The sequence below is a fragment of the Pelophylax lessonae genome (assembly GCF_965119305.1).
Source record: "Pelophylax lessonae genome assembly, chromosome: 1".
NCBI lineage: Eukaryota > Metazoa > Chordata > Amphibia > Anura > Ranidae > Pelophylax > Pelophylax lessonae.
The window spans coordinates 754,768,126-754,840,214 of NC_138768.1; the positions used below are offsets into that span (position 1 = coordinate 754,768,126).

Here is a 72,089-nt window from a genome sequence, read left to right on the forward strand (position 1 = left end):
TTGGGACAAGGGTTGGCCAGGAAGGGGAGCTGCCCTGGGTGCAGCAGAGCAAGGGGGCAAAGAGTGCATGCAGGGTGGGGCACTCATTCTACAGCATGTATTAAGAGTGGTGCAGAGGCGCGCAGTTCTGGATGCTGGACGACCCTGTCCCGATACTGGGTGGAGAGAACCTGCTGCTAGGTAAGCAGTACACAGGTTTTAGCAGCATTTGGGAAAGATGTGAATGATCAGCTTCAGATTAGTCTATAATTTTGCTTTAGGCTCGGTTCACATATATGCAAATGGAATGCATTTTTTACCGCGTCCAATTTGCATAACGTGTGAATTGGACCAGATTTTAATGGAGCCTGTTCACACATGTCTGGGGTGGCCGTGGTCCGTTTCTGGAAAAGACTGATTTTGGGCCTGGATTATGACTCATGACCCACATACTAGTTGCAGGGCCATCTGGAAAAAAACATCAATATCAATGCATTGAAACAAATATGTGGGTCAAGATTGAGTGAATGTCCACTTTCACCAAAATAAAAAAGTCTACATATCTGTAAGATAAAGATCAAAGTTTTATCACCAATATTTCATCCAATCAGTAATGACCAAACATGCCTCACACTACACAGCCTTTGCAACAATTATAATACTCATAAAAAAGACCATAGTAAAAAAGACCCACATAAAGAAGCGGTCCATCACCTTGGCCACTTTCTTCCACTCAATTCCATTAAGGCTGATGGATTTCTGCTCACGGTACCAGTTAGTGATGTATTCAATGTTACTTGCCAGAAGTCTGTAATGGATGCAATGATGACAGTACAGATGTCGAGGGATGTTACACTGGCCTCCCTTGTCCCCAGCAGCTTGGCCATTTAGGTTAGTATGGATGTCCATGTCACAGAAAAAGTCACTTGTCTCAGAGAGTGGATGCTTTAAAGTGTCATGAAAATCCTGTTCCTTCTCATAGTCATCATAGGAACGAACACTGTCCTGTGAAATGGTGTCACTTTCTTCCTGGGAGCTGGTGCAGTTCTCTCCCACATCATAAACAAAAAAGATCTTGGACATGTAGTCAAGTATAACAACCCTTGCCCAGTGAGGGATGGGCTTTGCTTCTGCCCCACATAGGTGAATGTTCATAATGATGATAGTCAGCGCTGTTGAGGCTGTAATCATTGTCATTGTAGCTATGTAGTACTTCCCTAAAGTAGATAAAAAGATAAAAATATATTTATAATAGAGAATGTACCTCTTAGTTCATATGTAAACTCATGCATTTTAATTTCATAACATACAGTGCATCCAGAAAGTATTAATGGCGCTTCATTTTTTCCACATTTTGTTATGGTACAACCTTATTCCAAAATTGATTAAATTCATTATTTTCCTCAAAATTCTACAAACAATATCCCAGAGGCGTAACTAGAACCTCCAGGGCCCCGGTGCAAGAAATCATGAAAGGCCCCCTGGACCCCTGGCCGGGGCCCTTCCCACTGATCCTGGGGCCCTTTACTCTCCTTGCGGGGCCCTTTATTATGGTCCCGCAGCGGGACCCTTTCACAAGTTCTGCAGGGGGCCCCCTTCCTGCCATCTTGGGGCCTCCCCACGGTGGTGGAATGCCAGGGCCCAGTCGCAAGTGTGACCTTTGCGATCCTGAAAGTTCACCCACTGGTGTCGGTAGTTTTTATTTTTTGGTATTTTAATTGTATTATTTTTTATCATTTTATTTTATTTTTTTACAATGTCTCTGACTATGACTCTGTCCATTCAGAAAAGGAAGGAGCTGGTAAATTACATATTTACCGACCCTTTCCTGGTTCTCTATTATGACACATCCCCTGTAGCAGCCGGCAGGAGAGGGGAGGGAGCACAGTAAGGGGGGGGGGGGCAGGGGAGCACACAGGGGCCCAGAGACAGCAGAACACAAGTGAACTGGATAGGAGGAGTGGGGGGCAGCATACAGCAGAGGAACCAATCTCCTCCATTTTCCTCCTGCAGCTACAGGAGGAAAAAGGACAATGATTTCTCTACATGCTGCCCCCCCCCCCCTCCTATACAGGTGCACAGGGGATCCGCACAGGCCCCCTAGAGCATGGGGCCCGGTTGCAATTGCAACCCCTGCAACCCTTGTAGTTACGCCCCTGCAATATCCCATAATGACAACATGAAAGAAGATTGTTTGAAATCTTTGCAAGTTTATTAAAAATAGTAAACAAAAAAAAAAATATCACATGTACATAGGTATTCATAGCCTTTGCTCAATACTTTGTTGAAGCACCTTTCTCACCAATTACAGCCTCAAGTGTTTTTGAGTATAAAGCTACAAGCTTGGCACACCAATTTTTGGGCAGTTTCTCACTTTCTTCTTTGCAGGACCTCTCAAGCTCCATCAGGTTGGATGGGAAGCGTCGGTGCACAGCCATTTTCAGATCTCTCCAGAGATGTTCAATCGGGTTAAAGTCTGGGCTCATGTTGGGCCACTCAAGGACATTCACAGAGTTGTGCCATAGCCACTCCTTTGTTATCTTGGCTTTGTGTGCTTAGGGTCAAGGTCCTGTTGGAAGATTAACTTTCACCCCAGTCTGAGGTCCAGAGCGCTCTGGAGCAGGTTTTCATCAAGGATATCTCTGTACATTGCTGCCTTCATCTTTGATCCTGACTAGTCTCCCAGTTCCTGCTGCTGAAAAACATCCCTACAGCATGATGCTGCCACCACCATTCTTCACTGTAGGGATGGTATTGGCCAGGTGATGAGTAGTGCCTGGTTTACCCCGGACAAGAAGCTTGCCATTTACAGTGGGGATCAAAAGTTTGGGCACCCCAGGTAAAAAATGTATTAATGTGCATAAAGAAGCCAAGGAAAGATGGAAAAATCTCCAAAAGGCATCAAATTACAGATTAGACATTCTTATATGTCAACAAAAGTTAGATTTTATTTCCTTCATTTACACTTTCAAAATAACAGAAAACAAAAAAATGGCTTCTGCAAAAGTTTGGGCACCCTGCAGAGTTAATATCTTGTACTGCCCCCTTTGGCAAGTATCACAGCTTGTAAACGCTTTTTGTAGCCAGCCAAGAGTCTTTCAATTCTTGTTTGAGGTATCTTTGCCCATTCTTCCTTACAAAAGTCTTCCAGTTCTTTGAGATTTCTGGGCTGTCTGTCACGCACTGCTCTTTTAAGGTCTATCCATAGATTTTCAATTATGTTGAGGTCAGGAGATTGTGAAAGCCATGGCAAAACCTTCAGTTTACGCCTCTTGATGTAATCCCCCGTGGATTTCGAGGTGTGTTTAGGATCATTATCCATTTGTAAAAGCCATCCTCTCTTTAACTTCAGCTTTTTCACAGATGGCATCAAGTTACCATCCAAAATTTGCTGAAATGTTATTAAATCCATTTTTCCTTCTACTCGTGAGATGTTCCCTGTGCCCCTGGCTGCAATACAACCCCAAAGCATGATTGATCCACCCCCATGCTTAACAGTTGGACAGAGGTTCTTTTCATCAAATTCTGTGCCCCTTCTTCTCCAAACGTACCTTTGCTTTGTCTATATGTTCATTTGCAAAGTTCAAACGCTGATTTTTGTGGTGAGGACGTAGAAGAGGTTTTCTTCTGATGACTCTTCCATGAAGACCATATTTGTACAAGTATCTCTTTATAGTGGAATAGTGTACCACAACTCCAGTGTCTGCCAGATCTTTCTGGAGGGATCGTGCAGTCAAACGTGGGTTTTGAATTGTTTTTCTCACAATCCTGCGAGCTGTTCTGTCTGATATTTTTCTTGGTCTTCCAGATCTTGCTTTAACTTCCACTGTTCCTGATGACTGCCATTTCTTAGTTACATTCTGAACAGAGGATATTGACATCTGAAAACGCTTTGCTATCTTCTTATAGCCTTCTCCAGCTTTGTGAGCGTCAACTATTTTCAGTTTTCTAGACAACTGCTTAGAAGATCCCATGGTGCTGATTGTTGGGGCAAGGTCAGATGAGTCTGAGCATTTAAAACCTTTGAGATTGACATCATCTGGTCTTCCCAGATGATGATGGAGAACAATCCATGACACTGGCAGATCTCAGCCTTGCAAAGGGGGCAGTGCATGCTATGAATTCTGCAGGGTGCTCAAACTTTTGCAGACGCCATTTTTTTGTTTTCTGTGATTTTGAAAGTGTCAATGATGGAAATAAAATATAACTTTTGTTGACATATTATAAAAATGTCTAATCTGTAATTTGATGCCTTTCGGAGATTTTTCCATCTTTCCTTGGCTTCTTTATGCACATTAATACACATTTTTATCTGGGATGCCCAAACATTCGATCCCCATTGTAGGCCAAATAGTTCAATCTTTGTTTCATCAGACCAGAGAATTTTGTTTCTCATGGTCTGAGAGTCCTTCAGGTGCCTTTTGGCAAACTCTGGGTGGGCTGTCATGTGCCTTTTACTGAGGAGTGGCTTCCATCTGGCCACTCTACCATACAGACCTAATTGGTGGAGTGCTGCACAGATGGTTGTTCTTCTTGAAAGTTCTCCTCTCTCCACAGAGAAATTCTGGAGCTCTGTCAGATTGACCATCGGGTTTCTTGATCACCTCCCTGACTAAGGCCCTTCTACTCCAATTGCTCAGTTTGTCCGGGCGGCCTGCTCTAGGAAGAGTCCTGGTGGTTTCAAACTTCTTACATTTATGCATGATGGAGGTCACTGTGCTCATTGGGACCCTTAATGCTGCAGATAATTTTCAGTACCCTTCCCCAGATCTGTGCCACGATACAATCCTGTTTTAGAGGTCTACAGACAATTCCTTGGACTTCATGGCTTGGTTTGTGCTCTGACACGCACTGTTAACTGTGGGATCTTATATGGACATGTGTGTGCCTTTCCAAGTCATATCCAATCAACTGAATGTACCACAGGTGGACTCCAATCAAGTTGTAGAAACATCATAGGGATGATCAGTGAAAACAGGATGCATCTGAGCTCAACTTTAAGTGTCATGGCAAAGGCTGTGAATGCTTATGTACAGCCTCGCTTCAAGGCTGCAAAAAACAGTATGACTACAAACATTTGGAAACTTACATAACTGGGATGCCTTTTAGGAAATAATTGAAGCACGATGCACAGTAGGTAAAAGCCAAAAAATGTTAAAAAAACAGACAATGAAAATTCTGACTATGACCATTCTTTGAATATTTTCTCCCTCTCATTGCACAGCTAAAGTAGCTACAGTAGCTGTGCCAGAATATGAAAAGCGCAGTATAGTTAAACTCCAGTTTTCTTCAGAATATTTCCAGAACTCACAAGAAGGTGAAGGAATTCTATTGATGATTCCGCCTTTAGACTTTCCCAGGCTCTCCACGGTTCCATGGTCCATGCAAGAGTAACTTCTGGTACTTCATCTCAGGTCTCCATCCCTTCCTTCAAGGTAGTGAGCAGGCTCTCCCTTTCAGAGCCTTGAGCACATAGCTAGGCCTCAGGCTTCAGGCCTATCCAGCAGCACCTGTTCCTCACACATCCACCCCAGACCGTGGGTGGGAGGATCCTAATCATTTGACCTCCCACAATATTTATACCATTTCCCAGCATGATCAGAGGCTACAAGAAACTCCTACTGATTGGCTTAGAAAAGTATGCATGTTCATAACCTAGCTTCACTGTAGCTCATCATACTAATGCCAAAGGCAACAGTGCCACCTACTGACAAAAGGGTGGAACTACAGCCAGACCAGGCTTAGGAGAAAACCCAAATGATCATAAACACTATAAATCAGCCAGGCTAGTTACCACCTAGCACAGCTAAATTTACCAGTAGCCCCTATTTAAGAGGAGGGTGCTACACTAGAAAAACCATTACTGGTAAATCTAACTGCTAATTTTCCCAATTATCTCCCAGGACAGCTTTGTGAGAGGAAAAGGGGAATTGTTGTCATACATGGCTGAACCAATCAGTTTATAACAGCTTCTATGCAAAGGTCAGACTTCAGTTAAGTAATAAGGGTGTTGCAAATTCCGCTGGGTCCCCTATGCAGAGGCGTAACATCCCTAACCCATAGCCCTGTCTTGTGTTATATATAGTCACATGCTTCTTGCTCTAATTAGGTATTATTTATGTACAATATTATTTATAATCTTGATGTAATCATGTAATGCAGTGGTCCTCAACTCCAGTCCTCGGGGCCCACTAACAGGCCAGATTTTAAGTATGACCTTGGGGAGATGCAGACTAGAATACTGCAATCACTGAGCAGCAAATGAGATCACCTGTGATGTAATTTAGTTATCTTGCAAACCTGGCCTGTTAGTGGGCCCCGAGGACCGGAGTTGAGGACCACTGATGTAATGCAATATCTCCGTGTCCCCATCTGGCAGATTTACTTCCATTATCTCCATGTCCCCATCTGGGAGATTTACTTCCATTTTCTGTCTAAGAGACATAACAGGAAGTTAGTAGAGATCTCCCTAAAGTGGTGGGAAATCCCACCTTCGTCACCTAAACAGATGTTCTCTCTGGAGGAGGTCCTCTATACTTCTGTGCTGGTGCAAGCTATAACATTTTGGAATTATTTTCACTTCTTTGTCCTGTTTACAGTGGTAAGCAGGACTTACAATCAGGGTGGCTCTCCGCAATAGAAAGAAAAACAGCAATATACAGGTCCCTCTCAAAAAATTAGCATATTGTGATAAAGTTCATTATTTTCTGTAATGTACTGATAAACATTAGACTTTCATATATTTTAGATTCATTACACACAACTGAAGTAGTGCAAGCCTTTTATTGTTTTAATATTGATGATTTTGGCATACAGCTCATGAAAAACCAAAATTCCTATCTCAAAAAATTAGCATATTTAATCCGACCAATAAAAAAAAAGTGTTTTTAATACAAAAAAAGTCAACCTTCAAATAATTATGTTCAGTTATGCACTCAATACTTGGTCGGGAATCCTTTTGCAGAAATGACTGCTTCAATGCGGCGTGGCATGGAGGCAATCCGCCTGTGGCACTGCTGAGGTGTTATGGAGGCCCAGGATGCTTCGATAGCAGCCTTGAGCTCATCCAGAGTGTTGGGTCTTGCCTCTCTCAACTTTCTCTTCACAACATCCCACAGATTCTCTATGGGGTTCAGGTCAGGAGAGTTGGCAGGCCAATTGAGCACAGTAATACCATGGTCAGTAAACCATTTCCCAGTGGTTTTGGCACTGTGAGGTGCCAGGTCGTGCTGAAAAATGAAATCTTCATCTCCATAAAGCTTTTCAGCAGATGGAAGCATGAAGTGCTCCAAAATCTCCTGATAGATAGCTGCATTGACCCTGCCCTTGATAAAACACCATGGACCAACACCAGCAGCTGACATGGCACCCCAGACCATCACTGACACTGTGGGTACTTGACACTGGACTTCAGGCATTTTGGCATTTCCCTCTCCCCAGACTTCCTTCAGACTCTGGCATCTTGATTTCCGAATGACATGCAAAATTTGCTTTCATCCGAAAAAAGTACTTTGGACCACTGAGTAACAGTCCAGTGCTGCTTCTCTGTAGCCCGGGTCAGGCGCTTCTGCCGCTGTTTCTGGTTCAAAAGTGGCTTGACCTGGGGAATGCGGCACCTGTAGCCCATTTCCTGCACACGCCTGTACACACGCCTGTCCCTCTCCCCAGACTTCCTTCAGACTCTGGCATCTTGATTTCCGAATGACATGCAAAATTTGCTTTCATCCGAAAAAAGTACTTTGGACCACTGAGTAACAGTCCAGTGCTGCTTCTCTGTAGCCCGGGTCAGGCGCTTCTGCCGCTGTTTCTGGTTCAAAAGTGGCTTGACCTGGGGAATGCGGCACCTGTAGCCCATTTCCTGCACACGCCTGTACACGGTGGCTCTAGATGTTTCTACTCCAGACTCAGTCCACTGCTTCCGCAGCTCCCCCAAGGTCTGGAATCGGTCCTTCTCCACAATCTTCCTCAGGGTCCGGTCACCTCTTCTCTTTGTGCAGCGTTTTCTGCCACACTTTTTCCTTCCCACAGACTTCCCACTGAGGTGCCTTGATACAGCACTCTGGGAACAGCCTATTCGTTCAGAAATTTCTTTCTGTGTCTTACCCTCTTGCTTGAGGGTGTTAATGATGGCCTTCTGGACAGCGGTCAGGTCGGCAGCCTTACCCATGATTGCTGTTTTGAGTAATGAACCAGGCTGGGAGTTTTTAAAAGCCTCAGGAATCTTTTGCAGGTGTTTAGAGTTAATTAGTTGATTCAGATGATTAGGTTAATAGCTCGTTTAGAGAACATTTTCATGATATGCTAATTTTTTGAGATAGGAATTTTGGTTTTTCATGAGCTGTATGCCAAAATCATCAATATTAAAACAATAAAAGGCTTGCTCTACTTCAGTTGTGTGTAATGAATCTAAAATATATAAAAGTCTAATGTTTATCAGTACATTACAGAAAATAATGAACTTTATCACAATATGCTAATTTTTTGAGAGGGACCTGTATATCTGACAGTGGTTCTAACTCCCACTGTCTTCAGAATTTTAGGTGTTTCCATAGTTACTAAATTACAGTTTATGGAACAGGTATTTGTAAGGCAGGGCATTGATAACCTTCAAAATGTCGTTGTTGAGCAGGAGTCACACTGTGGAGGCCCTTCCAACACTACTGGAGAGAAACTGGACTGGAAGAGCAGGATTATAGGGAGTTCAGGCGCCAGAGTCATACATATATATTTTATGATCTTTTTATTATCTATGTGCTGAAAGAACTATACTTACCTATTAATGGCACACTTTCAGAAGGAGGCATGCTTTCTGCAACCATCAGCTGAAAGACAGTCAGAGCCAAGAGTACAGTGACTCCTAGAGATACCTTTTCCCCAGAGTCTGCTGGGAGGTAGAATCCTAATGGAGCCAGGAAGGATATCATCACACATGGGATTAGCAAGTTGAATATGTAGAAAGAAGATCTCCTCTTGAGAATCAGAGTGAAGGTGATATCAGGGTACGGCTCAGAGCAGCAGCCATACGTAATGACATTCTTTACTGCCGGCATGCCTTGCATTTCCCATTCCACATTTTCCACAAAGTCCGACAGGTCTCCTGTGTCCATAGTATTTATTATATCCACTTGATTACCATTGTAGGTCCAGGAACCAAAGGTTAGATTACACTGCTGCTTATCAAATGGGAAATAGGAGACATCTACAACACAGGAGCTCTTGGTGATAGCTGGGGAATCCCATGTGATCTTGCCATCAGAACGCAGAACCACATTTGTATTTGCCGGTTCAGAAAATTCATCATCTGCCCTGTGAATTAAAAGTATTGAAAAAATCATTGGTTGATAATGTGTTCAGAGAGATACCATTCTGCAGTGCAAAGAACTGAGCAGATATGCTATTAGATACAATAAAATATACCTGTACGCATAGTTGTAGTAAACTCTTACAATAACTCATCTCAAAGAATAAGTATTTAATAATAATTGCATTTTTAGATTAAAAGATACTCTTGGATTGACTAGCCTCTGGAGCACTATGCAGGCATACAGGATTAAAGCATATCTATGGTCAAAATGTAAAATAATATATTTATTTGCACACTGTATTTCAATTGAATGATCTTGAAGTTTATAAACTTACTTTGTGAATAAATACACACATTTACAGTACTTTCTTGAATACTGTGACACATATTTACTATATAAACAAGCAAAAAATTGGGGGAGCAAACCCTGAACATGTATATCTAAAGCCAGTGCAGCTATGGACCAAGCAACATGTATATTAAAAAAGAATAGCGCACACATGCAAAAGAAATGACTATCAAATATGGAGACAATCCATAAATAATAATGGGGATTTAGTCCCACCATATGGCCATATCGTGCTCAAGCCCACCACTGCGCCAAAGTACCCCATTATCAGTGGGTCCTACACTATCCATAAAAAATGGGTGAATCCAGCCTCTCTTACCCTTGGAGACAACACTCCTTGCTGGGAAAGATGTGCTAATGCACTACAGGGGACTCCTCCTATATCTACTTGATAGTGGACACCAATAGAGTACAGGTGTGTGTGGGGGATGGGATGCTAGTGCAAATTTCAATATTTAGTCTACAAACAAGTACAATGCCGTACTGATAATTTTTTAACCACGTCAGCTCTGGAAGGTTTTACCCCCTTTGTAACCAGGTCATTTTTTGCCATTTAATATAGGTTCTTATATAGCGCTGTCAATTTACACATATATATTTTACAATCACGTCAGTCCCTTCCCTTAAGGAGCTTACAATTGAAGGTCTCTAACTCTCATTTATATACTGGGGATAATTTTGATAGGAGTCAATTAAACTACCAGCAAGTCTTTGGAATGTGGGAGGATACCAGAGTATACAGAGGAAACCCACAAAGGCACTGGGACAAGATGCAAACTTCAGGCAGGTAGTGTTGTGAACCAACAACCCTAGTGCTGCTAGGCGGAAGTGCTAACCACTTGAGCAGTCATGCAAGGTTGTATCCAAACTAAAGTTATAGCATTTTTTTTTCACACACTTTGAGCTTTCTTTTTTGCGATATATTTTGAAAAAAAAAAAACTATATTTTTTCATTTCTGCTAAAAGACATATTCAATAAAAAAAATGTTCAAAAATCAAATGTCTTCAAAAATTTTGGCAAAAATGTATTCTGCTACATTTTGTAAAAAAAAAAAAAATCTCAATAGGTGTATATTGATTGGTTTGGGTGAAAGTTATAGCGTCTACAAACTATGGTATTTACAACGGGATTTATTATTATTTTTTTTTTTTATGTTTTATACTACTAATTTTGGTGATCAGCAACTTATAATGGGGCTGCGGTAGTGTGGCGGAAAATCTGACACTAACTGATGCTGGGAGGGAACTGACTAACGCCACTGACATCACCAGTGACACTAATACAGTGATCAGTGATACTATTATACACTGTCACTGTACTAATGACAATGGCTGGGAAGGGATTATCATCTTGGGGTACTCAAGGGGTTATAGGTGTGCCTAACAATGTGTAATGTGTGCTGATTTTACCAACATGTCTCTTTGTTTTTTATTCCTACAAAGGGATAAGAAACAGAGAAATTGTTCCCTATCTACAGAGATCTGCGTTGATTATGAACACAGGGCTCTGGGCTGTAATTGGACACAGCCGATCAGTAGGTCCTGGCCATGAATCATTGGCTGGGTCTTGCTGATAGACTCCTATTGTCTACAATCAAAGTGGATGGCGGCGCGCATGCATGTGCAACCTAAACCCAGAAGCAGGCAGCAATGTACCAGTATGTCGCCTTGCCTGCATGGGCCACGGTACATTGTGGGAAGACAGTCCTTAATCACTTGCCGACCGCGCTATAGCTGAATGATGCTACAGCTGGGCTGGCTAGTCCTGGGAGGCTGTCATATGATCGCTGCGGGGCGCAGGCAGCGCACACTGTGATCACAAAGTCAGGGGGACACTGCTGATCACAGATTGAGGTAAAGAGCCAATCAGCGGCTCTTGTCCAATCACAGCTGATTGCAGATATAAACAGAAGCCAGCATGAGGAGAGGAGAGGAGAGGAGAAGAGAGCCGACAACCAGCTTCTCTAAAAGGGACATGTACACTGATAATCAGGGCACTGATTATCAGTGTCCTATTTATCAGTGCGGTCCCAACAGTGTCCACCAGTGCTGCCAATCTGTGCCTACCAGTGCTGCCAATCAATGCTCACCAGTGCTGCCAGTATGTCCCCATCAGTGTCTCCTCATCAGTGTCACCTATCAGTTCCACCTACCAGTGCCATCAATGCTGCCTATCAGTTTCCATTAGTGACACCTATCTATGCTCATCAGTGCCGCCTTATCAGTGCAGACTATCAGTGCCCATCAGTGCAGACTATCAGTGCCCATCAGTGCAGCCTCATCAGCGTACATCAGTGAAGGAGAAAAATTACATATTAGTACACAGAACATGGAAATGTAATAGTTTTAGTAAATATAAACTGCTAAATAATTTTTCTCATCAGCGGTTAGAGCAGTCTTGTGACTTTAAACAGTGTCCAGCAGAGCTTTGGTAAAGCTTGTAAGAGGAGTTTCCATTCTCCCCTGATTGTCCTATGAGACTGCATGACCCCTGACCCTCGGTCTGAACAGTGCGGATTGGCCTTGTGCTGATCACATGCACTCTCCCAAGGAAAAAAAAAACTCTCTAGCAATACACATTAAACTGATCATGTGCAGCTTGCCCCCAAGGCTCTGGTTTAGGGACATTAAAGGAAGGGAAGGATCAGAGAAGACAGGATTAAACAGCCTTTTACACAATGCAGAGGATTAACCCACAGTGAGTATAACAAGCATGCTTTACTGCATACACAGACTGATATTACTGTTGTCGGTTTAGTAACACTTTAACTGGTTAATCTGCTTTAGCAAAAAATCTGGCACATGGAAGCCCATGTTTGTAATGTTGGAAATACACAATCAGATATTTATTTATTACAGGTACTGTACTTATATAGCACCATCAGTTTACACAGTGCTCTACATACAGTATATATTGTACATTTACATCAGTCCCTGAGGGACAGTCGCTCAAGGAGCTTACAATCTAAGGTCCCTAACTCACATTCATACATACAAATACTAGTGCCAATTTAAATAAGATCCAATTAACCTACCAGCATGTACTTGGAGTGTGGGAGGAAACCCGCACAAGCACAGAGAAAAATTTCTTCTATCCAAATCAGATACTTTTTTCACATTATTTCCTTTAAGAAAGAGCCAGCTTTGCCATCATAATGAATATAAATATACTGCAAAAAAAGAAAAGAACTATGTCGTTTCTCTGACCTGTCTACCTACTTGTTATAGAGCACGATATCTGGTCTCCATACCATGTTGCTTGGGATACGGATAGAATCTAGACCATCATAGTCATCTCTGTTCCACGTCAGGTATGCATCATACCAGCTTTGCCTAATCCACAAGTATGCTGTCAATATCTGATTCCTTTCATCCTAAAAAAAAAAAAAAAAGAAAGGTTGGCATTTAACCACTTAAGCCCCGGAAGATTTTACCCCCTTCCTGACCAGGGCCTATTTTGCGATTCGGCACTGCGTGACTTTAACGGACAATTGCGTGGTCAAGCGATGCTGTACCTAAACGAATTTGGCGTCATTTTTTTCCCACAAACAGAGCTTTCTTTTGGTGGTATTTGATCACCTGTGCGATTTTTTTGATCATGAGCTATAAACAAAAAAAGAGCGTCAATTTTGCAAAAGTAACAATATTTCTCACATTTTTTTATATGAAATTCCCCAAAAAAAATGTAAAAATCAAAATTTTTTAACATTTTAGGCCATTTTTTTTTTACCATACGTTTGGTAAAGAAAAACGTAAAAAGCGTATTTTTATTGGTTTGCGCAAAAGTTATTGCGTTTACTAACAAAGGGAAAGATTTTTGTCATTTTTGTTGTTTTTTTTTTTTAGCGCGTGATGGTGGCGATCTGCGATTTTTTTGCGGGACTGCGACATTAGGGCGGACAGAACGGACCCTTGATTGACATTTTTGACACTTTTGGGGTTACCAGTGACATTACTACAGTAATCAGCGCTATATATATATGCACTGTTACTGTAAAAATGACACTGGCAGTGAAGGAGTTAACTGTATTGGAGAGGGAGGGGTTAAGTGTGTCCTAGGGGCGTGCTTCTAACTGTGATTGGCTGTGGCATGATGTGTAAGAACAGTGATCAATGGTTCTACATAGTAGAACCGTTTGATCATCATTCTTACACAGGGAGAACTGACAGGCGGCTTTGTTTACACTAGCCGCCTGCCTTTCTCTCGCTGTCATGGATGATCGCGAGTGCCCAGCGGACATCGGGTCCGCCGGGCACACGCGCGCGGGGGGGGTCCGTGACCGCGCGGGAGCGCGCCTCCGGCGGCGCGCGCTCGCTTCCAAAACCCTCACAGGACAGCGACGTAGCCCTACGTTACTCTACCTGTGAGGGGCTGACTGCCGACGTAAATAGTCGTGCGGCAGTCGGCAAGTGGTTAAAGGAACAAATTTATAAAAATCACCCCAGCTAGGCAAAGCAGGAAAGTCTAAAGCCTGGTACACAGTAACAGTCTTTTTTCATTCAACCCAGCGGGGTTCAAAAGAAATCACAGATTTTCGGCCCATGTGTATGGCCCTTAATGTATTAGATCAGCGATCAGCAATGTAAAAATGTAATTTATTATCTGCCCCATGCTCATAAAAAATTATACACAGAAAAGGTTTTAATACAACAAAATCATTTTAAAATATTGATGATATTAGGTAGATCTCTTTCACAACTATTTCTAGAAAAAACATCAAGGCTACAATTTGCCTTAAGTAGGAAAAAAAATAATCTTTTTCTTTGATGAACTGTGAACACAAAGTGAGAATGTAGTCCTACAGTGTATGGGAATGGAGGTAGATATGTAAACCTTTATGTAAACTATCAGTACGATGGAGAGAGCGAGGTAAAAGGAAGTAGAGTCAGCCAGTTTGGGAGGCAGTGGTGGCCGGTGATAGAGATTCTGTCTGTGATAGAGATTCTAGGTGCATTGGTGACTGTATGGTCTAACCCTCTAAGCAGCAGGGACCCTAAGTTAGGGCCTGCTGCATAGCAGAACCTTTTATAGACCGGGCTGAACTACAGGTGTGTGAGGCGAGGCCTCATAAACTATACAGCAGCTTTCTTCAATGCATTCGGACTTAAGAATAAAGTGTATTGTGTGTAAAGAACTAGTGGAGGAAGATCAGTGTCATGCTATTTCCCTCAAAATGACTTTCTAGTCAGTACCGGGACTGGTGGTAGTGGCAGGTGAGAAGACGTTATTCTGCCAGTGTGGAGCTCGGCGTAGAGCTTTGGCCTAACTCTGAAACTTAAATGGTATCATAATTCTAACACTTAAGAAATAATAAAAATTATCCTAACAGCATGTGGTTTCCTCATGCTGCCAGTTGGAAGGATACACTGTATAGGAGAATTCACTGTGAAAAAGTAAACAAGTGACTGGCATATGAACAGGCACATGACTAGAAGTAATCTATAGTGATTGGATGTTGCAACATGAAGGGCTATACAAAATGCTGTGGTGCAGAAGTGTCCAAGAATTCACATGGCTAAAGGGGAAGGCAGAGGCTACATCACCATGCTTCGTCAGGAGTTACTGAAGAAGTTACCCTGACTGGAACCGATACCCAAAAGACTCGTTTAAGAGCCAGGCAAGGCTTTTTTATGTGCCTTTATGGAAAACGGGAGGTGCTGGGCCCTTTATGCCTACAGTGTCAGAGAGTATGTGAGCAGGTGGATGCTTGGGATAATGTGTGTCAGACATTCCTCTTTAAGGCAATGGACCTTGTGGGGAAACCCAGAAATTAAACTAGGAAGGGAATGCCAATGATAATTGTGATTGTTGTTTATGGGTTAATGGATGGGTATTGTAGGATTAGTTCACTGTGGTGTGTCTGTCATTTGGCCTTTGCAGCGTCCCATAGCAGGGGTATATAAACAGGTACAGGTTGGGCCTGAGGAGTTTGGAGACTGGTTGTGGGAGTGAGAGGGATCATACACAGAGGGATGTAGTGTTGCACCTAAGAGTTAGAGGGGTAATTCTATGTAGTGTCAGTAACGTAAACCAATTCTCTGGATGTTACATGACTCATGATCCAGTCATCAGATCATACAAGATCTGACGGTCAAATCAATGTTGTAATCAAAGAACAGAATAATAAATGATTAGTGCAAATGTGTATGATCTCATCAGGCATATGTGCATTTTACATTTGAAGTGGATGTAAACCCAATTAATGAAATTTGACCCCAGCACATATACCTGTAGTGTTTTCTTATCTTTCTCCAAAGCCCTAAGTTCTGTGTCTTTTTGCTGTCAATTCCTCTGTTATCAACATGATAACTTCTGACAAGTTCCCTGACACAGGAGATAAAAGCAGCTGGAAATTTGTGTAGGGGTGGGTGCATAGAAACAGATTAGTAGAGAGCTTGTCTATTCACAGCACAGCTTGGCATGTTTCTTCCTTCCTCTGCCTATGTGGAGGGGGGTGTGTGCCTTTCTTCCAATCAACTGTCACACAGTGTATGCCAAGACTCCACACCCAGGGTTGAAACAGGAAGAAAACATTCGGACACAATGTTCACTTTCTAAACAGTGTAGAAAGCTGAAGACAGCAGATATACAAAAAAAACGTATGTAGGGAGATTTGTTTCATCTCTGCGTATCATCCGAGGCTGTTCCCTTCACTGGGTATATGTGAGGGTTTACATCCACTTTAAGGGAAACAGTACCTCTGGTCAATCAACTCTCCCACTGGGAAAGCTGAACTAAGTCTGTCACAGACAAGGAGGGGATATAGAAATATTTGTTTAATCCAGCCCCAAATGGCTAGAACAGAATGTAATCTGTAGGCATCTGTATGTTGTAATACAACTTTAAAAATAAAATATTTAATTGATTATACTCACAATGTCTTTAATCTGAGAAAGAGTAATTTGCAGGGTAACATTCAATGCACGATCGGTATCTTCCACTGGTCTCAAGGCATTGGAATAATCCTCAAACAGATCCCGGAATAACATCTGCGCATATTTTCCTTTTGCTGATTCTACCCCTTAACAGACATGAAAAGAGAATAGTAACAAATGTACTAAACTGAATTTCTCAACATTTTCAACCCAAGGAAACCCCCAAAATAATGTTTAGAATTACCTTCAACTCTGTAGTGAAAGGGCCTGCCTGATTGTATACAAATTAAAAGTTTAGGTTTGACCTCATATTATGTGGTTTTGGTAAATGTAAGGGAAAACTTTTACAAGAAAGTTGTACAATGTATGGCCAGTCAGAGTGGTGGTATACTGCTGCTGGAACAATGCAGGCACTAGTAAATAGGAGGTCAATCAGCCACAGTTTAAGGTACCCCTAGGAACCTCTAGCATACCTCCCAACTTTTTGAGATGGGAACGAGGGACATCTCTGAGCAAAAGTATATAGGCATAGGACACACCCCCTGCCACATCCCCTAAAAGATAATTAAACAAACAAAAAAAAAAAGATTAGCTAAACCCACCAGTGCTTTTTTTTAACCACTACTATTCCTTTATATTAGCTCGTGAAATTTACAAATGCAGCAATTTAGAAATTGTATGAAAGGTTTAGCACTGGGAAACAGTTTTAGAAAGATAAAAAGTGCATTTTAAATACAACTATATAGATCAAACCAAAATGAGGGACAAATGAGGAGGAACGAGGGACAGAGAGATTTTGTTCCAAATCAGGGTGACGGTCCCTGGAAATCGGGGACAGTTGGGAGCTATGACCTCCAGACAAACCCTAAGGTTTTATGGAACATTGACTGAGAATGGCTGCTGTATACATTGTATAAATTCTGTTTAACCACCTCAATACAGGGCACTTTCACCCCCTTCCTTCCCAGACCAATTTTCAGCTTTCAGTGCTCTCGCACTTTGAATGACAATTACTCAGTCATGCTACACTGCACCCAAATTAAATTGTTATCATTTTTTTACACAAATGTAGCTTTCTTTTGGTGATATTTATTCACCACTGGGTTTTTTATTTTTTGTGATATAAGTGAGAAATAAACAACATTTTTTAAAAAGAAACAATATTTTCTACTGTCTGTTCTAAAAGAAATCTAATAAAATCAAATTCCGTCATAAATTTAGGCCAGAATGTATTCTGCTACATGTCTTTGGTAAAAAAAATTCTGATAAGTATATGATAATAGGTTTGTATGAAAGTTATAGAGCCTACAAGCTAGGCTACGTATCATTAAAAAATTAATCAGTCCTGATGTACTGACTACCTATCTTATTTCTTGAGGCTCTAAAATGTCAGGACAGTACAAATACTCCCCAAATTACCCATTTTTGTAAAGAGGACAGTCCAAGGTATTTAGTAAGAAGCATAGTGAGTTTTTTGAAGTTGCAATTTTTTGCCCACAATAGTTTGGGTAATGAAGATTTTTTTTCTTTTCACAAAATTGTCTTATTAACAAGCTATTTCTTACACATGGCATAGATAAACTTACAATTACACCCCAAAATATATTCTGGTACTCCTCCTGAGTATGACGATTAGGGATGATCGAACGGTTCGGGTCCACCATCGGTTCGGCCCGAACATTGGGTGTTCGAGGTTCGGCCGAATTTAGAACTTTTTGCCCAAAAAGTTCGGAATTCGGCAACCAGAACCGCCCAAAATGCAATGCTTCAGGAAATGGGCTTTAAAAGCCCGTGATTGGACCAGAACCATTAGCAAAAGCCAATTAAGGGGGCCGAAGAATGCTAGGAATGTGATTGGAGTGACTAGGGGGTCCCTAGACCAATCATTAGTGAATACGCCCCCCAGTATATAAGATCGCCCCCGCCATATTCCCAGCATTGTTATAATGGACATGGAAGAGAGTGGAAGCAGTTCTGTTAATTTTACTTTAAAAGTGTCATTTAGCTATTTTTAGTGTGAGGAAAGGGATATCTAGTGTAGTTAGAGTGCTCCTTTACACTTAAGTTAGCTTCAAAAATTTAGTTTCTGTAGGGAAAGTGTTAAGTGTCAGGGGACCGTAGTGTAGTGTAGGGTTAACTGGCAGTGACTGCTATGGCAGGGTGACAAAACCCTTCCATAGCAGGGTGACCGCTATAGAGAAATGATCATTTCTCTGCTTCGGAACAGGAATGTGGCTTCTCACCAGCAAGCATTTTTTAATGCTGCAGGGGCTGCCACTGCCAGTGCTTTTTTGAGGACATGTTTGATGTCAGACATGACATCTGAATATGTGTATAGGGGGTATATATAGACATATATGTCTGAATATATACCCCTAGACATATATAGGTGTGATAGTAGCAGAAATAAATGCTTGCGCTAATGAAATCATTTACAGTAATATATTTCTGCTACTATCACACCTATATATGTCTAGGGGTATATATTCAGACATATATGCCTATATATACCCCCTATACACATGTTCAGATGTTTTGCCTGCCTCAAAAGAACCCCAAAAAATGCCAAAAAAACGCTAGTGTCAAAAAAAAAAATGTCCAGGTGTGTTTTTGCTGGCATTTTTTGGGGGGTTTTGGAGGCAGGCAAAACATCAGAACTTGTGCACAGTACCACTATACACAAGTTCAGATGTTTTGCCTGCCTCAAAAGAACCCCAAAAAATGCCAAAAAAAACGCTAGCGTTAAAAAAAAAATGCCCAGGTGTGTTTTTGCTGGCATTTTTTGGGGGGTTTTGGAGGCAGGCAAAACAACGGAAAATTTATATCAAATACTTACCGTAATTTTCCTTTCCTGATGGACTCCATGGCAGCATACGTATCGGGTTTGGCCCCGCCTCCAAACCTACCCATAGGACCTCACTCCCATAAATCTTTGCTCCTGTTCAGCACACGTGTTCTGTAACTATCCTCCACAGAAATCCGGGAGGGAACTCCTGCTGCCATGGAGTCCATCAGGAAAGGAAAATTACGGTAAGTATTTGATATAAATTTTCCGTTTTCCTGACAGACTCCATGGCAGCATACGTATCGGGAAATAACTCGCCGTACACACAGGGTGGGCAGGTGCTGAACAGAAAAATTTTAATGCATTTTGTCAAACAGACAGGACTTGCAAACCAAAATTCACAGAAGAAAGAGCCGCTGGCTCAACACAGTAATGGGATAAAAAAGTGTTAATAGAGGACCACGACGCTGCTCTGCAAATGACTTCAGGAGCCACATGTCTGGATACTGCCCAGGAGGTAGAGATGCTCCGCGTCGAATGAGCTGTAACTACTGCTGGAGGGGTCAAGCCCTTAGCCCTATAAGCCCACTGGATGGTCTGGATGATCCAAGAGGAAATGGATCTCGTCGAGGCTCTTGAACCTTTGTTTTTTCCATAGAAGGTAACAAAAAGATGTTCTGATTTTCTGAAAGAGGAAGTGGCATCTAAATATTTCTTAACACACTCTCCAACATCCAGCGGATGAACCGAAGATTCTTCCTCTTCCTGTCTAAAGGTTGGTAATACTGTTTCTATGTTTTCATGGAAGACAGAGGTCCTTTTTGGTCTCGCATCCAGCATGGGGATGAGCACCACTCTGTCAGGAAAAAAGGTTAAGAAAGGCTCTTGTGACCCAAAGGACCCAATTTCCGACACTCTTTTTGCTGAGGTTATAGCTACCAGAAACACTGTTATCAGTGTAAGCTCTCTTATGGTCAAAGAATCAGACCTGTCTTGAATCTGACTCGCTAGGAAATCCAGAACTAGTGGCAGATCCCACTTGGGAAACCTGGGTTTTCTCTGGGGTCTGATTCTCACTGCCCCTTGGAAGAACTGACGAATTAGGGCATGAGTGGCCCAGGAGATCCCTGAAAAAGCGGAAATAGCCGAGACCTGGACTCTGAGCGAACTCACTGATAGAGGCAAATCCAGTCCTGATTGGAGAAAGCTCAATACATCCTGGATCTTAATTGAAGATTGAGGATCAGGCCTTGTATTCAGTTGTGCAGAAAATTTTTCCCAGATTCTCTGATAAACCCTGTTCGTTGAGCTTCTTCTAGCACTAAGTAATGTCGAGATTGCCGTTTCTGGGCAGCCTAAAGCCTGTAACCTCCTCCTCTCAACATCCAGACCCTGAGATGTAGACGGTCTGGGCACGGATGGAGTACAGACCCCTGGGACAACAGATCCGGTCTGAAGGGTAGCGGGATTGGGTCTTGGACACTGAGTAGCGTCAGAAGGGGAAACCATGGCCTGTTCGGCCAGAAGGGAATCACCGCCACTACCTCCACTGGTTCCGACCTGAGTCTCCGAAGAAACTGTAACACAATCGGAATTGGTGGGAAGGCGTATGCCCTGTGGAATCTCCACTGATCCGAGAGTGCATCTATCCCTGATGCTTGTGGATCTCTGAATCTTGAATAGTACTTCGGCAGTTTGTGATTGCAGGGGGAGGCGAAGAGGTCTACCTCTGGAGAAAGCCCCAATGTTAGGATCCAGTTGAACGTTTCCTTGTGAAGGGACCACTCGTTGTTGTCCAGATCCACTCTGGACAAGAAGTCTGCTTTGACATTCTGGACTCCTGGAACATAAACCGCTGAAAGATTCGAGAGATTTTTCTGTGCCCAGGACATAATCGGCTCCACTTCCCTCAATAGGGACCAGCTGCGTGTTCCCCCTTGTTTCCTGATGTATGCCACTGCTGAGGTGTTGTCCAGGCGCAGCATGACAGGTTGGTCTTCTGTCAGGTGAGCAAATGCTCGAAGAGCTTGGAATGCTGCTCGGAGTTCTAGTATGTTGGATACTATTCCTCGAGTGGAAAACTCCCACCTGCCCTGTGCCACCTCCGACAGACAGTGGGCACCCCAGCCTATGTTGCTGGCGTCCGAGGTAACCACTACCCACGGAGCTGGCTTCAGAGAGTGGCAGTTCAGCAGGTGGTCTCTGCATAACCACCAGGGGAGACTCGCTCTCATTGAAGGGGTTAAGAAGATGCGTTGATCCAGATGCCACGTATCCCATTGCTGAAGGAATCCCTTCTGAAAGGGTCTCATCCTCCACAGGGCCCACTTCACCATGGGGACTACTGCGACCATAGTCCCGATCACCTTCAGGCATTGACGTGCCTGAAGATGAGAGGATGAGAGTGCAAAGCGAATCCTGTCTCGAAGAGTCCCTATCTTTTCCTCTGGAAGAGAGATAGTCGCCTTCTCTGTGTCGAACAGAGCGCCCAAGTAGATCAGGGACTGAGTTGGAATCAGGTGACTCTTCTCCTTGTTGAGTAACCAACCAAACTTCTGGAGAGTGGACACGACCTGCTCCAGATGAACTAATAGTTGTTCTCTGTCTTGGGACAACAGGAGTAGATCGTCCAAATAGTGGTGAAGACGGATACCTTTCAATCTCAGTAGGGCTACCACGGCCAATAAGATTTTTGAAAAGGTCCGTGGAGATGTTGAGAGCCCGAATGGGAGACAGATAAACTGAAGATGTAATCCTCCCACTTCGAACCGGAGAAACCTTTGAAAATCTTCGTCCACAGGGACATGAAAGTAGGCGTCTTTCAAGTCGATGGACACCATCCAATCTGCCGGCTGGACTGACTGCTGTATGGACAACAGGGTCTCCATTTTGAACCTTTCTTTTTTTATGAATTTGTTCAAGAAGGTCAAATCTATTACTGGTCTCCATGATCCGTTCTTCTTTTGGACCAGAAAGAGCGGAGAATATATTCCTTGGCCTCGCTCGGACTCTGGAACGGAGATGACAGCCCCTTGAGCAATGAGAGCTTCGACGTAAGAAAACAAAATCTGACGCCTTTCTTCTAGGCATGGTATGGCAGTAGGCAGGAACCTTGAGCCTGGCCTCTCCTTGAAGACCCACTTGTGGCCTGAAGACACCGTCCTGACGGCCCAGGGGTCCTGAATCGAAGCCGCCCAGACATGTCGGAAGGAGCGTAGACGCGCACCCACCCGACATGTCTGAGCGGGCCCACCTTCAAAAGGACTTAGTGGGCTCACGGTCCCCCGAGGAGACATTCTTTGTCGTTTTCCTGGAAGACTGCCTGGATCTCCAGTTCCGGTTGAACTCCCGACCAGGTCTATAAGAGCGAGCTTCCCTGGCCCGATCAGGCACAAATTTTCTGGTAGGCTGTCCTTTCTTGACGTTGAACTGGCGCCGATCCTGGGGAAGAAACCCAGACTTACCGCCTGTGGCCCGGGTTATGGCCTCGTCAAGTTTATTCCCGAAAAGGGAGGACCCCTCAAAGGGAATACGGCACCAAACTTGCTTTGATGCCGGATCCGCAACCCAAGGGCGGAGCCAAAGAGCTCTCTTAGCTGTGACCGAGGACAGCATAACTCTTGCCAATAGACGGATCAGGTCTATGGAAGCCTCCCCAAGGAACGACGCGCCCAGCCTAAGCTCCTGGATTGGAGCGCTTCTGGCCACCTCCTCCGAAACCGATCTGACCGATTCGTCTACCACATCAGCCCAAGACTCCATGGCTTTGGATAGAGCAGCTAAAGCCAGGACTGGCTTACAGGCCATACCTGCTGTAAGGTAGATTCTCTTCAAATCAGAGTCCATCCTTCGGTCCAACGGGTCTTTAAATGAGACCGTATCCTCTAAGGGAAGGGTCACGTGCTTGACCAGTCTCATGACTGCTGCGTCAACTAGGGGAGGAGACTCAAGATGTTTCACATCATCCTCTTTGAAGGGGTAAAGTTTAGCCATCTTGGATACTAAGGAATTCTTTCGTTCCACCTTTTTCCACTCCTCCAAGATGATTTCACCCAACTCTCCCAGGAAGGGAAAATTAACACGCTCCTTATTGAGCTGTTTAAAGTACTTCTTCTGCTTGGGAGGGGGAACAGCTGACTCTTCCCAATTTAAGGTCTCTCTGACCGCTTTAACCAGGGAAGGCACCAAGGTATATTCAAAACCCAAGCAGGGATCCTCATCTTCAGAGTCGCTACCTGACAAGAGCATCGACTGATGGCTTGTGTGGGCCGACTCGAAATCTTCCTGTACCTGTAGTGCTACAGGGGAGGGGCTTGGAGAAGCCGTTGCAGTGTCTTGAGAACGACTGACACCCAACTCTGCCAAAGAGTCCTTAACCACTCTCTTGACCAAAGCCTCAATGCGCTGATCGGAAGTATCCCTTTCTCCCGCAGCCTGGGAGAAACATCTATCACAGAAAAGCTTCCTCTCTGGGACACTAGCGCCACAGCCTCTGCAACCTGCTTTGTCAGGTCTCCGTGCGTGGCTGGCTGAAGTAGACGATTTTTGATGATGTGAGCCCGAACGGGACTTTCCTGTAGAGTGCCGGTGGCGAGAGCTCGAGCGCCTTTCACTTCTCTGAGAAGAGTGCCTAGTCTCTGAACGAGGAGGGCTGTGAACAAGAGAAAAAACAGAAAACACAGACAGGAAGCTAGGAACACTTGAGTTCCTACCCCCACCCCCTATAACCCACAACCCCACCAAGAAGCCCCAAATACCTGTTAGGGGCGGGCTGACCACCGGAGGGCAAAGTAGCTTCCATTCTGATGCTGACCTACAAGAATGAGCCGGACAGCATGTCAGAAAAACCAGCAAAGCGGGGGGGGGGGGGGGGGGGGGTTGCTCCCAAACTGGGGCCAGTACTCACCAGGAACCAAGGTTAGCAGGCAGAGCGGCAGCGCACAGCAAAACGACCACAAAAAACGAACGATTTTCGTGTGTAACACCCAGTATCAGCAGTGTGTACAAACACAACACTGCTGACAGCTCTGGGGTTTAAATATGGCGCCTGGTGACGTCATCAGCGATCGCCACCGACGCCAGCTTACTGCGCATGCGCCGTGCTTACACTGCGCATGCGCGAGAACCAAGCCTCGTTCCCGAGGCGCCGCACATGCGCAGTAGCGCGCACCGGAGGCCGGTCAGGAAGTGAATCGCTGACCGGCCCCGGACCACTAGCCACCAGGGAAGGCAGGAGAAAAACCAGGTAAGACATAAGGCACGAGCAAGCAAATAATATAAACAAAATAGCTGCCATGGAGGACTTTGTACTCACGGACCGCAGATCACCAGGGATGGATGCACACACCGGACTTATCTCATTCTTAGGGTACTGGCCACCCGCAGCAGCTGGGCTTTTTGGCCAAGGCTGCATACATCTTCGCCCCTACTCCATACCCCGCAGCAGCTGGGGCTTATTGGAGAGCTCCATACCCGACTGGTAGAGCCACCCATCACCCGGAATCCATCTTCAGGTAGGATATCAGGTAATCCTTTGGAGGACAAAAAAAGAACACGTGTGCTGAACAGGAGCAAAGATTTATGGGAGTGAGGTCCTATGGGTAGGTTTGGAGGCGGGGCCAAACCCGATACGTATGCTGCCATGGAGTCTGTCAGGAAATCAGAACTTGTGCACAGTACCACTATACACAAGTTCAGATGTTTTTCCTGACTGCAAAGAACCCAAAAAAATGCCTGCTATTAAACCGGCAAGGTGTTACAGCAGAGAAGCCATATTCCTGTGCTTAAAGTTTTCTAATACAAACGATCTTTTTTTTTATGGTTCTGGACATGCTACAGAGCTGAAACTTCACAGGTACACCTTTTAGACCCCCCAGACACAAAATCACACAAAAAAAGTTCTTAAAAATTGTCATTTTTGATAAAAAAGCCAATTATTGAAAAATTAAAAAAAAAAAAAAAAAAAAAAAAAAGAGATTTTTTGATTTTTACTTTGGATTTAGTATCTGGGGGGTCTAAAAAGTGTACATGTGAAGTTTCAGCTCTGTAGCATGTCCAGAACCCCCCAAAAATTAGCATTTTCTTATAATTTTTATTAGAACAGGAATACGGCTTCTCTACGGCGCTTTTTCTTGCATTTATCGGGCATTTTTGGAGGCAGGCATGACTTTTTTTGGATTTAGTGTCTGGGGGGTCTAAAAAGTGTACCTGTGAAGTTTCAGCTCTGTAGCATGTCCAGAACCAGAAAAAAAGATAATTTTTCAGTAGAGCAGGGATGGTGGGACCCCTCTTTTACACTTATATGATCTTTTTTTGGGGTTCTGGACATGCTACAGAGCTGAAACTTCACAGGTACACCTTTTAGACCCCCCAGACACAAAATCACACAAAAAAAAGTTCTTAAAAATTGTCATTTTTGATAAAAAAGCCAATTATTGAAAAATTTAAAAAAAAAAAAAAAAAAGAGATTTTTTGATTTTTACTTTGGATTTAGTATCTGGGGGGTCTAAAAAGTGTACATGTGAAGTTTCAGCTCTGTAGCATGTCCAGAACCCCCCAAAAATTAGCATTTTCTTATAATTTTTATTAGAACAGGAATACGGCTTCTCTACGGCGCTTTTTCTTGCATTTATCGGGCATTTTTGGAGGCAGGCATGACTTTTTTTGGATTTAGTATCTGGGGGGTCTAAAAAGTGTACATGTGAAGTTTCAGCTCTGTAGCATGTCCAGAACCCCCCAAAAATTAGCATTTTCTTATAATTTTTATTAGAACAGGAATACGGCTTCTCTACGGCGCTTTTTCTTGCATTTATCGGGCATTTTTGGAGGCAGGCATGACTTTTTTTGGATTTAGTGTCTGGGGGGTCTAAAAAGTGTACCTGTGAAGTTTCAGCTCTGTAGCATGTCCAGAACTAGAAAAAAAGATAATTTTTCAGTAGAGCAGGGATGGTGGGACCCCTCTTTTACACTTATATGATCTTTTTTTGGGGTTCTGGACATGCTACAGAGCTGAAACTTCACAGGTACACCTTTTAGACCCCCCAGACACAAAATCACACAAAAAAAAGTTCTTAAAAATTGTCATTTTTGATAAAAAAGCCAATTATTGAAAAATTTAAAAAAAAAAAAAAAAAAAAAAAAAAAGAGATTTTTTGATTTTTACTTTGGATTTAGTATCTGGGGGGTCTAAAAAGTGTACATGTGAAGTTTCAGCTCTGTAGCATGTCCAGAACCCCCCAAAAATTAGCATTTTCTTATAATTTTTATTAGAACAGGAATACGGCTTCTCTACGGCGCTTTTTCTTGCATTTATCGGGCATTTTTGGAGGCAGGCATGACTTTTTTTGGATTTAGTGTCTGGGGGGTCTAAAAAGTGTACCTGTGAAGTTTCAGCTCTGTAGCATGTCCAGAACCAGAAAAAAAGATAATTTTTCAGTAGAGCAGGGATGGTGGGACCCCTCTTTTACACTTATATGATCTTTTTTTGGGGTTCTGGACATGCTACAGAGCTGAAACTTCACAGGTACACCTTTTAGACCCCCCAGACACAAAATCACACAAAAAAAGTTCTTAAAAATTGTCATTTTTGATAAAAAAGCCAATTATTGAAAAATTAAAAAAAAAAAAAAAAGAGATTTTTTGATTTTTACTTTGGATTTAGTATCTGGGGGGTCTAAAAGGTGTGCATGTGAAGTTTCAGGTCTGTAGCATGTCCAGAACCAGAAAAAAAAAGATCGTTTGTATTAGAAAACTTTAAGCACAGGAATATGGCTTCTCTGCTGTAACACCTTGCCGGTTTAATAGCAGGCATTTTTTTGGGTTCTTTGCAGTCAGGAAAAACATCTGAACTTGTGTATAGTGGTACTGTGCACAAGTTCTGATGTTTTGCCTGCCTCCAAAATCCCCAAAAAATGCCAGCAAAAACACACCTGGGCATTTTTTGACGCTAGCGTTTTTTTTGGCATTTTTTGGGGTTCTTTTGAGGCAGGCAAAACATCTGAACATGTGTATAGGGTGTATATATAGGCATATATGTCTGAATATATACCCCTAGACATATATAGGTGTGATAGTAGCAGAAATATATTACTGTAAATGATTTCATTAGCGCAAGCATTTATTTCTGCTACTATCACACCTATATATGTCTAGGGGTATATATTCAGACATATATGTCTATATATCCCCCCTATACACATGTTCAGATGTTTTGCCTGCCTCAAAAGAACCCCAAAAAATGCCAAAAAAAAACGCTAGCGTCAAAAAAAAAAAAATGCCCAGGTGTGTTTTTGCTGGCATTTTTTGGGGAATTTTGGAGGCAGGCAAAACATCAGAACTTGTGCACAGTACTACTATACACAAGTTCAGATGTTTTTCCTGACTGCAAAGAACCCAAAAAAATGCCTGCTATTAAACCGGCAAGGTGTTACAGCAGAGAAGCCATATTCCTGTGCTTAAAGTTTTCTAATACAAACGATCTTTTTTTTTCTGGTTCTGGACATGCTACAGAGCTGAAACTTCACATGCACACTTTTTAGACCCCCCAGATACTAAATCCAAAGTAAAAATCAAAAAATCTCTTTTTTTTTTTTTTTTTTTAATTTTTCAATAATTGGCTTTTTTATCAAAAATGACAATTTTTAAGAACTTTTTTTGTGTGATTTTGTGTCTGGGGGGTCTAAAAGGTGTACCTGTGAAGTTTCAGCTCTGTAGCATGTCCAGAACCAGAAAAAAAGATCATATAGGTGTTAAAGTTAAAGGAGGCTCCCGAACCACATCCCTGTTCTACTGAAAAATTATCTTTTTTTTTTCATGGTTCTGGACATGCTACAGAGCTGAAACTTCACATGCACACCTTTTAGACCCCCCAGATACTAAATCCAAAGTAAAAATCAAAAAAATCTCTTTTTTTTTTTTTTTTTTTAATTTTTCAATAATTGGCTTTTTTATCAAAAATGACAATTTTTAAGAACTTTTTTTGTGTGATTTTGTGTCTGGGGGGTCTAAAAGGTGTACCTGTGAAGTTTCAGCTCTGTAGCATGTCCAGAACCAGAAAAAAAGATCATATAGGTGTTAAAGTTAAAGGAGGCTCCCGAACCACATCCCTGTTCTACTGAAAAATTATCTTTTTTTTTTCATGGTTCTGGACATGCTACAGAGCTGAAACTTCACATGCACACCTTTTAGACCCCACAGATACTAAATCCAAAGTAAAAATCAAAAAAATCTCTTTTTTTTTTTTTTTAATTTTTCAATAATTGGCTTTTTTATCAAAAATGACAATTTTTAAGAACTTTTTTTTGTGTGATTAATAGTTAATGGGGCATGACCCAGAACCCTAGGCACTTTTTAGGGGCATTTATTGGGTTTTAGGGCTTAAAAATGGTGTTTTTTGATTACAGAAGTTCGGGTCCCATTGATTTCAATGGGGTTCTGAAATCCGGGCCGAACTTTCGTGAAGTTCGGGTGTTCTGGTCGAACCGAACTTTTCAAAAGTTCGATCATCCCTAATGACGATATCACATGTGATACTTTTCCATAGCCTGGCCACATACAGAGGCCCAACATCCAAGTAGCACCGTCAGGCGTTCTAAAGGCATAAATTACACATTTCATTTCTTGAGTATCTATCACATTTTGAAGGCCCTGGAGCACCAGGACAATGGAATTACCCACAAAATTACCCAATTTTGGAAAGAAAACACCCCAAATGTATATTCTAAAAGGCATAATGAGTCTTTTGAACATGTCATTTTTTTCCACAAATTTTTGGAAAATGTGGAAAGAAAATGAAAATGTATTTTTTTTACACAAAGTTGTTAATTTATAAGATATTTCTAATATATAGCATTTACACAGCAAAAATTACACCCCAAAATACATTCTGCTGCTCGTCCTGAGTATGACGATATCACATGTGTTAGGCTTTTCCACAGCCTGGCCACATACGGAGGCCCAACATCCAAGTAGCACCGTCAAGTGTTCTAGGAGCATAAATTACACATTTTATTTCCTGAGTATCTATAACATTTTTGAAGGCCCTGGAGCACCAGGACATTGGAATTACCCACAAAATGACCCCATTTTGGAAAGAAAACACCCCAATGTATATTCTACGAGACATAATGAGTCTTTTGAACATGTCATTTTTTTACAAAAGTTTTTGGAAAATGTGGAAAAAAAATTAAAACATTTTTTTTAACACAAAATTGTCAATTTGCAAAATATTTTTCACACATAGCATGTACATACCAAGAATGACACCCTAAAAATAATTATACTACTCCTCCTGAGTATGGCGATACCACATGTGTGAGACTGTCCACATACATAGGCCCAACATGCAAGTAGCACCTTCTAACATATAGCATGTACTTACCAAGAATTACACCACAAAATACATTCTGTAAGCAAAGGGTAGAAAAAAAAAAAAAAAGAAGAAGGATTACCTGTGATTTCAGCAGGCAGAAATACCGTCCCAGCACAGGAAAAGCATTGATCCAGACAGCCAACAGAATTGTTCAGGAATTGTCCAGGCAGCAGGCAGAGATATTCCAAAGTATTAGACCTGGCAGTAGTTCAGGTAGCAGGCATAGGCATGGCCAGTTCAGGGGACAGGCAGAAGTATGGCCAGTTCAAGTGGCAGGCAGATTCATGGCCAGTTCAAGTGGCAGCAGGCAGCACTATAAGGCTTAGGGCCTTGGTCAGGTAAGACCTGGATAGAGGCTTCCCCACCCAAATCTCTTTGAAGCCTCAGAGTCTCCAGACCCTAATCTTAGAAAACAAAAACCCAGAGAAAAAAGTTTTCTCCACTCGGAAATTCTATTCTGAAGCCCCTCACATATGTGAGACCCCTGTGCGGTCTTGAATCCCACTAATACAATGGCAGGGCAAACTATCAGTTCAGGAGGCAGGCAAAAAGAATGGTCATTTAACAGGCCAAGGTCAATTCACGTATAAGGCAGAAACATGATTGGCAGAGGCATAGTCGATAAACAGTCCGAGTCATACACAGAAATAGCGTAAACTGGAAAAATATCTACACATCATAGTCGATAAACAGTCCGGGTCATACACAGAAATAGCAGATAATGAATACTGGAAAAATGTCTTTACTTCACTAATAGTGTAGTGAAGTGTGATAAATTCGATAGCACTCTCCAATACAGAGGCCTGGCTGGGAGGGACATTGGGGACAGTAGTATCGGTTGTCACGCAAATTCCTCTACTTGAACATACACAACATTTTTTTGGGGGTTTGCAGCCTGTGTGGGTAGAAGGGAGGATGTCCGGGAAGTGCCTTTCATGAAGTCTGGCTAATGTATCGGAGCAAATTTGTTCAGGGGCATAGCCATAGGGATAGAGAAGGGCTGTGATAATGTCCTCTTGAAATTTTAGAGGTTAGGTTAGGGATCTTTGGATGCACTTGGAAAAATAACATGTTATACATGGCCGATGTTTTGTACATTAAAAGTTTTGAAAAATAAAGATAATTTTTGACAAAAAATCTGGTACTGAACATGTTAATTTTTGTTTAATGCTTAATGGCTGACTTGCTGGCACCCTGTGGTGGGTGGCTGGCTGGCTGGCACGCTGTGATGGGTGGCTGGCACAGGGGATGTGAGTGGCTGGCTGGTACAGGGCCTGTGGGTGGCTGGCTGGCTGTCTGGTACAGTGCCTGTGGCTGGCTTGTACAGGGCCTGTGGGTGGCTGGCTGGTACAGGGTCTGTTTGTGGCTGGCTCGCTGGTACAGTGCCTGTGGCTGGCTGGTACAGGGCCTGTGGGTGTGGCTGGCTGGCTGGGACCGGGCTGCTGTGGGTGGGTGTATGGCTGTGATACACTCCTGCGAGACTAGTCCCGACTCCAGATGAGGCTGTCCAAGGCGAGGGAGGCGGCCTAAGAAGGCAGAATGACGTCACGAAAATATCGGGAATATTGGCCAATATCGGGGCCTATACTGATATATTGGGGAAAGTGCATATCGCCTCTCGGTATATCGGCCTTGCCGATAATCTGTCGATCCCTACTACATAATGCTTTTCCACTCTCTCATCCCTTTAAACCAGGACACGTAATAATTACACAGGTTCTGTGGCTGATTAAGGTGGTAATTAAACTCACTTAGTGCCTTAGGCCCCTTTCACACAGGCTTTCCGTCTGCCTGTCAGTGTTTAAGGCAGACCTGATCGGATGCTCCATGCACCCCTATGGAGCAGCGGATGTCAGCGTTGACACCCGCTGCTATCCGATCCGATCCTGTCCGTGAAATCCAGAAGTATGGAAACCCTATTTTCCATCCGTCTGGCGGATCGGATCGGATCAGATAGGATCGGATGAAAATGGACAGGCGGTCCATTTTCATCTGATCTTCCATAGAGGAGAGCAGGGCCCTGACAGCTCCGTCTCTGCAAAGTAAGCGGAGACAGATCTGTCATCCGCCTGCTCAGCGGGGATCGGTGGATCGATCCCTGCTGAGAAAAACTGAGTCGGCTGGGCGCACCGCTCATGTGAAAGGACCCTTATGTGCATTAAATTAGGCTCAGAACCTGTGTAATTAATATGTGTCCTGGATTAAAGGGATGAGGTGGCAACCCTACTCTTCAGTGGGTTCAACTGGATACAGGCAGTTAAAAAAGCATGCATGATGAATCTAAGCATCATCCCATTCACATTCCACTGGCAAATCACTGACTTGATTTTAATGCAAAGTTGTTATGTGGAACTTTTTGAATATACTGTATAATAAATTCTGTGATTTGAAGCCCAACTGAACTTTCAGTGTAGATCCGCTAAATACATTCCAAGTGCATTAAAACAATCGGTGTGCAAAGTCTCAAGCCTGGTAAACACTTTAGCCACTTAAGCCACGGAAGGTTTTATCCCCTTAATCCCCTCCCTACCGGCAAATTGTAAAATGTTACCGGCAGTAACACTACCTCTCTCAGGGGACACGCAGCGCAGCGATCGGGGATGAGGCGTGTTACTCTGACCCAGCCCATCCCCGATCAGGATAAGGAGCCAATGAAATTGACTCTTTACCAGGTGACCGGCTGTGTCCAATCACAGCCGGTCACAAATATCAACACACCTGGTAACTGCCTGTTACCAGGTTCTCCTCCTCACACACTGATCCTGTGTGTGAGGAGGAGATTGCGGTGACAGACAGTTAGGGATTACAGTGCAAAATAAAACATACAGAGATTACCCCCAGCAATAAAGAGGACCTGTCTTCAGTCCATCAGAGTACCTGTCAGAGCCCATCAGAGTACCCGTCACAACTCCTCAGAATACCTGAGTACCTGTCACCACCCCTCAGAATACAGAGTACCTATCTGTAGCCCATCAGAGTACCCAAGTACCTGTCTCCATGCAATCAGAGTACCCGAGTACCTGTCTCCAGCCCATAAGAGTACCCGAGTACCTGTCACCACCCCTCAGATTACCCGAGTACCTGTCACCACCCCTCAGAATACCGAGTACCTATCTGCAGCCCATCAGAGTACCCAAGTACCTGTCTCCAACCCAGAGTACCCGAGTACCTATCTGCAGCCCATCAGAGTACCTGAGTACCTATCTGCAGACCATCAGAGTACCTGAGTACCTGTTTCCAGACCAAAGTACCCGAGTACCTGTCTCTAACCCATCAGAGTACCCAAGTACCTGTCTCCAGCCCAGAGTACCCGAGTACCTATCTGCAACCCATCAGAGTACACGAGTACTTCTCTGCAGCCCTTCAGAGTACCCGAGTACTTATCTGCAGCCCATCAGAATACCCGAGTACCTGTCTTAAGCCCAGAGTACCTGAGTACCTGTCTCCAACCCATCAGATTACCCATCTCTAGCCCAGAGTACCCAAGTACCTGACTCCAGCCCAGAGTACCCAAGTACCTATCTGCAGCCCATCAGAGTACCCGAGTACCTATCTGTAGCCCATCAGAGTACCCGAGTACCTGTCTCCAGCTCATCAAAGTACCCAAGTACCTATCTGCAGCCCAGCAGAGTACCCAAGTACCTGTCTCCAGTCCATCAAAGTACCCAAGTACCTGTCTCCAGCCCATCAGAGTACCCAAGTACCTATCTGCAGCCCTTTAGAGTACCTAAGTACCTATCTGCAGCCCTTTAGAGTACCTGAGTAACCATCTTCCCCAATTTAGAGTGCCTGATTACCTATCTGCAGCCCATGCCTCATAGAATATACGTTGGGGTGTTTGCTTTCTAAAATGGGGTAATTTTGTGGGTGTTTGTCCTGGTGCTGGTCCTGGTGCTCCAGGGCCTTTAAAAGTGTGATAGGTAGTAATGAGATTATATGTGTAATTTATGCTCCTAGAACGACTGAAGGTGCATGGGGTCGGGCACCTGCGATCGCACTCTGCTTAGAGAGAAGAACACAGCTGACCGTTCTTCTCTCTGAAGTGATCACAGAGCACCTGTGGTCCTTCTATATAGGATCACAGGTCTCTATGATCATTCCACAAGTCTCCCCCCCCCACAGTTAGAAAACACTCCCCTAGGCTCACATTTAACCCTTTGATCACCTCTAAGTTAACCTCTTCCCTGCCAATGCCATTATTACAGTAACAGTGCATATTTTTAGCACTGATTAGTGTAGTAATGTCACTGGTCCCCCCAAAAGTGTCAGAAATGTCAGTTAGGGGTCCGATTTGTACGCCGCAAAAATCACAGTTCGCCGCCAATACTAGTAAAAATAAATAAATAAATAAAAATTACATAAATCTTTCCCCTAGTTTGTAGGCGCAATACCTTTTGCACAAACCAATCAAAATACGCCTATTGTGATTTGCTTTTACCAAAAATATGTAGCAGAATAGAAATTGGCCTAAAAGGATGAAAAATTTTGATTTTTAAATTTTTTTTGGGAATGTTATGTAGCAGAAAGTGAAAAAATATAGGTTTTTTCACTTTCTGCTACATTTTTTTTTTTTTCAGAAATGTCGCTCCAAAAGAAAGCTCTATTTGTGGGAAAAAAGGACATCAATTTTATTTTGGTACAGTTTACGACCGCACAATTTTCTGTTAAAGTACCCAGTGGGCTGAACGAAAGCAAAAACTGAGGAGCTCAGGAGGAGCTGCTGTGCTAACCATGCGACGTTAGTACAATGATCTGCCCGCTGAGCTTTTGGGTTCTGACAGGAGGACTTCCACCCCACCAGAACACACCAGCCAGCGCTCACAAATGTTGGTTTTCCAGCATGTCCGTTCCACAGAAGGTGGCCGTTTAGCCAGCTTCTATCGGACAGGCTGATATACATCTGGGCTTGTCTCAGTTGTGGATATTTTTTAACTGATTCATGACAAATGTTCCCATACATTTGTAATAATATCTCTCACCCACAGGTGGTTTAGTGAGCTTTGACGTTGTGTGTAAAGATGGCTGCCGCATATCCAATTGACCATGTGGTTTTGGGGGGAAGTGCAACCATGTGTTGCTGACCTAACTCACAAAATGACCTGTGAGTGGTCAAGAGGAATGATTACATCCGGTCGGTGGTCTCTGGTATAATATAAAAAGAGTCCATAGCATGAGGAATGGTCTGTTTTTTGGAGCTGTGGAAAGACCAAGCATGCAGTCAGGATTTCCTATTGTCCTGTCAAGCTATCCAGTGTAAGCTGTTGACATTCAACTACCAGAGGTAAGTATTATTTTAATTTTGGGATATTGGGAATAGGGGCATATGTTTAAGTCGTGGTATTGTGTTTAATGTTTATGGTCACTTTTATGTGTAAGAAACGTTATGTATTTTAATGTCCAGTAAAGTTTTGTTTAATGCTTTTTATTAAAACTGCTCTTGGTGTGTCTGTTCATTTTAAATATTCATTAGGTATTTCAGTGGCTGTCCAGTATACCCTCATTATTAATTTTGTTGTTCCCACATTTGTAACAGGGCTGAATGTCGGGGAGTTTATGTTGAACTGGCCAATACCAGCTGATATTCGGCCCGTGTTTATCAGGCTTTACTGTTTCTTTTAAAGCAGCCGCAACCTACGTAGAAAAGCCTGTCTCTTGCCAGTGTGCTGAAGATAATGACCCTTGTTCTATGTGTGAAAGCAGTGGTCTCTCTGAAAATATCTCAGGCATCCCCTGCTGGGTCAGAACTAGTGGTATTCAGTCGGCAGGGAGCATGAGGTTTGCTATATGCAGATCTATAAGTTTGTCTCAGAAGCAAATGACCAATCAGAATCTCTCCACTCTGTCCCAGAAGCACTAAGGGAAGAAGGGGAAAAAGAATGGGGCTTTCAAATCCTTGGAACGCTGCACCAGCTGTGCGGGCAATGACAGCTAATCACCCATGGAGGTAAGTGCAGCAGGGATGGGGGAGTGGAGAGGGTGTAGGTAGGGTGTTGGTTTCACCCTTTCATTTTTTGTTAAAGGTAAACTTATACTTTTAAAGCATGTTTCATAGAAATGGGAAAGTGTACATACGTGTCACTGCTGCAATCATACTGTCCTACTAGCACATTATTGCTATTAGAGAATGTGGACATGAAAGCAATAGGATGTTTTTAGTCATTCGTCATTTGATATTGCATTAATCACTGCTTAGTCCTAAATGTGAAACACTACCCTAAACATGAATCATTTTATTCATCCCATTTAGCTCCAGGTGCTTCCCATAACTTCCAAAGAACCTCTTTTAAAGCTGAACTGCAAGGCAAACAGCTTACCTGTAAAATGTTATTGTATTTATTTTCACCCAGTCATGTCATTTACACAGCTCTGCCAAATAGCATAGCCCTGTCTTGAAAGGCCTAATTTTTCTGTGCTGTGCAGTAACATTTACCAGTTTTATCCCTCCTGTAAATGAGCAGTGAAAGGAAATATAGCAGGCTGGTGAGCTCAATTCTGTGTCACTCTACTCTCTCCTCCTGTCAGTACAGTGCCTTGCGAAAGTATTCGGCCCCCTTGAACTTTGCGACCTTTTGCCACATTTCAGGCTTCAAACATAAAGATATAAAACTGTAATTTTTTGTGAAGAATCAACAACAAGTGGGACACAATCATGAAGTGGAATGAAATTTATCGGATATTTCAAACTTTTTTAACAAATAAAAAACTGAAAAATTGAGCATGCAAAATTATTCAACCCCCTTAAGGTAATACTTTGTACATCCACCTTTTGCTGCGATTACAGCTGTAAGTCGCTTAGGGTATGTCTCTATCAGTTTTGCACATCGAGAGACTGAAATTTTTGCCCATTCCTCCTTGCAAAACAGCTCGAGCTCAGTGAGGTTGGATGGAGAGCTCTTGTGAACAGCAGTTTTCAGTTCTTTCCAGAGATTCTCAATTGGATTCAGGTCTGGACTTTGACTTGGCCATTCTAACACCTGGATATGTTTATTTGTGAACCATTCCATTGTAGATTTTGCTTTATGTTTTGGATCATTGTCTTGTTGGAAGACAAATCTCTGCCCAGTCTCAGGTCTTTTGCAGACTCCATCAGGTTTTCTTCCAGAATGGTCCTGTATTTGGCTCCATCCATCTTCCCATCAATTTTAACCATCTTCCCTGTCCCTGCTGAAGAAAAGCAGGCCCAAACCATGATGCTGCCGCCACCATGTTTGACAGTGGGTATGGTGTGTTCAGGATGACGAGCTGTGTTGCTTTTACGCCAAACATAACGTTTTGCATTGTTGCCAAAAAGTTTGATTTTGGTTTCATCTGACCAGAGCACCTTCTTCCACATGTTGGTGTGTCTCCCAGGTGGCTTGTGGCAAACGTTAAACGACACTTTTTATGGATATCTTTAAGAAATGGCTTTCTTCTTGCCACTCTTCCATAAAGGCCAGATTTGTGCAGTATATGACTGTTTGTTGTCCTATGGACAGAGTCTCCCACCTCAGCTGTAGATCTCTGCAGTTCATCCAGAGTGATCATGGGCCTCTTCACTGCATCTCTGATCCGTCTTCTCCTTGTATGAGCTGAAAGTTTAGAGGGACGGCCAAGTCTTCGTAGATTTGCAGTGGTCTGATACTCCTTCCATTTCAATATTATCGCTTGCACAGTGCTCCTTGGGATGTTTAAAGCTTGGGAAATCTTTTTGTATCCAAATCCGGCTTTAAACTTCTCCACAACAGTATCTCGGACCTGCCTGGTGTGTTCCTTGTTCTTCATGATGCTCTCTGCGCTTTAAACGGACCTCTGAGACTATCACAGTGCAGGAGCATTTATACGGAGACTTGATTACACAGAGGTGGATTCTATTTATCATCATTAGTCATTTAGGTCAACATTGGATCATTCAGAGATCCTCACTGAACTTCTGGAGAGAGTTTGCTGCACTGAAAGTAAAGGAGCTGAATAATTTTGCACGCCCAATTTTTCAGTTTTTTATTTGTTAAAAAAGTTTGAAATATCCAATGAATTTTGTTCCACTTCATTATTGTGTCCCACTTGTTGTTGATTCTTCACAAAAAATTACAGTTTTATATCTTTATGTTTGAAGCCTGAAATGTGGCAAAAGGTCGCAAGGTTCAAGGGGGCCGAATACTTTCGCAAGGCACAGTATGTCCCTTTGTGTGCATATGAGCCTTTTTTGGCTCCTTTTTGCTGCTTCTCCCTCCACCATTCTAAGCTCTGCTGTACATGGACAACACGCTGATAAAAGGTAAAATTCTGATATTTCTACTACTTTCCTTAAAAATACATGTAATGATGCGTTAATGAATACAAACCTGCAGTATTCGGTATTCGGTATGAAAGCTTCAAAAAGCTGTATATCAGTAGTCTACAAACTGCGGCCCAGGGGCCTGATGCAGCCCTTTGCTTGCTCCTACCATTGGGGTATTCTTTTTTTTTTTATACTTGACACCTACGAAGGAGCTCAATTCCGGCCAATGAAATCAATGATGGGGCACAATTCCGATCAATAACACCAATGATTGGGCACATTTCCTCCTAAAGACACTAACAATGGGGCACAATGTCACCAGTGATGGGGCACAATTCCTTCCAATGACACAAACAATGAGGCACAATGACAGTGGGGCCTGGCAATGAGACCAATGATGGGGCACAATTCCCAATAATGACATCAACGATGGGGCACAGTTCCTCCCTAAGATACCAACAATGGGGCACAATTCCTCCTAATGACACAAATGATTGGGCACAATTCCAACCAATGACTCCAAGGATAAGGCACAGTTCCTCCCAATGACATCAACAATGGGGTCCAATGACACCAATAATGGGGCACAATTTCTACTAATGACACCAATGATACTCCAGATGGCCACAGTCCGGCCTCCTTAAAGTCTGAAGGACAATAGACTGGCCCTTTGTTTAGAACGTTTGGAGAAATCTGCTGTAGATTATATATATTTTAAGATTGCACAGATATTTATTGGAAATACAATCTATACATAGAAGGCTTGGCCATGCACTTCCCTGGTATGTATAGTTGATGTTCCACATTTGCACTTCTGTCATGTAAATTTGTATCCTTTTTCTACTTGTGTTACATGTTCATGCCATATCTACATTTTGAAACATATTATACCATTCTATGTCTCAATACCCTAACAAAAAATTATGAGAGTGGGCAACCTCACTTTCACACTTCATACCAATTCGTGCTTACCAAAAATCTCACACGTTGGTCATTACCTGGCCAAGATCAAATAGCAGAAAGAATCATTATCAGTAACTGATCTCACCTTTCAGGTCCAGAATTGTTGAGAAAAGCCAAGTTAAACCACAAATTGCTGCAGAATATGTCTTCATCTTGTATGTTTCCTTTCTTTTACAATAGTGAAGCAATTTAGCAGCTGAATTGTTCACTCACTTCATGTTGATGAAAGAATAAAGATGCTGAAATAGTTGTCTAGGAACTGCAGCCTTTCCTGGTATCTAATTTATGACAGAGATGTACAAAAAGAACATGCAGTGCTCTATAGCCAAAGAGAAACTGATACGGTATTGAGCAACCAGTCTACAAAAGGTGATCTGATAGTGTCACGGTTCAGTGATAACTAGTATACTAGCAGCCACCATGTTCTACTGTTTCAACCTGTTCGTTGAGATGGCGTATCGCTGAAATGACATGCTTTTTTTAATGGCTAATAAAGAATGCATTACACCCAGCCACTGAAATGAAGGTTTTCATGCAATTTTAAAGCCAGCCCACTTGTCCTGCACCCTCTAGTAGAGTGTATGTTAAGTATCCTGAGCAGGAAGACAGGTTGGTATGATTTAATTTACTAATTAAAATGTATGAAAAACCACATAATATATATTTTAGATTGTTTGGCATAATATCTGACTATACAAAAGCAAACAATTTTTGTGAATCTGTTGAAAAGTTTTTCAGAGTGTGGGGAGGGGGTGTGGGTGTCCTTGGGGGGAATATCAATTCCATTTTTTTATCCCAAAGAAATGAAAACTCAGCTTAACTGCATTGTTTATGGGCTACTACTCAAATTGTGATAGTATATAACTAGGCAATGCTTACTACATAGTTCTGTGGTGACCGATCACAAACATTTGGATCCCAGGATTTAATGACAAGGCTGAGTTATGAATATTTATTTATCCTTCAGCCAGCCCAGTTGGAGGTCTATAGCCACTGGTGCATGCTGAGGGAGGATATAAATATTTGGGACAAGCCTAGTGAACTCTCTCTTCCCCCAGGCAGAGGCCTGGAGAGCTACTGCTGAATGGAGCTCCATGTTTAAGCCAACATGAGCTGAATGTCCTGCCTGGTGATAGGAGAAGCTATGAACTTGGGCTGGTAGTGGTCCTGCCGTCGTCCTGCTCGGTGATGGAGGAAGCTTTTCTAAGGAGAGTACACAGGGAAGGACCCTTGCTGGAGAGAGCCATGAAGCCATCAAGCATCATTACCTGACCTAAAAAAAAGTGGAGATGGTTATAGCCAACTTAATATTGCTACAGCAATGATTAAGATATTATATAATTTTTAATTTCATATCAGTTTTTCCCTTCACTGACAAAGTATCCCTCTACAGCTGCTTGAGAAGGTTCCACCCCCTTCCCCCGGCCCCCGTCGCCTTTACTGGGCTCTTCCATAGGGTCAGAGAGCCCGGTAAGGATATGACCGGCAGCATCCAGTTCCTCGAACACAGTGATAGGAAATGGTGTTTTTCCTTTCACTGTGTGATGTCAGAAATCGGAAGCAACAAGGATTTTGTCACTTCCGGTTTTAAATTGTTCTTTACAAACAATTATCAGCTTGTACAAACATCTGATCAAATGAATCTTGGAGGCCAGAAGAGAAATCTGGGATCAAATAGACCTCAGATCTCTCCTGAAAGACGACCTAGTTCATGCTATCTCAAGGGAAGTTTTTTATCCCTTGGGATAGCAATAAAATTATCAAAAAATAAATAAAGAGACAGTGTAAAACATGTAAATAAAATAAATAATAATTTAAAAAAAATGTTTAAAGCGGGCCCTATCCCCCCCCCTCCCCTTTGCTCGCAGGCAAATGTGCACGTGTGCGTCAGTCCCACCACATCACACATGTGAGGTATCACCACAAACGTCAGAGCAAGAGCAATAGTTCAAGCTCCAGATTTCCTGTGTAACTCTAAACTGGTAACCTGTAAAGTGTCACCTAGGGAGGTTTTTTGGTACTGTAGTTTGGTGCCCTTCCACAGGCATATGCAATTTTAAAGTGTGACATGTTTGGTATCTTTTTACTTGGGGTACCATTGTCTTTTATATTGGGTATTTTACTGTGCTAATGTGCATTAAAATTATCAAAAAGTATGGGAAAGGGTCTCTATTTGGGCTTAGCTTTATTTGTTGCTGCTTAAGGTGTCACTTTTTTCCTGGTAAGATCATTGGTGCAATTATAACAAGTGGAAGAAGTTGTTTGTTCATGTAGAGGGAAAATTTAATTTTGGGGTGTTTTCTTGACACTGTGATTGTACAACTTTCTAGGTTGCATCATAAACATCTCATTCTTTATGGCATACAGCTGAAACAATGTGACTTTAGAAGAAGAGAAAAAGTGAAAGGGCTCCACCCTATGCTAGCCTTCCCCGTCATTTTTTATTTTGTGTTCACATCTTTAACTTGACTTCCATGGTAATGACTTCAACATTGCTATTGTTTGTATCCACATTAGACTTGTATTCAGTAACCTGCCTACTTTTTGTATGTTTCACAGCTTTGAACAAGTTTTCTGTTCTGTGGTCATATTTTATTTCTCTGAAGATTGCAAATAGCTTCACCCTTGTCAAGTTATCTGGGGAAGTGGATTCTGGTTAACTAGGTTATATAGGATTGGACCTAATATTGGAGAAACATGGACTTTAAAGGCACTGGATGCATTAAAACATAACAATTTTATTGATTTACATCTTAAAACACAAAAAAAGACAAAAAAGAAAAAAGACATAAATGCATCGCCTCAAAAAAAAGGCGTCAATGTGTATAATGTTCATCATGAACAGTAATGGTGAAGTAATAAAACAACCAATAAGAGCTTAAGTATTTGGTACTTCACATCGAGATGATCCGTTAGAGATGACAGGAGTGTGAGCTGCCGTCCACAAAGATCGACCGATGTGGTTATAGATTCATACAGAATTTCATAAAGCCAGATTGCTCGACATGTTTCACTTTGAAGCTTCTTCTGGAGCTAGTAATTAATTGCTCTGTATTCTGTCTGTAAATCAATATGGTAAAAAACATAGCCAAAATTTGATGATGGGGAAGGTGGAGTCAGAGGCCTGGAAAGACTTGGAAAAGGTATTGAAAGCATAAACCATGTCAAGGCAGGCAGACAGCCTGTAGATGTGGTAAAGCCTCTGATTGCTCGAAATGTGTGCCAGAAATAGTACCTCCACCTTCCCCGGATGGGGAGTAAACCGCCATGGCGAAACATGTCGAGAAATCTGGCTCTATGAAATCCTGTATGCATCTAAAACCACATTGGTCGATCTTTATGGACAGCAGACCTCCACATGTTCACGGTGAGTGAGCTGGCGACCCGGGAGGGGGGGGGGTATGGTGCGCGGGCTGGTGTAGTCCGTGCGGAGGGGTTATGGTGCGGTCCGTCTGTCGCTCCCCCCCCCCCCCCGGGCCCATGGAGCACCAGCCGCCACTGAAGCTGGCCATACATGGAGCACATTTCTTTCCTGCAACCACGGCTTGCAGGAAAGAAATCCGCTCGATTCCCCCATCAACACAGACAGGCTGGGCCATCGTCTTCTCCCATCGGGTATGGGCGGAGGTAGCCATTACCGCCAAGAGAAGACAGTGATTATGGCTAGTGGCTTTTTTGCAGACTCTAGTGCTAATCGCGGGGGGAATATGGTAGGCTGGTTGGTACATTCAGCATGCCCATTAACGGTTCGAATCTCAGCCTGTTCCTGCAGAACCAGCCAAGATTTGAATGGTGTATGGCCAGCCTAAGGGTACAGGCATTGTGTTATGTGTCTTCATCACTATGATTTCAGGCCTACTGTCTGGGCTAAAACCACACTCCAAAGAGGGTTAAGTGGATCGTAAAGTAGGCTTTATATATCGGCTCTATACACCCTGTACTTTACAGATTTTAAAAAAAAAGGACAAAAAACAGAGCACACTATAAAGTAAACTTCAGCATTACTGAGGTCTCTCTGCAGAAGGACTGTATGCCAATAGGTTGGTTATATGTTATTTTTCATTGTGGCCTTGGAGAGACACGTTTCACCCACTTAGCAAATTTTTGCATTTTTCAGCACAGTCAATAGTGGAATGAGGGTTTAGGTAAATATCTCTCCTTTCTTTTCACATGGCTAAACACATAGCAGGAAGATACACATATTCATCTTGCTGTCCCTTGCACAGAACCTTAAGCAGAAAGCTGACACATTTTGCATCGTACAGTAAATTCCTCTAAGATAATATATACAGGTACATTAGCTTTTATGTATGTAGCATTGTACATGAGCATGAGCATGTCAGCAACATCGTCCTATATGTGGGATGTAGTTATGTGTGACTAAAGCAGAAAATGAATATTAGTTAAGTATACATAAATAGACTGAGTAGGAGTTTGAGAGCAAGCACAGGGTTTTCAGTACTATACAGTGTCTTCTGGGGCTTCTTTGGTCGGTAAAATATTTCTGACACTTTCACAATTCATGGAAACTCTGATAGAAAGGGCAACCTGGTCAACCCTAAGCAGAATAGTATCTTATATCACTTCAGACTTGATCATTTCTGCTTTCTACATTATGAGCACAGTAATATGCTTATTCACCATTATCTTCTATTCATAATCGTATTCGAGAATGTTTGTTCTACCAAAGAATCTGAAGACACAAGGGGATTTTCTTCAGGTAAGGAAAAAGGCCTGGGAGCGCCCTAGAAGGTAAAAAAGTAATCTATGTCAATTAAGATCACAGCATTGCAGAGTAAAGCTGGTCATATATGGAACAAATCTCTGCAGGTTCAGCAGGAACCGGCCGAGATTTCATCAATCTATGGGCAGGCTGCTTGTACTGAAGTTCATCCATTGATCGACTTCAGTACAATCAGCCTGTCAGATTTTTTGTATGTAGTCACTGCCAGCAGCTATGATCATTGTGTTCTGCCGGTGGGGAAGGCTCCAGCAGAACACAAAAGTGCAGCAGGAGGGATTCCCCCATCAACACTGGTTGCAGGAAAGAAAATAGCTTTATCTATGGCTTGCTTTAGTTGAGACAATCACTAAATAATCAGCAGTGAAATAACACCAGTTTAACAGCATTTTTTAAAATTCTTTTATTATTATTATTATACAGGATTTATATAGCGCCAACAGTTTGCGCAGCGCTTTACAATGTGAGGGAAGACAATACAGTTATAATACAATTCAAAACAGGAGGAACTAGAGGGCCCTGCTTGTTAGAGCTTACAATCTAGACTTTTAGTTCTCATTTACACTAATGTTGCCCTCCATGGTAGATCACTTTTTAAAGAACATTGGAAAGACAATGTGAAGGCATTATATCACTCTCTCATTGCCCTTTTAACCCATAAAAGCTTGGGATGCATTTGGCGGGCAGTACTCCCCCATCAAGGGCACCTTCATGTTTTTCAAGGCATGTGCATTCCCCCATACTGCTGTCTTTACACTTTAGAGCGGACAATAAAGCACGGCTGAACAGCCTATTTTTACTGTCCCCCAACCATAAGTGTAAACTAGGTCTTATAATGGTCATTGTCAAACTGTCAGTGGCAGGGAGTTCTAATGTTGTTGTTGCAACCCACATCTTACCAGAGGATTTTTAAATATGGCTGCACCTGCAACAAATTTACTATAACAGTGTGACATTGATTTGAGCAGTCTTAACTAAAAATGAATGCATACTATAGTATTTTTTATGATTTTCGTTTGGGGCATTTTTTTTTTTAAAGCGAGCTACACATTTGCCTGTCTTGGAGGTTATTTTCCAGTTGGAGTGAAGAGGTTTGCAATCATGTTACATCTTTGTTATCCTAGGAGGGATCACTGGGAAGTGATATTCTGTGCGCAAAGCTGTTAGGGATGAGGGAAGTGAGCAGAAGCTCTCAATTTCATTCATTGTTCTGCTTCTGTTTTTCTATATTTAAAGGATTTGCTTATTGGTATTTGTGTTCTGCTGCTTTACATTTTTGGTTTGTTTTTCACTGTGACTTTTACTCTCAGTGAAAAAAGGCAAATAATGAGTTTAACCTCCCTGGCGTTATGATTGTTTCCGATCTTAGGTGCTGAAAGCGGTACAATTATTTTGCTAATAATTCTTATTAAGGACGAGCAGCCCAAACCAACTATTTACATATGATTTTTTTTTACTGTGCGTTCTTCTTTATAACATCTCAGGTATGATAAAGTTTGAAACACAAAATCATAAACTATAATATAATAAATAACTATAAATAAGTTAAAGTATGTATATATATACAGGGCTCAAAATTTCAAGTCCTGAGCTACTAGCCAGGCCTTAAGGGTTACTCGCCACTACTTGCCCCACCTAACCCCTACCCTGCCCCGCCCCTAAATGCGCCCTCAAAAAATTATTTTATAAAATGACACTGTTAAATGTTTTTGCATGACTGCAGAAGCTGCACAAATAAATATTAATAACAACAGTGTGATTGTATGTGCGTTTTACCTGGATTTTAGGTGCATTTCTATTGAATTCTATTACACAGTGCATTTTCTGAAGCCGCATCAAAGATGCAGCATGCAGGACTTTAAAGCGCTTTCATGAAAACGCACTTTGTAATAGAAATTCAATAGAAATGCACCTAAAATCCAGGTAAAACGCACATACAATTACACTGGCCAAACCACAGTTCACCAGTTATTAGGGATAAGAGAGTGAATGGGGGGGGGGGGGGGTCTGGGTTGTAATAATATATGTTAATGAAGAGCAGAGTGGAGGAATGTAGAGAAAGTTCTAAGGCTGTATTTTGGGACAGGACAGGGTCAGCTAAATGGCTGCTTGGAATGCTTGGAGCTGGGACCAGAGGCTGCAGGACATACAGTACAGATTTATGGAGAGGACAGCTGAAAGATAGAAGTAGATGAAGGGTTAATGTGAGCAGAGGAGTACAAGAATTGCTGCTGACTTACAATTGTGCAGGGAAGATAAGATAAAGACAAGTGCCAGGAGATGGACAAAGTGAAAGTAACCTGGCCAAGTAGAACAAACCAACAGGGGAGGGGAGCTTGGAAGGAGAGAAGTGATTAACGGCTGCAGGAGAGATAAGTTGCTGGAACGGAGGAGTCCAGAAATCATGCATTGTGCTGCTGCAATAACAGGAGGGAGAATGACATTCACTCCTGTCAGGCAGGTGAAGACAGAAGCTCCCAGTCCCCCCTTCCCCCCCTCATCACAGATATGGACACTGCCCACCCCTGGACGTCCAGACAGTGTTCTGTTTCTTCCTCTCCTTGCTCGCATTCAATCATTTTTCACTCGCAAAATGCGAGCAGACGAGTGAAAAATTTGAGGGCTGTATATATATATATATATATATATATATATATATATATATATATATAGTCAATTTATTTTATTTTGTAGTGTAATCCAATAGTATTACAATATATCAGTGTGTTTGTGTGTTTTACTTTTCAAATTTGCCGCCGGTTCATCCCCCCTGCGAGCGTCACATTGCAGGAGACGCAAGTCGGGGCTCACAGCATCGGGCCGAAGATCCGGCCACCGTATGCTGCAGGGACACATTGCGGGATCCCGGGGAAGTACCCTCTTCCAGGATCCAGCAAAGCTCCCTGGCGGTACCGCTAATGGCACTAAAATTTAAGCCACACTCGGGAATACCGCTAAGGAGGTTAATGAGGGACTGTTTCTCGGAATAATAACAGGTCCAGGTTAGTTTAAAAGAGTTTCCATAACCTCCAAAACAATTAAAACCCCACCGTTCCTTGAAACAAATCCACCAAAACCACCTTACTATTTGCCTTCCAGTAGACAGTGGACTCCAATGCATTTTGTCAAAATTGTGACATTTTGCTGAAATCTCCTGATTTTTGCTGAAATCTTAGGGAAATGCAAACTCTGTTTCATGCACCTGTAATAGGTTTCTCTGTTTACAATACACACAAGTGGCAATGAGGTTGATTTATTAAAACTGGATAGTACAACATTTGGTTCAGCTGTGCATAGAAACCAATCAGCCTCCAGGTTTTATTGCCAAACCTTAGATAAACAAGTTGAAGTTAGAAGATGATTGGCTACAATGCATATTGCACCAGTTTTAGTAACCCCCCCCCCCCCTTAATGTGTCACAGATAGATGTTTTGTGAACTATTGTATGTGTGTTACAGTGACACAAATTTCTTAGCCTGGAGTCCACACTGTCATGGAGAACAATTCCCAGAGTTTATACAATATATTCCAATCACATAGGTAAACAGCAAATATGTTTGTGTTAGGAAAATATATTTCTATGGTAATTTTAGTTTCTTAAAAATCAACTATAAGTTAGGGGTTGATTTATAAATTATTTGTATAGCAATTTACCCAATAAAAGTGGATTTACATTTGTTCTGTGTGAATGGGGGAAAAAAATCAGGTATGATTTGCACTTTCCCTGATATATCGGAATCGGCCCCTGAGGTTACCGATATTGCCGATATTTCGGGAAAGTGCTTGTACCTGGAGTGATGTCTATAGCTAGAGGCATCACCCCAGTACAGGCATCTATAGCCGATGGTCGGCTGTCTTGTAATGACAACCAATGCGGCTGAGAAGCCGCTCGGCTGTCATTACAAGGAGCGGTATGGGACGTCTCCCCCCTCCTGCCACCTTCCGCGGCTCGCCCGGGTCTCCCGTCCCACGGGGAGACCAAGGCATCCTACCTGCAGACCCGCCGAAGAGAAGACCCGATCAAAGCCGCATTCGGCTCTGATCGGGTCTCCATGTAAAAAAGCCGGAAGTGATGTCATGACATCACTTCCGGATAATCGGCGGCAAATTAAAAAAAATGCGAGCATTCAAAACAGCCAAACTTGGCGTTTTGAATGCTATTAAGTGCAGGGGAGGGGTTCGGGGTCTTTTAGACCCCCAACTCCCTCCACCAGAGTACCTGTGAAAAAAAAAAAATCTTTTTTATAAATGTCCAAAAAATATCGGCCAATATCAGCCGATACCGATATCCAATGACCAAAATATCGGCACTAAAAAAACAATATTGGTTGATCACTATTCCTAATAAGAGATGAGGTAATCTAGATACCAGTGTAGTACCCTGCAGGTAGGTGCTAGGTAAAGATATAGTGGGCCTTGTATGCCTAACAGCAGGGCTGTGATTTAATACTCAGGGTGTCATGAGTTCCAGGTGTGCCTGCTGAAGGGGGAGTCTCCCCACTGGCTCCTGTGAGAGGCTTCTTATAGGGCGGTGGAGGAAACCCAATCAGGGGACACATCCAGGCTTGTAACCACCCAAGGAGGCAGATTGTGCTGCAAAGGATTCTGGGAGTGGGTATAAGTTTGGGGGTGGCACATGACACAATGTCTTGGTGGGAGCAGAGTCCCAGGAAGGAGAGTGCGGCTGTCTCTCCTCCTGTCTGAGGAAGGTGGATGTCTCAGGGTGTCGCCTGAGTGTCCAGAGCGTGCAGAGTGAGCTGAGAGGATCCGGTGTGCCGAGAGCCTGCGGAGAGAGAGAGGGGTCCAGTCCCAGGAAAGCCTACACAGGTCGTGAGTACTGAGGATTGCCCCTGGGGGTCTGCCTGAAGTTAGAGGGGACCACTCCGGAAGAGGTTCTGGGATCCAGCTAGTTGTAAAGGGGGTACCTAGGTTGAGGACCCTGAAGCTACAGAGGGGGTAAATAGTCAGTGAACCCAGGGCCAGCGCTACCGCTAGGCGAACAAGGCAGCCGCCTAGGGCGCACTGCCACTTAGGGCGAAGCCATACCTCCCGCTCCCAAACGTTCCTTGATTCGCCGGGATCGTCCCCGGCTAATCAGGGCTGAGTCCCGGAATGCTTGCGGCTGTGCGGACGGCTTGGTTCCCACACATCGCCCCTCGAGTTACACACACACGGCAGCTGGTCTCTCTCCCCAGCTGCCTGTGTCAGAGCAGAGACGAGCACTGAACCCACCCCTTCCCCTTCCTGTGTGTTTCCTGTACACAGAGGAGAGGAGGAGGCAGGCAGCAGCTCTCCATTCTCTGCAACAGCGCCGCTCTGATCTGAGGTCTGTGATGATTATAACTGATACTAACTTGCAAGGGGGGGGTGTATGGAGATGGAGGGGCGTGTGAAGCTGGGGGGGTGTACAGAGATGGAGGGCTGTGTGAAGCTGGGGGGGGGGTGTATGGAGATGGAGGGGTGTGTGAAGCTGGGGGGGTGTATGGAGAGGGAGGGGTGTGTGTAGCTGGGGGGGGTGTATGGAGAGGGAGGGGTGTGTGAAGCTGGGGGGGTGTATGGAGATGGAGGGGTGTGTGAAGCTGGGGGGGTGTATGGAGATGGAGGGGTGTGTGAACCTGGGGGGGTGTATGGAGAGGGAGGGATGTGTGAAGCTGGGGGAGGGGGGTGTGAAGCTGGGGGGAGGGGGTGTATGAAGATGGAGGGGTGTGTGAAGCTGGGGGGGTTTATGGAGATGGAGGGGTGTGTGAAGCTGGGGGGGTGTATGGAGATGGAGGGGTGTGTGAAGCTGGGGGGTGTATGGAGATGGAGGGGTGTATCTGATGGAGGGGTGTGTGAAGCTGGGGGGGTGTATGGAGATGGAGGGGTGTGTGAAGCTGGGGGTGTATGGAGATGGAGGGGTGTGTGAAGCTGGGGGGGGTGTATGGAGATGGAGGAGTGTGTGAAGCTGGGGGGGTGTATGGAGATGGAGGGGTGTATGGAGATAGAGGGGTGTGTGAACCTGGGGGGGGGTGTATGGAGATGGAGGGGCGCATGGAGATGGAGGGGTGTATGAAGCTGGGGGGTGTATGGTGTATGGAGATGGAGGGGTGTATGGAGATGGAAGGGTGTATGAAGCTGGGGGGGTGTATCGAGATGGAGGGGTGTATGGAGATGGAGAGGTGTATGAAGCTGGGGGGGTGTATGAAGCTGGGGGGGTGTATGGAGATGGAGGGGTGTATGAAGCTGGGGGGTGTATGAAGCTGTGGGGGGGTGTATGGAGATGGGGGATGTATGTCATCTTCCTACCATCCCACCCCCTGACATCTTCATCCCCCTGTCATCTTCCTACCATCCCACCCCCTGTTTTCTTCATCCCCCTGTCATCTTCCCACCATCCCACCCCCTGTCATCTTCATCTCCCTGTCATATTCCCACCACCCCACCCCCTGTCATCTTCATCCCCCCTGTCATCTTCCCACCATCCCACTCCCTGTCATCTTCATCCCCCCTGTCATCTTCCTACCATCCCACCCCCTGTCATCTTCACCCCCCTGTCATCTTCCTACCATCCCACCCCCTGTCATCATCATCCCCCATCAGCTTCCCACCATCCCACCCCTGTCATCTTCATCCCCCCTGTCATCTTCCCACCATCCCACCCCCTGTCATCTTCATCCCCCCTGTCATCTTCCCACCATCCCACCTCCTGTCATCTTCATCCCCCCTGTCATCTTCCCACCATCCCACCCCCTGTCATCTTCATCCCCCATCAGCTTCCCACCATCCCACCCCCTGTCATCTTCATCCCCCCTGTCATCTTCCTACCATCCCACCCCCTGTTATCTTCACCCCCTATCAGCTTCCCACCATCCCACACCCTGTCATCTTCATCCCCCATCAGCTTCCCACCATCCCACCCCCTGTCATTATCATCCCCCTTTCATCTTCCTACCATCCCACCCCCTGTCATCTTCACCCCCCATCAGCTTCCCACCATCCCACCCCCTGTCATCTTCATCCCCCCTGTCATCTTCCTACCATCCCACCCATTGTCATCTTCACCCCCCATCAGCTTCCCACCATCCCACCCCCCTGTCATCTTCATCCCCCCTGTCATCTTCCTACCATCCCACCCCCTGTCATTTTCATCCCCAATCAGCTTCCCACCATCCCACCCCCTGTCATCTTTATCCCCCCTGTACCCCACTACCAGCTTCCTACCACCCAAGCCCCTTACATTTTCTGGTACACATCATATATGAATAACGCAGGGAAAAATTTTTCTTCCAATGAGAACACAGACACAAGGACATTTTTGTCCTTCCAGTGAAACCACCAATGCAGGGAATTTTTTATTTCAGTGACACCACAGATGCATTTCTACCCAAAACCCTGCTCACCAATAGTGCAGTGACCCTGTTTTTAAAATGTTTTCTTTTTTTTGGGGGGGCGCAAGTAGCCGGTCTTGCCTAGAGTGCAAAATAGTCTGGCAACTGGCCCTGAGTGGACCCTGAAGAGTTCAAGTTAAAGGGGGCACCTGCGGTTGGTCCCTGAAGTGTACAGAGTGTGTCAGTTGCAAGTACAGCTATACAGAGTTCTACCTCATACTACGTCAAGCTAGTCAAAACGGGGGACAGTATTCAATGATTTCTACAGCACAACAGTGTCAGGAGTTATACAGTTCTCAGTCCTGTATCTTCTGGACTAATAGTCGAGGATTCAGCACTTCTGTGTTCTACAGGATATTTACAGTGCTACTGAGCGTTGGCTGGCGCCGGCTGGCTTCAAGGAAGCGCATTTTTCAGGAGTAAAGTGCCACATGTAATTAGTTCAAGCCTCAAGGAGTATCCCACTCATTCCCTTCTCCCACCCCCTTTAAATCAAATAAAAACCACAAACAAAGATGCCGGAGTTGTCGCTGCTTCAGTTGTCACACCCAGGGTCACAGCTCACATGGGCTGGAGAGAGTACCGGTACTAATGGCAGACCCACATCAGGCCACAGGCCAGGAAACGTTGCTACATTTGGGGGCTCGTCTGGGATTTTGCCATTAGCTACTGGGCCAGTTGCCATTAGCAACGGCACAGGAAAAAGTAAAAAAAATCAATTTTTGTGTCCGGAACTGCTACATCAGCATCAGGCCGGATGTGAGACTGCAACTGCGGGAGGCAGGGAGAGTGGACTGAGGCTGGAGGCCCACAGAGAGGGATGCTTGTGGCAAAGCAAATGTTGCAGGAGGGACTGTAAAATGACCAAGACTTTTTACGTGGATTATGAGATATATTCTGCTGTCAGGAAGTGGAGAGCAGGAGACGAGTATGTCAGGATGCATGAATGCAGCAACTGCCTGATAGCAAGGAGTCCTAGTAGGGACAGTGAAAATGGCGTCAAGGGTCCAGGAAAGGACAGAGAAGTGGACGCCAGAGGTCCTAGTGTGGACTGTGAAAATGGAGGCCAGAGGCACGGGAAGAGAGGTGCCAGAGGCCAGGTGGTGGTGCAAGCCATGTGCAAGAATGTTGACCGTGCATCTGATAGCGGGACATTTATTCTTTATGGCTGGGGCACACATACTGTGGGGATTGTAGTCGGCCACGCAAAGGAGGACCGTGGAGCTAGTCCCGGAGCCAGTATGGAAGATGTTAATTGCACGTGTGTGGCAAGGAAAAGGAGTATCGACCGTGCAGTTGGTGGCGGAATGCTGCTATTGCCGAGCAAGAGAGGGCGGCTGGCTTTAGGCAAGAAAAGCGCAGTGGAGGCCCTAGTGCAATTAAGGTGGGCGGATGTATGTCTGGCAGGTGACATACTCCGCTTTGCAGCTACTTCCCAAGTGTTTACAGAGCAGCAGCATGGCGGGGGAAGAGTGACATCACAGCGCGGGAAAGCGCGCCAAGAGCAGGACTGCCCAAGGGGAGGAGTGACCGCCCAACATGGTGAATGGGAGGAGGCAGCGGGACCGACTGGCCAATCCAGAGAGGCCCAGGGGACCCTATTAATATCCCCTCCTCCGGGCGTGGCCGTGCGGGAGACACGTGGAGAGGAAAGAGACATGTCGTTCACCAGATGAGCGAAGAATGTTCCCGCTATTGCTGCCACCATGGGCGAAGACCCTGTGGAGCAGAGCCGAGAGCAGATCTACCAGCCTGATCCCCCGCTAGTTTGGAATACCGGTATCCAGATGGTACCGGAGGGCGGGCTCACGCTGTGCACCAGAGCCGGCCGGGAGTTCCTTGGAGTGGTATGTCCCCAATGTGCCACTGTTAATCTGAGGGTGCAGGCATAGGTCCAACGTGGGTAATGCAGTGATTTGCTGCTCAGGGCAGAGAAGAGCGAGGGCCATCCCAAGAAGCTTACAGTGATGTGGGATACATGCCTCACTCAGGAGGTGACGGGGAACGAGTCCAAGTTCCTCCGTGGTGCAGGAAGAGGGGTATTTAGGCTTATGATGCAGATGGAGACCTTGCCAACAGTCGGTGGGCTCACACTCTGCGGGGAGGGAGTTCGGTCGCAGAGCTCCATAGGGAGAGGTTCCGTGTCCACACAGACAGTGGGGACCTGGCCAGAAGTGCCGCCGGTCAGGGCTCTAACGGAATCCGCCCCTATAAATGTCCCCCAGCCTGTGCAGACAGAAATTACACAAATATCTTCTTCCAACACCAGTAGTGAGGGCGAGAGGTGCCCTGTTAGAGTGGCTTCCCCATCTTGTATTGCAAAATATGGATCCTTGGAGGAAGATATGGAAGATTGGGGATCCATCGATGAAACAGAGTGGGAATGGGGATCAGAGACTGACCGCAACTCCCCAGGTCCCGTGATTGGGGTACCTTTTGATCAAGAGGCCAAGGAGGCCATTGAAAGAGGGGTATTGACCAAGAAGCTAGGATTCTGTGAGGCCTATGTTACCAGGGTCCCAGATCTCAGCCCACCAGGGAATATTGCCAGGGCCCGGGATCAGAACATTGCTTATGAGGAAATGATCCAGAGGGTGCACACCCCCTTTTCTCCACCAGGGAGAAGTAACCGGAGAACTCTTCCTAGGTTATCTTGAATGCAGTACTGGATGCAAAAAAAAGTTGCCTTGGAGTATGGATATGACTACCCCTATGCTCCAAGGGAGGTTATGCTGCTAGTGGAGAAATTCAGGGACTGGTGGTGCGATGAGCTTATCTGGGACCATCTCTTTGTCCCCAAACCATATCGGGACTCCCCAGCGGAAGGAATAAAAGAAAAGTTCAGCAAAGTGAAAGTTTAGTGGCTGTACGTGCGTTCCATCTATATTGATAGGGTGGAGGTCCGCCGCCCGGATGGCTCAAGACATGCTTGGTCCATCCGGGTCAAGAATGAGAACGGAGAATATGTCCAAGTGCCTCATCCCGAGTACTACATTTAAAAGTAAGACTCTTCAGTACCTCACCAAAAGTGGGAGGAGTTCAGGAGTAACTAGGACCAAGAAAATTTGTGTGGCTGGCCGGCTACCACAACTGACCAAGGAGAGTTGTTGAAAGATATAATGCTGACTTTGAATTGCATCTGTTGAATTGAAATAGACCCCTTTGGGCCATCGGGCCAGGGTCTTTGGAAAATAAGGTCAAATGTTGTATTGCAAGACCTTTTTGGGCCATCGGGTCCAGGTCTTTGGAGTGCTAATTCTTGTGTGCTAGATCCTTTGGGCCATCGGGCCAGGATCTGTTGTGGATTACAAATGGCTGTGTGGGACTGCATCCCCCAGTCAGTACAGAAGAAGAAATTGCTGCCAAGTTCGTGAGTGGTCAAGAACTTTGATGTGGGGTGCCCTGATGGACCCCTGTGATGTTTCCCTGACTCAACAGGACTGTGGGTCATGATAGACTGTGACATGCCCTGTTTCCTTACTGAAGTGCTCAAAGAGACAGCAGAGGGTGCTCTGTTTCACTTCAAACAAAAGGACTCTGTCTAGACAGTCAGTGTTAGGGGACAAGCTCCTTCAAGTTAAAAGAGGACCCCAGCGTGTCAAGACACTGGATGGCAGAGGCAGTCAGGGAGGGAGTGGAAAGGTCGCCCTTGTATTTTTGAAAAAGGGTCTTTCCATTCAACTGTTCAGCTAGTTAAACATGTGATGTGATGAGATTGACTAACTTTGCTTCCTTTTTTCTATACAGGTGGGATCACCTTAGAGTTAGTCAGGAAGTTGCACTGTAAATTTTTTTGTTGTTCCCCACTAAGTGAGTTTATTTGGTGGGGTGTGCATCAGTTTTCATGCATCTTAAACTGTGTATCATACATGTACAGCAGATTGTAAATAATATATTTTTATTTGTAAATTTGTTTTTCCCCTTTTCCCCTTTTCCAGGTTAGTGGGAAACTCCTGATTTTTGGCAAAGTTTTGATAGGAGGCAGCTGCCTCAGAGTCAGAGGGACCTGACTCATTTGGTGTGGGGTGAGTGTAGCACCCTACAGGTAGGTGCTAGGTAAAGATATAGTGGGCCTTGTCTGCCTAACAGCAGGGCTGTGATTTAACACTCAGGGTGTCATGGTTAGGCGTGCCTGCTGAAGGGGGAGTTTCCCCACTGGCTCCTGTGAGAGGCTTCTCATAGGGCAATGGAGGAAACCCAATCAGGGGATACATCCAGGCTTGTAACTACCCCAGGAGGCAGATTGTGCTGCAAAGGATTCTGGGAGTGGGTATAAGTTTGGGGGTGGCACATGACACGATGTCTTTGGCGGGAGCAGAGTCCCAGGAAGGAGAGTGCAGCTGTCTCTCCTCCTGTCTGAGGAAGGTGGATGTCTCAGGGTGTCGCCTGAGTTTCCAGAGTGTGCTGAGTGAGCTGAGAGGATCCGGTGTGCTGAGAGCCTGCGGAGAGCGAGAGGGGTCCAGTCCCAGGAAAGCCTACACAGGTCGTGAGTACTGAGGATTGCCCCTGGGGGGTCTGCCTGAAGTTAGAGGGGACCACTCCGGAAGAGGTTCTGGGATCCAGTGCCAGCTAGTTGTAAAGGGGGTACCTAGGTTGAGGACCCTGAAGCTACAGAGGGGGTACATAGTACACTTTTGTCCTTCCAGTGAAACCACCAATGCAGGGAATTTTTTATTTCAGTGACACCACAGATACATTTCTTCCCAAAACCCTGCTCACCAATAGTGCAGTGACCCTGTTTTTAAAATGTTTTAAAATGCTTTCTTTTTTTTTTGGGGGGGGGGGGGGGCGCAAGTAGCCAGTCTTGCCTCCCGCCTTCCTGACCCTTTACTGATGCTGTCCCCCACTGCCTCTCTCTTTTGCCTCTTTCCTTTGGCTCCTCCTTCTCTGAGCTTCCTCGTGTTCTGATCACGGCCTTAGACGGCTACTGTGCCTTACACTCTTTCTGTAGCTGGGATCACACACTGGCACTTGTTTGTCAATTTCTTTGCTGGTTGCCTTCTTGATGTTATTGTATTTGTAATTCATGCACTGTCCTGTTGCTTTTTACCCTGAATTTTGATTGTGTGTTTGCTCGTTGTGAGCACTGCACTGTAACCTTGTTTGGAAACCAATAAAAAAAATGTTAAAAAATAAAACTGCTGATAACAGCCCATGTGTGCATGGACACATAAGATAACATGCTGGGGAGTTTACTGGCTGCAGAAAAAAATGTCTGACGCCAAAAACAGCAGCTGTAAAAACGTCCAGTGTCCAAAGTGGACCTAGCATTAGAAATATTTTCATGTTAAGCACATGTAATGAGTAGGTGTACCACTTACAAGTACTTATTACCTCTTAGATCTCATGCACACTGGATGCTTTTAAAGCTGCAGTTTTTGGCTTCATGTGTTTCACGCGCCGATTGGGCAGAGGGGGAGCCAATCAGTGGGTCCAGCTCCCCATGGAGACAGAACGGTGGTCTGCCTATGTAAAGACGGCAGACCACTGTTCTGTCAGTGATGAATACAGGGATCATGTGTTCCTCCTGTTTAGGAACATGGGTCTCTGTGTTCATCAAGTGAGTCGATCCCCCATACAGTTAGAAAGCATCCCCTAGGGTAGTGATGGGGAACCTTGACACCCCAGATGTTTTGGAACTATATTTTCCATGATGCTTATGCACGCTGCAGTGTAGTTGAGCATCATGGGAAATGTAGTTCCAAAACATCTGAGGTGCCAAGGTTCACCATCACTGTCCTAGGGACACACTTAACCCTTTGATCGCCCCTGGTTTTAACCCCTTCCCTGCCAGTGTCATTAGTACAGTAACAGTGCATATTTTTAGCGCCTGTCCGCTCTCATCCGATCCGATACCTGAACGGATGGAAAAATAGGGTTTCCATCCATCCAGATTTCACAGACAGGATCGGATACGGGTGGCAGCGGAGGTGTCTCCGCTGACATCCGCTGCCCCATAGAGCTGCATGGAGGATCCGATCAGATCCGCCTAAAAAACTGACAGGCGGATCTGATCGGACCGCCCGTGTGAAAGAGCCCTTAGTATAGCATTTTTGGTATTTAAAAAAAAAAAAAAAAACAAGACTTCACAATCACTTTAACTCTTTTTTGTGAAGGCTGAAAGTTCAGGGAAACAGCACCAAGGGAGCAGGAGCCAGCAGCATTCAAATCTGTAAACTGCAAGTACTAGGATAAGTATTTAAACAGCTAATTTACTGGAAAATGTTTATTTTATTGTGCTTAGTGTGTTAAACTAAAACATGATAAGGTTTTAATACTAGTTTAACCCCTTCTCGCCCACCGTACACAGATATGTGACCTCACTGAAGTGGGCCTTTATCTGTGAGGCCGCATATCTGCATACCTCTCTTTGGCCTGGGAGCCCGCTGCACAGTACACTCCCAGCATCAAGACTGGGCTCTCACTGGGAGCCCAGAGTCTTCTACTAACAATCAAACCCAGGACTTCTGGTTTAGGGTCACCTAATTACTATGATAGCCTATGATTGGCTATCACAGTGATCAGTCACTGTGCAGCCCTCCCATGTGTTCACTTTTTCCTCTGAATGTAGAGAAAGATACATTGTATCTTTCTTTCCTGGTAGGAGATGAAGATGTAAATAAACAAAAGTGTGAAAAAAATGAAATGAAAAAATAAAGAAAAAAATAGGTAGATTAAGATGTGACGTAGGTCAATGCAAGGGTTAGTGTTAGGGTCAAGGTAGGGGGCAAAGGTCAAGACCAGGGGCAAAGGTCACTGTCATAGGTCAGGTTAGGTATATTATGGGTAAGATTTAAAAAAAAAAACAAAAAGCAGTTTTTTAAATGACTGTTAGTGTCAGTGGGGTTGATTTACTAAAGGTAAATAGTCTGTGCACTGCAAGTGCAGTTGCTCTAGTTCTGAAGGTACCATGCAAGCAGTGGCATCGGGAGGGGGGCTGACCGGGGCTATAGTCCCGAGTGGGCCCCTAAAAAACCCCGGGTCTCGTATTGCTTATTTAAAATGAATAGCCCGAGTTCCAAGGCCTGGGAATGGCCGGGAACTTGGGGCTACATACCTCAGCAGTGTAACATCTATCCAGCGCACCCAGTGATTGGTGGGCAAGCTGGGGGCAGCCACAATGAGAGTGAGTGGAGCTGTCAAATTGAAACACTGATGTTGGGGGTGGGCAGGGCCGATATTCGGGGCTCCACCCCTTTGTCTTGTTCATAGACAAACAGCCGCTGGCCAGGGAGGAAGGTGGCAGGGGGCAGGACCAATTGTAACTACGGTATGTGCACCCACAGCAGTGTATAATAAACCTGAATTATACACCACTCTGGGTGCACATACAGTAGTTACAATTGGTTCTTTGTCTATGCACGGGACTAAAAAGCGGAGCCCCGCATATCAGCCCCGCCCATCCCCGACATCAGTGCTTCAATTTGACAGCTCCAATCACTCTCATTGTGGCCGCCCCCAGTTTGTCCACCAATCAGAGGCTGTTCTGGATAGATGTTACACTGCTCCATGTCCTGCTATAGACTGATTATGTTTCATCTGATGACCCCCATTCTTCCCTCAGCTCCTGTATGCTGCTAATCAAGATTTTAGGATAAGTGTGCTATATTTAACTAATTGGTGTCTTTGCAGTTTAACTATGCATTCCTGAGCCTTGCACTTTGTACAACACATTCCTGAACCTTGAACTCTGTACAACACACTCCTGAACCTTGCACTCTGTACGTAATGTATTCCTGAACCTTGCACTCTGTAAAACTCTGGGGGAGGGGGCTATGTAATACAAAAGGGGTCCAGAGGTGTGTGTGGGAGGCTGTGCAATGCAAAAGGGGTCTAGAGGTGTGGGGGGGGGTGTAATGCAAAAGGGGTCCAGAGGTGTGTGTGGGGGGCTGTATAATGCAAAAGGGGTCCAGAGGTGTGTGTGGGGGGGCTCTATAATGCAAAAGTGGTCCAGAGGTGTGGGGGGGCTGTGTAATCAAAAGGGGTCCGGACATGTGTGTGGGAGGCTGTGTAATGCAAAAGGGGTCTAGAGGTGTGGGGGGGGCTGTGTAATGCAAAAGGGGTCCAGAGGTGTGTGGAGAGCCTGTTCAATGCAAAAGAGGTCCAGAGGTGTGTGAAGGGGGTGGCTGCGTAATGTAATGGGGTCCAGGGGTGTGGGAGGGGGGTTGTGTAATGTAAAGTGTTCCAGAGGTGTGGGGGGGCTGTGTAATGCAAAAGGGGTCCAGAGGTGTGGTGGGGCTTTGTAATGTAAAGTGGTCCAGAGGTGTGGGGATGCTGTGTAATGTAAAGGGGTCCAGAGGTGTGGGGATGCTGTGTAATGTAAAGGGGTCCAGAGGTGTGGGGGGCTATGTAATGCAAAAGGGGTCCAGAGGTGTGGGGGGGGCTGTGTAATGTAAAGGGGTCCAGAGGTGTTGCCCCATGAAAATGCTCTAATTGGTGTTACACTCACCTTAAATCCAACGCCGGACAAAACTCCCTGGCGCTGATCTTTACACCCCCCTTCTGATGTCGGAAAGGGGCGTCGTGGGATCAAATTTACCTTTGGGCTGAAGCCCCTGGTCTTTTTCCTACCTAGCAACACCCCTGCATGCAAGGAAAATAAAAAAATGCATTTTTGCTAGCACATGATTGGATGATAGAAATCAGCAGAGCTTTCCCTCATTTCAGAGCTTCCCCTCAGATCTAGCGTAACTGCACTGCACTTCTAGTGAGCAGTATATTTGCCTTTAGTAAATCAACCTCAGTGTGTTTTAGGTAGGATAAAAAAAGCATAATGCGCACCATTGTTTCTGGGACATACTACGGGTACAAACAACTAACATATACACATGTGGTGTTGTTGCAATCATCGAGAGCAGGAGAGTTTGTTTTGTGGTGTTTTTTTGTTGGTAAAGTAGGATAATAGCAAGAAATATTCAGCTAAATTTAATTTTATATTATTTCTTTTTATCCCTTACTATTTTGGGCCAGCGTTTCTTTGATAATAAAAAACTATCAAAATTAGGAGACATCCATTACCAGTTACCACCAAAAGAAAGCCCAATTTGTCCTGTAAAAAATGGGGTATAATCCACTAGGATACAAAAAGTAGTTGCTATGATGGGTACAGTTATACTAACGCATACGTTGCAAAATTGTGTTCAGACAATAACATTTGTTTTACCCTCCGTCACTAAGGGTTTAAGGCTTGCCACAAACTGATATCTGCAGCTACATTCCTCCAAAACCTCATTTTATTAAATACGGGAAAAATGTGAGTCAGATGCACAGAAGTACAACAGGGAGAGCATTGTCCACTATGCAAAAATGCATGCCCTGTTACTACTACCAACATAGGAACATCAGGAAATGTTTACTTTTCACTTAAATTGTTTGATGCTTATTACTTCCTAACATTGTCAGTGGACAGAGAATATATATATTTTTTAATAGAGACCGTTAGATATTTATGATCCTTGATACTTGGATAGAGTATCTACCCCATCCTCCAAGGTGAAACAATGATACTGTGCTATGTATAACCCTTCAATAAATTGTAAAGATTGATGGTAAATAAGTAATTGTTTCATGTTATTATCAGTTCTGTTTTGCAGTCAGGTTAAAAGAAAAAAAATATATATATACAATATTTTAAACATTTATTTTATTTTTTTAATGTATTTTAATTTTACACCTATTTAAAGTTAGCAACATTTTTGATTTTCTTTTTTTTTATTTTAAATGAACCCCTAAACTGCAACACTAGATGCTTTATTGCTATTTCTTCTACAGAAATAAAAAAAAAAAATATTGAGAACACATCTAAGTAGAAAATAAAAAAAAGGTAGATGAAAAATGTTCTGGAAAAATAAAGTAAACAACCAAAAAATATTTATGATTATAAAATAAAAGATGATTCTAGTAAAAAAAAAAAAAAATTCATTTTAACAATTTAAATAATGCCAGTATTCTCTGTTTTCTCTATGTTTTATGGTGAAAAACCATAAACGAGCACCAAAAAGTGGGGGGTGAAGCCTTTGGCAACCAGTAAGATTCCTTGTTTCAGTTTCTTAGTGCAGGATACAGGATACAGAATAGAAGATGGTTGTTATGCTCAAACCCAATTGTGGCTTTGCTCCTGTTTTCTCTGGCTTTGTATTGAAATGCATCGTAGACAACAAAGGTGTAAAAGATGAAAGCCAGAAGATAAAGCAAACATTCCTGTTATCATACTGGGTAAAGCGGTTTATTTAGCCCTATATATTACATGCTATGCTCTCCGACCCCAAGTCATGTGATCATTGGCTTCTTTGATGGGTTTCCTGCTTTAGGGGTATACGAAAAACAAACACGCATTTTACTGCGGATGTTAAGTCAAACTGTGTCACAGGCTGTAATCCTAAATAAAGATTTTTACATTGATTTAAACTTCACTGATTTACAAGTTAATGGATTGTATGCCAGTGTATTGTATTGTATTTAAAATATTGCCATGGCTAGCACAAAAAAATATATTACTTACTAAATAAATTGTATATTCAATTAATTTTTTCTCTTCATTGCAAGACTAACTGATTAAATATTTATTACATTATGAATGTTTAACATAGTAAATCTGTCAAATTTGAAACACATTGCTTTAGGCTCCAACTTTAAAGCTGGTGTTGCTATGTAGTAATTTTTCAGTAGTAAAAAATGTGTGATGACAGTGGCTTTTTTGTAAAGTGACATTCCAGTGTTGTTGAATACCGGCAACAATCTCCAAGTCACCCTAAAATATTGCAAGAATTTTAGCTAACTTAATTGCAGTTTCTGCTTCTGCTCTGTAGATACTAAGGACTTGGAGTAAGGAGGGCCACTCCAGTGGACTTGCTAAAAATATTTTAAATGCATGCTAAATTGGAGGTTCCGTCTTTACTAAAATCACCCAATCTGTCTTAGTTTCATAAAAAAAAAATGTACCCTGGCATCATCCTAGATATGCTTAATTCAAAAGTAAGTCTGTGTAGCCCCTCTGTACAAACTTCAAGGAAATGTAGAGAGCCAAATGCAGAAAAAAGGGACATGCATAGAATTAATACTAATGACATGACTACAAGGTAAATAAATGACAATTCTGGTAATTATTGAAAATAACATATGGTTGAAAGTTGAAACAAAAAAGTACATTTAATATCATTGAATAATGAAATGGTTAATGAAGATTTTATTATATTATTTATTGAAACTGGATTTTCCTTTAACTCTTTTACACTGGAGTATAACGCCGATGCTGTACTGTTCTATGACTGAATGCCGCATACAATAATTGCTGAATTTTGTAACACATTTAGCAATATATTGTAATATTATTTATAAAGACATATAGAGTACAGAACATTCTGCTTTATATAGCGAGTGAACTGCAGCAGATCCAATCTTTTTATGGTGGTAGATTCTCTTTAATGACTGTTTATACATAATAACATGTTTAATATTTTTAGTGCACTTTAACCACTTAAGCCCCGGAGGATTTGGCTGCTAAAGGACCAGGGGTTTTTTTGCGATTTTTTACTGCGTGAATTTAACGGACAATTGCGCGGTCGTGCGACGCTGTACCTAAACGAATTTGACGTCCTTTTTTTCCCACAAACAGAGCTTTCTTTTGGTGGTATTTGATCACCTGTGCGATTTTTTGATCACGCGCTATAAACAAAAAAAGAGCGTAAATTTTGCAAAAATAACAATATTTTTCACATTTTTTTATATGAAATTCCCCAAAAAAAAAGTAAAAATCAAAATTTTTTAACATTTTTCGGCCAATTTGTTTTATGCTACCTATGTTTGGTAAAAAAAATCGCAAAAAGCGTATTTTGATTGGTTTGCGCAAAAGTTATCGCGTTTACTAACAAAGGGAAAGATTTTTGTCATTTTTGGTGTTTTTTTTTTTAACGCGTAATGGCGGCGATCTGCGATTTTTTTTTCGGTACTGCGACATTGCGGCGGACAGATCGGACCCTTGACTGACATTTTTGACACTTTTGGGGGTACCAGTGACATTACTGCAGTAATCAGTGCTATACATATGCACTGTTACTGCAAAAATGACACTGGCAGGGAAGGGGTTAACTTTATTGGACAGGGAGGGGTTAAGTGTGTCCTAGGGACGTGATTCTAACTGTGTAGGGACATTCCTATATACATATACATAGTAGAACGGACAGATCTTCACTTTTACACAGGGAGAACTGACAGGCAGCTTGTTTACACAAGCTGCTCTGTCTTTCTCCCTTCACAGGAGCGATCGCAGTGTGACTGGCGGACATCGAGTCCGCCGGTCACACGCACTGACTTGTCTGTGAACGAGCCGCGGCGGGCGCGCGCCTCGGCGGGCGCGCGCCCGCCCGCGATAGGCTCGCAAGTCAGTGATAGGCGAGTGACGTACCGATACGTCACTCTGCCTGGCCGGGGCTGACCGCCGCAGCATATAGTCGTGCGGCGGTCGGCAACCGGTTAAATAAATATAGTTCCATAGTTACATAATCAGTCACTATGAAAAAAGTCACAAGTTCATCTAGTTCAACAGAAAAAAAAAAAAAAAATAGCAAATCTCCATATATACAACTATAAACCCATAACTGATCCAGAGGAAGGCAAAAAAAAAAAAAAACACAATAATGCATGATATAATTTGCTCCAGCGGGGGTAAAAAACCTTCCTGATCCCCCAATAGGCAATTAGATGTTTCCTGGATCAACTACCCCTGGTGTTATAACCTATAAATATTAGTATTTTGTTATATTTTAGGAATTTAAGAATACATCCAGCTCTTTTTTTATAACAATCTAACTATCTGAGTTGGCCAAAGCTATTCCAAATTTTAGCAGCTCTCATTGTGAAGAAGCCTCTCCAAATATGAAGGTTACATCTCTTTTACCCCATATAAGTGGTTATAATTTCCAATCATACACCAAAATAAAGTACACCAGGCATGCCACTGGTCAATGCATAAGCAGAGACAGAGAATCTGGTTGTCAAATGATTGACAGTCCCAGAGATACAATATAGGAAGCTGACGTTGTATGCAAAATTTGACTTTTCCTTCTATGTTCCAAATCTTTACTGTTCCTGATTGGTTCCTCCTATTTCTTCTAAACCTGCATGGCGGTCTTTTAATTTGACTAACCAACAGGCCAGAGAAGGAAAAAAGTGACAAGATTCATTTTACAGAAAAAAAGAAGCATTTGCATATAACCTAAGTTGCCTATATCATGGGAACTGATCATTCTAAAATATGATTTTCACTACAGATAAGTCAAATAAGTGCTGCTTAGGCGTTTTTCATCAAATGCTTAATATAAACTTTACTTTAGATTAGATAATAGTTTCTAAGCAGCATGTTTTGCCCTGTCAGAATTAAAGATATTTGTACCTTAAAAGGATGTTCTATTCTACACGGTAGAGGAAAAAATAACTTAACACACTCTTTTGATGGCACATATGTGGAGCTAAAAGCATCAATTTTTAGGTTTCCCTAAATCATGTCTGCTTTTTTGTGCTGAACACAAATTGGCTAAGCTATTTTAAGATTTATATAGCTAATCCTACCCCAATAATTTTTTCTAGTGCTAATATATGATACATTGATTGAGCCTCATTTGAAAATATCAACATAAGTTACACATTAATATTCCTCACAGTTGCGTTTAAAATTCAAATAAAATGTGTAGAGGTTTGTACATATGTATAATTCACAGTCAAATGTAAAGTGCACAACATGTGTTTCATAATAACAGGAAAAAACAGAATTTTTTGTTAAGAATTAAATTATAATTATTGTATTAGTATGCACAAGTATGAGTGTAAATCATGCTGTCTATTTATTTAAATCTACAGTATATATTAATATCTGTGACATGTTTTTTTTTTAAGTGTAAATGTGTCCTGTTAAAATGTGCTTTTTATACAAAAGGAACATATCACTATTATGTTTCTTTAAATAGCTTTTAATGCCTTCTGTTTATGTGTTAATGTGTAAACTTCCCTTGAAAAACATAAAACTCACCAAAATTTTAAAAAAATATGGAGATCTCTGCATTAAAAGAAGCCCTTCACAGATAGTGTATGGTTATTTAAATACAGATAAAAATAATATGACCACGAGAGTCCTTGTTTATTTTATTTTGTAAATTCAGCGGGAGCACAGCCATTTTTATTAATTATCAGTAATGCTAAAGTGTCAAAATTGCTGAATTGCACGACTGTTTTGTAATCTTCTTCTTCTGCGTAACTTCACTTGTAACAAAAAGCTTCTTGTAGATATTCAATAATGCTAATAACATTGTGAAAAATGTATTAACAAGTCAGGAAACTGTTTTTGTTTGGATTACTTTAGACTAGAGTACGGTGAAATTACGGTTAGTATGAGTTACTGCCCATGGCCACTTTGTGCACTGCGCTAATAAATATGCCTTGCATGTGAACTAACAAATTGTATAAACAACCTAAGATTATTAGCAGATTGCAATGCATATGTATCCCTGAAGAAGCGTTCTTCCATAACCCACAAACACAGGCTGCGCCTCCTCTAGTGTAACTGAGCTTATCAACCCTTTGTAGAACCATATGGAGTATCTAGAGATGTGACTGAGATAAGATTACATTTTCTAGGTAGTTAGTGACTGAACATCACATTGCTTTTCTGGCAGGTGCTTCCTGTGAATCAAGAAAACATATCATTGTGGTTTGGTTAGTACTATGCATTTTGTTAAATATATGTTCAAGTTAACTCTTCAGTTAAACACAGAAAAAAATGGTAACATGAGGTCCGAAGTGTATTAAGTTAATTCAATAACTAAAATGTATTTGTAAATGTAAAGATTGTAAATTATAGGTACGATAGATAGATAGATAGATAGATAGATAGATAGATAGATAGATAGATAGATAGATAGATAGATAGATAGATAGATAGATAGATAGATAGATAGATAGATAGACTCGAACAATGTTTTTGAATATTCAGACTTATAATTGTGATATGATACTTCCTGTAATAGATAGATAGATAATGGATGGATGGACAGATAGATAGATAGTGGATGGATAGATAATGAATGGATGGATGGATGGGTAGATAGATAGATACTGGATGGATGGATGGATGGATGGATGGACAGATAGATAAATAGTGTATGGATAGATAATGAATGGATAGATAGATAGATAGATAGATAGATAGATAGATAGATAGATAGATAGATAGATAGATAGATAGATAGATAATGGATGGATGGACAGATAGATAAATAGTGGATGGATAGATCATGAATGGATAGATAGATAGTCTATCTATCTATCTATCTATCTATCTATCTATCTATCTATCTATCTATCTATCTATCTATCTATCTATCTATCTATCTATCTGTCTATCCCTCTATTGATAGACAGACAGATAGATAGATAGATAGATAGATAGATAGATAGATAGATAGATAGATAGATAGATAGATAGATAGATAGACTGAAACAATGTTTTTGAATATTCAGACTTATATTTGTGATATGATACTTCCTGTAATGTGAATCTAATTTCTGGCCATAAACTATAAAGAGCGATCAGAGCAAGCAGAGCAAGAGCAAGCATTACAAGTAAGAAGAGGCATGCTGTGAAGGGGTTAGAAATTAAGAAATAGCAAATTTGGGTGTAAAATGTGACATTTTCTGCAATTTTGATATATATATTTTTTACTTTACAAATAATGGTTTGGATGAGCCAGGATACTTTATGCAGGCTTAGGTCTTCTGTAATTATTACAAAGACCAGTAGATTTTGTTTTTATGTGTGGAAAGCGGTGATGGATCTGACCCATGTGTGTCCAGCTAATCTGGGTGGGCAACTTCAGTTGAAGTTTTATTAGTTAAATTAGCAGTTAAAGCGGAGTTCCGGGCACGAAAACTTTTTTTCAGTGAACATACCCCCGGGACAGTCAGGGCTAGTACATTCCACAATGGCTAGCCTCTGATCTGTCCCGGTTCGCACTTACCTGCAAGAAGAAATACTCACTTTTAAAATTTCTTCTCCAGCATTGCCATCTCTGTTGTGGGCAGCTGAAGCCAGCGCGATCCTCTTCTGCGTCCTCTTCCGCGTCTTCTTGTCCCAGAATGCGCCTGCACCGGCCCCTCTCGTCACTTCCGGTGCAGCGCCGCATTCCTCCACAGCATGCCCAGAAGCTGTTTAGCAGGGAATGCGGCGTCGCCCCGGAAGTGACGAGCGGGGCCGGTGCCGTCGCATTGATTCCTGGGAGCGATGACGTTCAGCTCCCAGGAATCATTGCAAGACAGGAAGTGACGTCGGAGCCGCGGCACCGAGGGAGGAAGTAGAGAATAGGTGAGTATTTTCAATCTCCAATTACAAGGTGAGTGAAAAAAAATGCCTAACTATCCAATTCCTTTTCAGGTGAAGGAGACCAAGCGGATGGGCACAAACAAAAAAAGTTTGTTTTTGTGCCCGGACCTCCGCTTTAAGCTCAAAAACCTTTAAATCTCTTTCACATGTACAGTATAGCCAAAAGAAATCAAATTATAACTCTTCTCTAATTGTTAATCACCCCTTAACCTCTCACATCTGGCTCACTGTGAATTATAGCCCTGCAGCACCAGAACCTGAGATTTGGTCAAGAACTAGATTCTCAGCTTAGAGCCCAGAATTGTAATCTTGTCATCACAAAATTTAAATAAATTTTCTTTCTGTCTGTTGTATCTAGAGTTTTAAGATTTTAAATTAAATGTATGTGTAGTCAGGCATAGGAATATTGGCATAGGTGGCACCGTTAAAAAAAAAAAAAAAAACTTGTATATCTCAGGTCTTTCTTTTTTGGATTGTTTTTACCCATTGTAATGTTGGTTCTACTTCAGTCTATTCCGTTATGTTTTGAAGGCCTCACACCTTTCTCTTCATCATATACAGTATGTTGCTCATCTACCATGACTCTGAGTGCCGATTCCCATATATGCGATGCAGGAACCCTGTGAATCCACTGCATTTTCCTGCATCGCATTAAAATCGCAGGCAGTTCACACTGCCATATGCGATTCGCTGAGAGTGTCAATACAAAGTTAACGACACATCCAGATCAGTTCGCATAACACAGTGCCAACTGACAGTTCGGACATCAATCGGATCGCATTGGTGTGAACCACCATGCAATCCGATTCTTCTGCAGACCCAAAAAAGGGTCCTGTGCGTGTTCTGTCTGAATCCAATCAAATTCAACTATACAATCTGTTTGGCTGAATTCGCATCGCACAGACATCGCATGGGATTTTCAGAGCAGTGCACTCCAAATCACATGCAATGTCTGTTATCACTATAGTGTGAACTGGGACTGAGCTGACAACTTTTGGATAACCTAATCTTTATGTTTTTTATTTTTGTGTATCTTATGTGATCAGTTCAACAACAATAAAAAAGATTGAACAGAAGAAAAAAAAATCTATCAAGCTTCCAATAAAAAAGACAGCATGATGAACACATGGTGTGTCACAGTAGTGTTCTCTGCCCCCCACTTACATCACCAATCATAGTAGTGTCCTCTGCCCCCCCCCCCCCCCCCCACCATAGTAGTGTCCTCTGCATCATTCCCTTTGCATCTCCCACCACAATAGTGTCCTCTGCCCCCACAGCAGTGTTCTCTACCCCCCTCACATCACCCCCCCCCCATAGTAGTGTCCTCTGCATCCCTTCATATCACCCACCACAGTAGTGTCCTCTGCCCCATTTGCATCCCCCTCACGGTAGTGTCCTCTGCCCCCTTCACATCACCCCCTACAGTAGTGTCCTCTGCCTCTCCCCCACAGTGGTTCCTCTGCCCCCTTCACATGAACCCCCACAATAGTTCCCTCTGCCCCCCACAGTAGTATCCTCTGTCCTCCTTCACATCACCCCCCATAGTAGTGGACAAAAACGTCAGCCACCTCTTCGGACAGACCACCAGCAGCTAAAGGACCCATCGTCTCCCTGTCTGTGTATCTCCTGGGCTGACAGGATTGTCCAAATTCACAGGAGCTCAGCAGAAGGAACAGCCAGTGCAGCAGTACATGCTTAAGTAGAGGGAGCAACCCACAGCCTACAGAACGGGACAGCAGGAGAGGTGTATACAGTCTATGACTGAGCACCACTGTCTCCCCACTGTCCACCCCACTACTGCCCCCCAGTCCACCCAGCTGCCCCCCTGTCCGCCCCACTGCCCCTTAGTCCATGCCACAGCCTCCTAGTCTATCCCACTTCCCCCCTGTCCACTCTGCTACTCTGCAGTCCACCCCACTGCTAGGGCCAGACTGGGAAAAAAAATTCAGCCCTGGAAATAATTTCATAGCATTATTATACCCCCCCAACAGCATAACGTCATTATTTTCTTGTTCATAAAAGGGAAAACCATGCATTTTAAAGCACGTTTGAAGAGTGTATTATGAATAGATAAGACAGATATGAAAGCCTATAGGGCTTTAAATATATCTATAAGAGCAAATTCCAGTTAAAAGTGGTAAAAGTGTGGACGTGGTACAGGAGGTGGTCATAAGCTGTGTGGGCATGGCACAAGAGATGTCAGAGGCTGCGGACATGGTACAGGAGGGCATGTCAGAGGCTTCTGGCATGGTACAGGAGATGCAGGGGCTGGGGGCAGGTACAGTAGATGCAGGGGCTGTGGGCATGGTACAGGAGATGCAGGGGCTGCGGACATGGTACAGGAGATGCAGAGGATGTGGACATGGTACAGGAGATGCAGAGGCTGTGGACATGGTACAGGAGATGCAGAGGCTGCAGGCATGGTGCAGGAGATGCAGGGGCTGCTGATATGGTGCAGTAGATGCAGAGACTGTGGGCATGGTACAGGAGATGCAGAGGCTGCGGGCATGGTACAGGAGAGGGAGAGGCTGCTGGCATAGTTCGAAAGATGAAGAGGCTGAGGACATGGTGCAGGGACTGCAGGCATGGTGCAGGGGCTTCGGGCATGGTGCAGGAGATGCAGTGACTGCGGGCATGGTGCAGGAGATGCAGGAGCTGCAGTCATGGTGCAGGCGATGCAGGGGCTGCGGGCATGATGCAGGGGCTGTGGGAATGGTACAGGAGATGCAGGGGCTGCGGGCATGGTGCAGGAGATGCAGGGGCTGCGGGAATGGTACAGGAGATGCAGGGGCTGCGGGCATGGTATAGGAGATGCAGGGGCTGCTGGCATGGTACAGGAGATGCAGAGGCTGTTGGCATGATACATTAGATGCATGGGCTGCTGGCATGGTACAGGGGATGCAGGGGCTGCTGGCATGGTACAGGAGATGCAGGGGCTGCGGGCATAGTACAGGAGATGCAGGGCTGAAGACGTGGTGCAGAAGATGCAGGGCTGTGAACATGGTAAGGAAGATGCAGTGCTGCGGACATGGTACAGGAAAGGCAGTGCTGCGGGCATAGTACAGGAGAGGCAGTGCCGCGGGCATAGTACAGAAGATGCAGTGCTGTGGGCATTGTACAGGAGAGGCAGTGCTGCGGGCATGGTATAGGAGATTCAGTGCTGCAGGCATGGTAAAGGAGATGCAGAGGCTGTGGGCATGGTACAGGACAGGCTGCTGAGGCAGAGGCTGAAGACATGGTGCAGGAGATGCAGGGGCTGCAGACATGGTGCAGGAGATGCAGGGGCTGCGGGCATCGGGCATCGGGCATGGTGCAGGAGATGCAGGGTGCTGTGGGCATAGTGCAGGAGATGCAGGGCAGGGGCTGTGGGCATGGTGCAGGAGTTGCAGGGGCTGCGGGCATGGTGCAGGAGATGCAAAGGCTGCAGGCAGGATGCAGGGGCTGCAGGCATGGTGCAGGAGATTCAGGGGCTGTGGGCATGGTGCAGGAGATGCAGGGGCTGCGGGCATGGTGCAGGACATACAGGGGCTGCAGGTATGGTGAAGGAAATGCAGGGGCTATGGGCAAGGTCCAGGGGATACAGGGGCTGCGGGCATGGTGCAGGAGATGCAGGGGCTATGGGCATGGTGCAGGAGATGCAGAGGCTGCAGGCAGGCATGATGCAGGGGTTGCAGGCATGGCGCAGGAGATGCAGGGGCTGCGGACATGGTGCCGGAGATTCAGGGGCTGCGGGCATAGTGCAGGAGATGCAGGGGCTGCGAGCATGGTTCAGGAGATGCAGAGGTTGCGGGCATGATGCAGGGGCTTTGGGCATGGTGCAGGAGAGGCAGTGCTGTGGGCTTTGTACAGGATATATAGGGGTGTGGGCATGGCACATGAGAGGCAATGCTGCGGGCATAGTACAGGAAATGCATTGCTGGGGGCATGGTACAGGATCTCCTGTACCATGCTCCCAGCACTGCATCTCCTGAGGAGATGCAGGGGATGCGGAGGGCTCTCACTTACCCTTTGGTGAGGCACTTACATTTAAAATTGGCGCCTTCCGGCGCCATCTTGTAACCGCGCGTGTGCCGCCTGCCCTAGAATAGCCGAGCGTGTACGGGCTTTTCTGAGCGGTGGCGGTACATGCGCAGTGTACATGTCGGGCCGGCCGCAGCCATTTTTTTTTACAGGTGGCATTGACTTTCAGCCAGTCCCAGGGCAGGGGGACTTGCAGGCCTACAGGGAAATTTCCCAATATCCCGGTAGGCCAGTCTGGCCCTGACCACTTCCTCCCTGTCTATTATGCTGCCCCCCTGTCCACTCTGCTACTGTCCAGTCCACCACACTGCCTCCCTGTCCATCCCGCTGCCTCCTTGTCTACTCTGATACTCTCCAGTCCACCCTACTGCCTCCTTGTCCACCCTGCCATCCGTACATTCCACTGCCTCCCTGTCCTTCCTGCTGCTCCGCTGTCCAGTCCACTACTCTCCAGTCCTCCCCACTGCCTCCCTGTCCACCCCACTACCTCCCTGTCCACCATGCTTCCCAGCTCTTTCCATCCTGCTCCCCCCATTTCCATCCCGCTGCCACCCTGTCCACTCCATTACTCTCCTGTCCACGCCACTGCCTCCCTGTCTTTCCCACTCTCCCCCTGTCCATCCCGCTGCCCCCCGTCCACTACGCTACTCTCCAGTCCACCCCACTGCCCCCTGTCCATCCCGCTAGCCCCCCTTGTGACCCCCTGTTCA

General features: G+C 43.9%; 1 protein-coding gene across 1 annotated transcript; it reads right to left on the reverse strand.

Annotated features, from left to right (window-relative positions):
- Positions 1–376: 376 nt before the first annotated feature.
- On the reverse strand, positions 377–39,213 carry CHRNA9 (cholinergic receptor nicotinic alpha 9 subunit). Its single transcript, XM_082243498.1, has 5 exons — positions 38,968–39,213; positions 16,509–16,654; positions 12,852–13,006; positions 8,753–9,285; positions 377–1,196 (listed from the first exon to the last, which is right to left on the reverse strand). Exons 1-5 carry the CDS (start codon positions 39,032–39,034, stop codon positions 613–615), a joined length of 1,485 nt encoding a protein of 494 aa, XP_082099624.1. The 5' UTR covers positions 39,035–39,213; the 3' UTR covers positions 377–612.
- Positions 39,214–72,089: the final 32,876 nt, after the last annotated feature.

Excerpts from the sequence above, each read along its gene's own strand:
- CHRNA9 (XM_082243498.1), bottom strand. The coding sequence starts at position 39,034 with ATGAAGACATATTCTGCAGCAATTTGTGGTTTAACTTGGCTTTTCTCA. Across the intron at positions 16,655-38,967 it reads AACAATTCTGGACCTGAAAG|GGGTAGAATCAGCAAAAGGA; the intron begins GTGAGATCAGTT and ends ATGTCTGTTAAG. Across the intron at positions 1,197-8,752 it reads TGAAAGTGTGCCATTAATAG|GGAAGTACTACATAGCTACA; the intron begins GTAAGTATAGTT and ends TATCTACTTTAG.